General features: G+C 41.7%; 2 protein-coding genes across 4 annotated transcripts; both read left to right on the forward strand.

Moving 5' to 3' along the window:
• The first annotated feature begins 26,097 nt into the window (after positions 1-26,097).
• On the forward strand, positions 26,098-48,250 carry C24H2orf80 (chromosome 24 C2orf80 homolog). 3 transcript variants are annotated; one of them, XR_006265245.1, is made up of 10 exons: positions 26,147-26,215; positions 28,004-28,085; positions 29,896-29,978; positions 31,470-31,557; positions 31,931-32,002; positions 36,470-36,508; positions 43,394-43,481; positions 43,774-43,895; positions 46,065-46,208; positions 47,780-48,250. XR_006265245.1 is itself a non-coding variant. In XM_043446052.1 (8 exons), the coding sequence occupies exons 1-8, from the start codon at positions 26,175-26,177 to the stop codon at positions 47,786-47,788; spliced, it is 585 nt and encodes a 194-aa protein (XP_043301987.1). In that variant the 5' UTR covers positions 26,098-26,174; the 3' UTR covers positions 47,789-48,250. The 3 variants fall into 3 exon arrangements, 1 of the variants encoding a protein (XP_043301987.1); XR_006265246.1 differs by lacking the exon at positions 36,470-36,508; XM_043446052.1 differs by lacking the exons at positions 36,470-36,508; positions 46,065-46,208 and having other exon boundaries at positions 26,098-26,215.
• Positions 48,251-50,160: 1,910 nt separating this feature from the next.
• On the forward strand, positions 50,161-52,393 carry LOC122426556 (gamma-crystallin A). The gene is made up of 3 exons (XM_043445559.1): positions 50,161-50,169; positions 50,288-50,530; positions 51,993-52,393. Exons 1-3 carry the CDS (start codon positions 50,161-50,163, stop codon positions 52,263-52,265), a joined length of 525 nt encoding a protein of 174 aa, XP_043301494.1. The 3' UTR covers positions 52,266-52,393.
• The last annotated feature ends 1,842 nt before the right edge of the window (positions 52,394-54,235 follow it).

Below are 54,235 nucleotides of genomic sequence, written 5' to 3' on the forward strand. Positions count from 1 at the left end.
CCTATTATATATATATATTAAAAATACATATAATTTTTATAATACAAAAAATTGTAATTTTTTAAAATTGTGAATTGAAAAGGGGGCTTTAAAGATACTTTGACTTAGCACACTCTGTGGTTAAATTGGGGAAAGGGAGAAGGCCTTTTATAATGCTGGGTATTACAAAATGGGCTTCCAACTAGCTCAAATGTTGTTCAAGCAACAGACATTTTCCATAAAAGAATGTTCCAAGGAGCGAATTAGCATCCACCAATACTTTTAACCCATATAGAAGAAAAAAGTTACTCCCTCTGGGGTTAAGGGAGAGGGGGTAACTTTACAGAACCATCATTTATTTTTAGAATGTACATTTATGCCACAGGGAAACCAGAGGGTAGAGGTCATCTAAGGATGTGCTCAAGATAGAAGCCACTCCGTTGCCAAGTTCTTGCGGCTAGCTCTCAATCTCTGGGGACAAGAGGGGATGAGTCATTTAGTGTCACTTTGGAAAGGACCCAGAGCTAAATAGGCTATTTCATCTTAATTGTTCTTTTATTATAGTTTGGATACACAGTAATAATAATGGGAGCTAACGGCTACCTCATATGGGCACTGCCCTAGCTGCTTTATTTGATTACTTGTTTCATGCTTGCAATAAACTGATGCAGGCACTATTATTTTTTCATAAATAAATTAAAAACCTGGGGCACAGAGGTGCATGGATCACACTGATAGTGTTCTGGTCATCTATGGTTGCCTAATGAATTATTTCAAAACTTAGTGGCTTAAAACAATAATATTACTTTACTGTTATTTCGCTAGAAGTTGACTGGGCTCAGCTGGGCAGTTCTTAGCGATTCTCACCTGGGGTCTCCCATGTGGTTACAGTCAGATGGCAGGTGTGGCTGTTTCTCCACTCATGTGTCTGTTGACAGGATCCCATATGAGGCTGTCACGCAGAACCCCACAGATGACCTCTTCATGTGGCCTAGACATTCCCATGTCATTGAACCTGGGCTCCAAAGACAAACATCCTGAGAAGACACATAAAAGTTGTATTGCCTTTAGAAAACACAAAAAACTTTTTATACTGAGTTATAGACTAACAGGAAGTTGCAAATATAGTAATAAAGTTTCATGAACCCATCACTCAGCTTCCCCATAGTGATCTTTTATAACTGTAGACCAATATCATCACCAGGAAATTAAAAATACAGTTAACTAGACTATGAATTTAATCCATTTCACCAGTTGTTACGTGCACTCATTTGTGCATGTGTGTGTGTGCACATGGACATACATTCTGTGTAATTTGATTCCATGTTAAGATTCATATAATTGCCAGCAGAATCAACATACCGAACTGGTCCATCAAGAACAACTTGTGCTATTTTTTTATAGTCACACCCACTTATTTGTCCTTTGACAACAGCTCACCTGCTCTTCAACTCGATAGTTTTATCATTTCAAGAATGTTACATAAATGGAATTGTATAGTATGTACTCTTCTAAGACTGACTTTTTTCACTACACAGACTGCCCTTTAGATCCATCCAATTGTGCAGCCATCAATAGTTAATTCCTTTTATTGCTGGGTAATAGTTCACATATACCTTTTAAGACCTCGTCTTGGAAGTCATATAATTTTACTTCTATGATAATTAGAGACCTATCCAGGTTCAAGGGGTGAAATATGCTCCCCGTCCCACCTTGAGTGGAGTCAATAGCCCCTTATAAGAGCATGAGGGACAGAACTGCTGTGACCATCTGGGAAAAGATAACCTGCCACAGATGGTAAGTGACAAAGATGGGATTGACTCTAGATCTCTTTTTAGAGCAACTACCTGTGCATTCCTGGCACAACAATTGGGATGAAATATTACAAATTTAATTGAAGAATAGTCCTATAACCATAGTTTAAATACACAGCATTCATTATATTAATTTAAAAAATTTTCAGACAATTAAGAAAGGCTGGCAAAATTAGGATATCATATGATATCATTTACATATGAAATTTTAAAAAATGATACAAATGAACATATTTACAAAACAGAAACAGACTCGCAGACTTCAAAAAACAAAAAGTTATGGTTATCAAAGGGGAAGGAGAGGGAGGATATATTAGGAGTTTGGGATTAACATATATACATTCCTATATATAAAAGAGATAATCAGCAAGGACCTACTGCATAGTGCTGGGAACTCTAGTCAATAATCTGTAATAACCTATATGGGAAAAAAATTTGGAAAGAATGAATATATGTATGTGTATAATTGAATCACTTTGCTGTAGATCTGAAATTAACACAACATTGTAAATCAACTGTATGCTAAAAAGTTTAAACTTTAAAAAGTACTCTTAAAAACAATCTACAGGGCTTCACTGGTGGCCCAGTGGTGAAGATCTGCCTGCCAATGCAAAAGACACAGGATTGATCCCTGGTTCAGGAAGATCCCACATGCCACAGAGCAACTAAGCCCATGAGCCTCAACTATTGAGCCTGTGCTCTAGAGCCTGAGAGTTCCAACTACTGAGTCTGCAAGCTGCAACCACTGAAGCCCACACACCCTACAGCCCATGCTCCGCAACAAAAGAAGCCACCACAATGCGAAACCCTCGCACTGCAAGTGGAGAGCAGCACGCGCTTGCCACAGCTAGAGAAAGCCCTTATGCAGCAGCAAAGACCCAGCACAGCTGAAAAGAAACAAAATTAAAAGCCAAAAGTCATGGAGGCAATACCTACAATTTAAAAAAAAAAAAAAAACAATCTACAGAAGCTGCCAGCTTTTCACTTTAAGTTAGAACTTTGGCAGGAATGAGACTAAAGTGAAAGTGAAGTCGCTCAGTCGTGTCCGATTCTTTGTGACCCCGTGGACTATAGCCCACCAGGCTCCTCTAGCCATGGGATTCTCCAGGCAAGAATACTAGAGTAGGTTGCGTTTCCTTCTCCAGGAGATCTTCCTGACCCAGAGATCGAACCCAGGTCTCCCGTGTTGCAGGCAGACTCCTTAACCTCTGAGCCACCAGGGAAGCCCCAGCTCTGTTCAAATATGGTAGCAAAAAAGTTGGATTTAATCAAAAAGTCAGAGAAAGTAAGGGATTGGAAGTGAAAAGGGAAGTTAGAAAAAAAAATCCTTTCACTAATTTTTAAAAAAATTTCTCCGTAGATTAACATTTGTGTACTATTAAATACTATGTTATACTGATTACAATAGTGGATTCATTTATTCCAGATTCTGAGACAAAGAGTTTACAGTACAGTATCTGTCATCTTTGTCATCTTTCTGAATGATGTTCGTCATAGAACCACACTTTCAGAGCATTTCTCAGCAGAGAACATGCCTTTAGAATGTGTCCTGAATTCTGACACAACTTGAAGAAGCATGAATAGACTGGGGTAGTACTTCGTAAATAGAAAGATGGATTGAAGCAACTATCATCACTCAAAAACTAGAGTCTGTGTCCAGAAACTTACTTAGTTCATTTACTTTACCGAATCCCATGCTGAGGAACACGCTCAGTATTGGCAGGGGTGTTGGCCACCCAGCCTTCCACTCCACGGAGCGAGACAAGGCTACTGCAGCGCTTCCAGTCATCCCCAAGGTACTCTGAGTGGACACAGCGTCTCTGGGCCCTCCTGCACCTCAGCTGCTACCAGGATAAAGCAGCCAGAAGCCAGGCAATCACAAAGGTTTCTTTCATGCCGAGGTGAACACCAAACAGGAACAGCTTCAATAACAGCTGTGTTTGACACACATATTACATTCCTGGCCTGACTGCATGAGCCTATGGCATCACCGTTTCTATACATCCAGAGCCGCCATTTTAAAATGTCCCAGTCTTGACATTGGTGGTGTTCAGCTGTGTGTCTGTAGATGTCCTCAAATTTTGTAAAAGCATCATTTCCAAATATATTTCTCTGTCTGTTAGTGCCTTTAACTTATCCTCAAGAATAGGATGGTATCTTTGACTTCCTGCCAAGAATCAAACAGTGCCTGTTATGAGGTAGCAAGTTTTGGTTGATTTACAGCTCCCATAGAACAAATTCTGAATCTAATCAGGATCGGACATAGTTGCCTCCCCAAATTGCATTATCTGAAACAAGACTGGCAATCTTTAACTTTGGTGTCCAAAGTTGACCCACTGATTTAGGACATAGGTCATTGAAAATATTCTCTCTAGAAATTATTACCAAAATCTAGGGTGTAGGTGAGAATATCACCAGATGTGGGTAATGCTATCCTGGGAGAAGCAGGACAAGAGATATAAAGAGGGCACAGAAATAACAAAAGGACCAATGGACAGGAGAAAGAGATTTTATCCTTTTCTGTCCTCTACCCCTGCTCTTGGTCCTAATTGCTTAGGGAGGCTTATATTGCCAGAAATAGTAAATAAAAATATACACTGTCTAATTAAATTTCAGTATAAGCATTCTCCTGTGAAATATTTGGGACATACTTATAATAAAAAAGTTATTTACTGCTTATTTGAAATTAAAATTTGGAGCAAACTGCACTATCGTGAGAACTGCAAAGATTTTGAAACAAAACATATAGATTTGAATCCTGCACAACTGCTTATTAATCATGAGATTCTGGGCATGTCGTTTTGCTTCTTTGAGCCTCAGTCTCCATATCTTAGGATGAAGAAATGACATTTCTTCACAGATTTGTCATGGGGATTAAAAATAAGCAATTACTGCAACTAGCAAGAGCTCAACAAGATGATGTCCTCTTGTTAATCATATTAATTGTTATATTTGCTGCTTCATATTTTGCACTTCTGAATCTAAAATATGTCTAAACTCCAAATATTTTTATAGCCATCTTCTCCCTTCCCATTAACACACTGCTGCTAAGTCGCTTCAGTCGTGTCCAACTCTGTGTGACCCCATAGACGGCAGCCCACCAGGCTCCCCTGTCCCTGGGATTCTCCAGGCAAGAACGCCAGAGTGGGTTGCCATTTCCTTCTCCAATGAAGGAAAGTGAAAAGTGAAAGTAAAGTCGCTCAGTCGTGTCCAACTCTTCGCAACCCCATGGACTGCAGCCTACCAGACTTCTCCGTCCATGGGATTTTCCAGGCAAGAGTACTGGAGTTGGGTGCCATTGCCTTCTCTGATTACCATGCTCATCATGTAATATGGAGAACATGTGTTAATTTTCCACAGCTTTTTTCACCCACTACAGATAATTTAGTAATAAGGAGCCAAAAGACTAAAGAATTTTCATTTGTAGCAACATGGATGGACCTAGAGATTATCCTACTAAGTGAAGTAAGTCAGCAAAAGACAAATATCATATAATATCACTTATATATGGAATCTAAAATATGACAAAAATGAACTTATCTACAAAACAGACTCACAGACATACAGAACAGACTTGTGGTTGCTAAGGGGGTGAAGGGTTGGGGAGAGATGGATTGGGAGTTTGGGGTTAGCAGATGCAAGCTATTATACTAGATAGAATGGCTAAACAACAAGGTCCTACTGTATAGCACAGGGAGCAATATTCAATATCCTGTGATAAACCATAGTGGAAAAGGATGTGAGACAGAATGTATATATGTGTGCTATGTAATCACTTTGCTATATATCAGAACTTGGGCTTCCTGGTGGCTCGGCAGTGAAGAATTTGCCTGCCAATGCAGGAGACACAGGAAACACAGGTTCGATCCCTGGGTCAGGAAAATCCCCTGGAGAAGAAAATGGCAGCCCGCTCCAGCGTTTTTGCCTGGGAAATCCCATGGACAGAAGACCCTGGCAGGCTACAGTCCCTGGGGTTGCAGAGAGTCAGACACAACTGAGCACATGGCACTTTAATTGCCCAGCAAAGAGAGAGGTGGAGTGCCCTGCAAAGCTGAGAGCTCGGCTGTTGCAGGGACATGGGAGCACAGGATGGTGAGTGGGCGCTAGCAGCACAGAACACCAGCTGTCCATGTTATTCCTTAAACACTGAACAATAATGGAGCTATTCACTGGAGAAAAACTAAGAATTTAGCAGTTCTCTCTTTCTAGGGAAGATCTGGAAAAGTCCAAGAGAATGATTTCTAGGGTTAAAAATTGGCTTCAGTGTCTCCCCCCTGAGTTATTAAGGTGAAGGGAAAGGGTGGTTTCTGTACCATCTAGGCTGGATCATTACAACTGCCCTGCTGACAGCTATAACCACACTGAGAACACAAACTGCTGCTGAGATGACAAAATGTGCTTTGAAAGTTTTATTAATGAAATGTAGCATATGAAGGAAGCCTCACAGACGTGAAAGGAGATGTCTACCTCAGAAACCACAAGTGTGCAAAGCCTGGCCTCCATCATCTTCTGGAGCAGACTCTGCAACCCTGGAAATGAAGGATTGCTTTCCAAGGTGTTCACTGTACTCTGGAAGATCTGCCAAAATCTCTCTTTGTTTGCTTATGCAAAATCCTGGTGATCCCCTAATCATACTGGGAGACTCAGTTGATAGGCTCTAACTCGACTCACTGTTGGGGGAAAGTAAACGGAGAAGTCAGTCTAACAGCGTCTATCAATATTTAAATTCAACAATTCCACTATGAAATATCTATCTTAAGTGCATGCTCATTCACAAAGTTAAACATATATTTTTTTAGAAAAAATATCACTTTGGAATTGCTTATTATAGCAAACAGAAACATCCTCTGTTTTTCTCAATAGAGGAACAGTTGAATGTATGACAGTATAGTCTTACTATGGAATATACACAGCAGTTAAAAAGAATGAGATATGTTTATGTATTCCAACAAAGAGAGCTTTCTAAGACTTACTTTTAGAGGGGTAGGAGAACTGCACAAAATATCACAATAATCTGATTACATTAAGAAAAATAAATGCCACAAGTGTTTCTGTATTTACCTATGTATACAAACGCTTTTTTTTTTTTTTTGCTCAGTGATTCTGCAGAACCACCCAAAAAGAGGAGACAGGTCATTTGTGAGAACACACGTATGATCACAGGAATGCTCAGATTGCCCTCACACTCAGGGATTTATAGCAAAGACTTAAAGTGAAAATGCTGTTTAAAGCACCAACCAACAACCAAAATTAAAAGCAGCAGATTCTGTGAGTCACCAAGAGCCTCCAACAGCAAAGCGTTGTAAGCTATAAAGAGGATTGAACCCGGGCATGTGTGGGGTGGAGTTTCTTCGCAGCGGAGAGAGGTGACTGCAGGATGAAGCTGGCCCCCGGAAGGGGGCGGGTGTTCAGTCCTGGGAAGCCGAGAGTAGTTTTAGGCTCGAGCCGCCAGGTTGGGAGAGGGAAAGTGAGAACGTGCGCAGGACAGGGGAGCCTGAGGCCAAATGCAGAAGCGGGAGGAAAACACAGACAAGAGAGCTCCGGGGGCCCCTGGAACTTGGTGAGCTTCTAGGGAGGCGTCTGTGGGAAACGGAAACCTCCTCGACTCTGTAGAGAACCGGTGTATTCATACTGTTTACTGTTGTTAAACTCTATTATAAGCCCTGCCCCCAGCCCCACGTGGCTGAGGAAACCTGTGCATGCTCAGCCGCTCAGTCATGTCTGACTCTTTGCGACCCCAGGGACTGTAGCCCACCAGGCTCCTCTGTGCATGGAATTTTCCAGGCAAGAATACTGGAGTGGGTTGCCATTTCCTAATCTAGGGGATCTTCCCGATCCAGGGATCAAATCTACATCTACTGCACCGGAGGCAGATTATTTACCACTGTGCCCCCTAGAGCTCCAGGTTACAATTAAGAACCAAGCCCACTTCACAAGAAGTCTCACTTCATTTCTGAAATCTTTTTTTTTGAAATGTTCTATCTGGCCTGCATACAGTCAACATTTAAAACCAGATTCTGAGCAGGAAGAGGAGACGGCAGTGACTGATAACTGAGTGATCTGAGTGAGGAAAAAAAAGAAAAGGGAGCCAAGATTCTGAGATGAAGCAACTATTCCATGAGCTGGTGAAGGAGGTGTAGTCTGCTCCCAGAGTTCCATCTCTGTTAATAAGATCAGAGATTCTCAAGGGTGATGGTGAAGGGGAGGGAGAAAGTACCAGCATATAGGGAGAGGGGAAATCTGTTGTTGGGATGCAGCGAATTCTATATTAAATTGCAATTTTATCTCATGGAGAATTGTGAAAATCTTGTTTTTGATAATACAATTTTTTATATTTAATATAATGTGAGATGGTTTAGTTTATCAAAATTGGGGTGGTCTAAATTTTTTGAGAACACTGAGGTCAATCTCATTTATTTTATTGCTCAGATCCTTTTATGTGGCAGGGGGTAGATTTACAGACTAGGATGATATTATTTTGATTAAAATATAATTAACAGCTAACATGTAATGAGTAGTCTTGTTATACCAGGTAATTGTCTAAGTTGTACATATGAATGATCCATTTAATTCTCTTAACAGCTTCATGAGGTAGATACTCTTAAGATCCTTGTATCACTGGTGGATGAGTGAGGTGTAGAGAGGTTAAGCAACTTAGGTCACACAGCTGTAAGTGGCCAGAGCAGGATTTGAACCCAGAGATCCTTCTCTGAAGCCCTTCTCTACACTGACTGTAAAGAGTTGAAATTTGGCGGGGTGGGGGGTGGTGGTGGTGGTGGTGTTAATAATTAAAATCTACTTTTTCCTCCCTGCCTAAATTTGGAACCATTGAGAGATAAACACAGAAATCAGGCAAGGAGAAAGCAGATACCGAAGGATGGCTTGGATTTCTGGGCAAGCAGCTTTGCTACTGCTTCCCTCTCAATGAGGCCGACTTTCCCACCCAGCCACAGCACTACTCTGCAACCGCAGGTTCCCCCCATCACCACCACCATGGGGAGAAGCAAGGCAGAAACGACTCCCAGTTTACCAGACAGATAATTCATTCCTTTACCCCAGGGGAGGAGTGAGTGTTGGTAAAGTTAGGTTTGAAGGCCAAGGTCATTTCTCTAATGGAGGGGCTATGAGTATAGTTGGGAGATGTATTCTTCCAACATGCATAAAAATGCATAGAAGGAGTTCTGTAAAAACGAAAAAGTGGGTGTATGAGCAAAGACATTGGACCAACAATCAAGTCAGAAATATAATTATTTTCTGTTGCAATCCAAGGTGAGTGATGCTTTTCAGGAAAACGACTGAATCATGATCGATTGTTAAGAGAAGAAAAAGAACTTAAATCAGAGACAGAGTCAGAGCAGATGTTCTGAGAGTTGTCATCAAGCACCAACCAGGTACCCTCTACCCCAGCGGAGTGGACATGTGAGAGTTTCCCTGGACAGATCCTACTTATGACCCCCTGTTCCTGGCTTTTCCCCTCTTCTCCTATTGCAGACCATCAGGGAACAGCTGGTTAGATGAATGCCCACAAGTGACACACCAAAGCATTTGGAGGCAGCCAAGAGCAATGAAAATTGCCTGTCTCAGACTGCACCATGGAGTGGACTTTTTCTGACAGGTCACCAAAGAAGTAAACACTGAATCATTTCATTCTTGAACAGTAAGGTTCAAGGGCACACTTCATGTGTCCAGCTGAGATGGGGTATACAGAAGAACAGTTATAAAATGCTATGTTTCTAATCTTTGCTCATTCCAGGAATACTCAAGATGGATCCAGTACTGCCACTATGCCTCTTTTCTTTGTTATACTTTTTATTGAAAAATACTGAGTTGGCCAAAAAACTTGAGATTTTCCATACCATCTTATGGAAAAACTCGAATGAACCTTTTGGCCAACCCAATAGTAGCTATGCAGAAAAGAGCACATGCTCTAAGTACACAACTCAGTGATGCTTTGCAAGTTGAACATAGTCCTGTACCAGCCTCAGATGAAGACCAAGAACGTTACCAAGACCCCAAAGCACCCACTTCTTCCCCTGGCCATGGACTGCAGCCCAAGATTTGGTAAGTACTACAAAATCACGGCAGATGGTGATTGCAGCCATGAAATTAAAAGACGCTTACTCCTTGGAAGGAAAGTTATGACCAACTTAGAATGCATATTAAAAAGCAGAGACATTACATTGCCAACAAAGGTCCATCTAGTCAAGGCTATGGTTTCTCCAGTGGTCATGTATGGATGTGAGAGTTGGACTGTGAAGAAATCTGAGTGCTGAAAAATTGATGCTTTTGAACTGTGGTGTTGGAGAAGACTCTTGAGAGTCCCTTGGAATGCAAGGAGATCCAACCAGTCCATCCTAAAGGAGATCAGTCTGGGGTGTTCATTGGAAGGACTGATGCTGAAGCTGAAACTCCAATATTTTGGCCACCTGATGCAAAGAGTTGACTCATTGGAAAAGACCCTGATGCTGGGAGGGATTGGGGGCAGGAGGAGAAGGGGATGACAGAGGATGAGATGGCTGGATGGCATCACCAACTCGATGGACATGAGTTTGAGTCAACTCCGGGAGTTGGTGATAGACAGGGATGCCTGGCGTGCTGTGATTCATGGGGTCACAAAGAGTCAAACATGACTGAGCGACTGAACTGAACTGAACTAACGCTGACTTCTGGGCTTCCCTGATAGCTCAGTTGGTAAAGAATTCGCCTGCAATCCAAGAGACCTGGGTTCAATCCCTAGGTTGGGAAGATCCCCTGGAGAAAGGAAAGGCTACCCACTTCAGTATTCTGGCCTGGAGAATTCCATGGGCTAGTCCATGGGGTCGCAAATAGTCAGACATGACTGAGAGACTTTCACTTCACTTCACCCTGACTTCTAGGTGTCTCAGGTGTCTCTGTGGTAAAGAATCCACCTGCCAATGCAGGAGACTTGGGTTCAATCCCTGGGTGGGGAAGATCCCCTGGAGGAGGAAATAGCAACCCACTTCAGTATTCTTGCCTAGAGAATCCCATGGACAGAGGAGCCTGGTGGGCTGCAGTCCATGGGGTCACAAAGAGAACAGCACAGCACAGCACCTTGACTTCTGATAGCTTGGATTAGTTTTCCCTATTTTTGACCATTATATATGTGGATCAGATCATACATGTTCTTCTTTTCATTCCACATAACAGTGTCATGATTCATTCTTATGTGAGTAGACCTAACATGCACCTGCTTGAGGCTTTTGAGAATTTAAGGGTACAGAATGAAATAAGGTTTCACATGACTAACAAAGATGTTTCACTTCTCTTCAGCAATGCATAATTCATCCTGGTGTCAGATACCCAAAGACAAATGGCAAAGCTAGCCACAATTTATTTCAACAAGAAGGGGAGATGAATAAAGGAGAACTGATTTGGACAACCTTGAGCATCTGCTTCACACTGAGATTGTGAAAGTTTATTTGTGAAAACAAAGTCACTTGGACTCATTTGGGAGACCTGGCTTCTGGCCTCAGCTCTGTCTGTGGTTTAAGGGACATTTCTTATCCCCCTGACCCAGAGAAGGCTTTACTAAATATCCCCAAATTCCTTCTAGTTCTTACACCTTTTGGCTCTATGATTCCAGCCCCAATCCCCTGATGTTGTCAACACAGCCAGGTCACAGGCTGTGGTGTGGGCCTGCTACTGCAGCCCAACCAGCTGGTACAGAGAGAAGAGCCATTTTTAAGTTGGAGATAGTAGCACAGGGAAAGAACCAGTCTCATTTTACATGTTGTACTGGAGACAAATATACCCATGTTTACACATAATGTGTACTATTTTTAACATTACAATTCCCACTTTAAGTCCTCTTAATAGCTCCTGTACCTAATAAGCAGGGCCTATCCTAGAGGGGAGATGAGGATAGAGGATCAGGGCAGGGGGTCTCTTTAGCACCCCCACAACCTTATCCCACTCATGACATCATTTCTAATTGTATCTACCCTCATTGTTGAAAGGAACAACGAAAAAATCTTTATCTGTCAAATTTAAATCTTATTTCAACTTTTGCCTCTTCTTTCCAGGTCATCATGGAGCCGTATCTTTTATCTTCCTATCATTAGCTTGTAAACAGCACATTTATAGTCCATCATAATTTAAATATTTTCAGTATTAAATTTTAACAGTTAAAATATACTACATTTTTTATAACCCTACTTTGACTTTCTTTTCATTTCTCTTATTCAGTTCAGTTCAGTCGCTCAGTCATGTCTGACTCTTTGCGACCACATGGACTGCAGCACGCTAGGTTTCCCTGTCCATCACCAACTCCCGGAGCTTGCTCAAATGCATGTCCATCGAGTCGGTGATGCCATCGAACCATCTCATCCTCTTTTGTCCCCTTCTCCTACTGCCTTCAATCTTTCCCAGCATAAGGGTATCTTTTCCAATGAGGCAGTCCTTTGAATCAGGTGGCCAAAGTATTGGAGTTTCAGCTTCAGCATCAGTCCTTCCAATGAATATTCAGGGCTGATTTCCTTTACAATGGACTGGTTGGATCTTCTTGCAGTCCAAGGGACTCTCAAGAGTCTTCTCCAACACCACATTTCAAAAGCATCAATTCTTCAGCGCTCAGCTTTCTTTATAGTCCAACTCTCACATCCATAGATGACTACAGGAAAAACTAAAGCTTTGACTAGACAGACCTTTGTTGGCAAAGCAATGTCTCTACTTTCAAATATATTGTCTAAGTTGATCATAACTTTCCTTCCAAGGAGTAAGTGTCTTTTAATTTCATGGCTGCAATCACCATCTGCAGTGATTCTGGAGCCCAAACAAATAAAGTCTCTCACTGTTTGCATTGTTTCCCAATCTATTTGCCATGAAGTGATGGGACCAGATGCCATGATCTTAGTTTTCTGAATGTTGAGCTTTAAGCCAACTTTTTCACTCTCCTCTTTCACTTTCATCAAGAGGCTCTTTAGTTCTTCTTTGCTTTCTGCCATAAGGGTGGTGTCATCTGCCTATCTGAGGTTATTGATATTTCTCCCGGCAATCTTGATTCCAGTGTGTGCTTCCTCCAGCCCAGCGTTTCTCCTGATGTACTCTGAATATAAGTTAAATAAGCAGGGTGACAATATACAGCCTTGACATACTCCTTTCCTGATTTGGAACCAGTGTGTTGTTCCATGTCCATTTCTAACTGTTGCTTCTTGACCTGCATACAGATTTCTCAGGAGGCAGGTCAAGTGATCTAGTATTCCCATCTCTTTCAGAATTTTCCACAGTTTATTGTGATCCACACAGTCAAAGGCTTTGGCATAGTCAGTTTAGTCACTCAGTTGTGTCTGACTCTTTGCGACCCCATGAATCACAGCATGACAGGCCTCCCTATCCATCACCATCTCCCGGAGTTTACTCAAACTCATCCCCATGGAGTCGGTGATGCCATCCAGCCATCTCATCCTCTATCGTTTCCTTCTCCTCCTGCCCCCAATCCCTCCCAGCATCAGGGTCTTTTCCAATGAGTCAACTCTTCGCATGAGATGGCCAAAGCATTGGAGTTTCAGCTTCAGCATCAGTCCTTCCAATGAACACCCCAGACTGATCTCCTTTAGGATGGACCGGTTGGATCTCCTTGCAGTCCAAGGGACTCTCAAGAGTCTTCTCCAACACCACAGTTCAAAAGCATCAATTTTTTGGCGCTCAGCTTTCTTCACAGTCAATAAAGCAGAAATAGATGTTTTTCTAGAACTCTCTTGCTTTTTCGATGATCCAACAGACATTGGCAATTTGATCTCTGGTTCCTCTGCCTTTTCTAAAACCAGCTTGCACATCTGGAAGTTCACAGTTCACGTATTGCTGAAGCCTGGCTTGGAGAATTTTCAGCATTGCTTTACTAGCGTGTGAGATGAGTGCAATTGTGCGGTAGTTTGAACATTCTTTGGCATTGCCTTTCTTTGGGATTGGAGTGAAAACTGACCTTTTCCAGTCCTGTAGCCACTGCTGAGTTTTCCAAATTGGCTGGCATATTGAGTGCAGCATTTTCACAGCATCATCTTTTAGGATTTGAAATAGCTCAACTGGAATTCCGTCATCTCCACTAGCTTTGTTCGTGGTGATGCTTTCTAAGGCCCACCTGACTTCACATTCCAGGATGTCTGGCTCTAGGTGAGTGATCACACCATCATGATTATGTGGGTCATGAAGATCTTTTTTGTACAGTCTTTCTGTGTATTCTTGCCACCTCTTCTTAATATCTTCTGCTTCTGTTATGTCCATACCATTTCTGTCCTTTATTGAGCCCATCTTTGCATGAAATGTTCCCTTGGTATCTCTAATTTTCTTGAAGAGATCTCTAGTCTTTCCCATTCTGTTGTTTTCCTCTATTTCTTTGCACTGATCACTGAGGAAGGCTTTCTTATCTCTCCTGGCTTTCTCCAGTTGGGTGTAAATTCTGGTGGCTCTATGGTGGGGTTAATGGCAACCTCCTCCAAGAGGGCTTATGCCATACAAGGTCTGCTGCACCCAGAGCCGCTGCCCCTGCAGTAGTCCACTGCTGACCCGTCCCTCCACAGGAGACCCTCAAACACAGTTCCGTCTCAGTCTCTGTGGGGTCTCTGGGTCCTGGTTCACACAAAGTTTGAGCCCTCTGAGCGTCTCTGGAGGCTACGGGGTTTGATTCTAAACACAATTTTGCCCCCCCTACTGTCTTGCTGGGCCTTCTCCCTTGCCCTTGGATGTGGGGTATCTCCTCATAGTTGTTCCAGCACCGTGCAGCCGCCAATCCAGAACAATTTTGGGAAAAACCATAGCTTCTCTTACTATAAGACTTTTAAAGATGAAAATGCTTCTCAGCCTCAGTCTGAGAGGTGTTGAGGTGTTGTCTACAGATATCTGTTCTACTCTGTGATTGTCCTCACAAATGACACAAAAGCTGATCGGATGAAGGCTTTGCCTTTAAGAAGCAAACAGTGAAGAAACAACAGCTACTACTTTCCACCTTAACTTTTTTCCAAGCCAAGCTTTGGAAGCATAATAGGGGTTGGGCTAATCCAGACCTCTTATTTCTCAACACATCTAAGGAGATAAATTACCTTTAAATGATGACCTTGCAAATATCTTCCTTGAAACAACAGTAAAAGCAACAATTTAAAAAATAATCCAGTAATCCAATCAGAAGGACTGAAAAAAAAAAAAAATCATGCTTCAAAAGTTTCCATTGCTCTCTTGTCCAAGAAGTTTTACTTTAAAAATAAAAGGAGAATCCCATGTTCAAGAACTTAGTATAAGCTTTGAAAAAACTCATCATTAATTAAGATATTTAAATGTCAGCCTGTTTCCTAACACCCACCTGCATGCCCTTGACAGTGAGTCAGATTCTTCTAATCAGAAATTCTAGAGGCTTTATCTCAGAGCATGCTAAGAAAGGGAGGAATTTACCTTTGCCCTCAGCACACATTCTTTGTTCTGAGAGCTCCTCCCTAGAGTAAACATCTTTTACATATTGGTATTTGCTGGAGTGGTATGTCGTGAATGAAGCTGTCTGGAGTGGTTTTGGGAGTTGCTAGTAGAAGCCTCACATGTGTTCTGGAAATTCAGTGTGAGTGTGAAGTCGCTCAGTCGTGTCCGACTCTTTGCAACCCCATGGACTGTAGCCTACCAGGCTTCTCCGTCCATGGGATTTTCCAGGCAAGAATACTGGAGAGGGTTGCCATTTCCTTCTCCCGGAGATCTTCCCAACCCAGGGAATGAACCTGGGTCTTCCACATTGTAGGCAGATGCTTTACCATCTGAGCCACTAGGGAAGTCCAGTCTGTGGGTTAAAAATCATTGTAGCTGTAGCTGCTCCTTGGAAGTTGGGGTGGTGGTGCGCATTAATTCCCAGGAGTTGCCCCTGTTTAGGGGTTGACCTTCCCCTTTGTACTTGTATGGCTGCAGAGGCGCCCAATGTTCCTAACATGAGACCCTGCTCCTTGTTGCAATTGATGGGGCCAGTGGCAGACCCAAGTGAATTCACCAAGCAATTTCTTCCCGAGAGCTTTTGGAATTGGAATCAAGCCAAGAAGAGTGAACGAGAGAGCAACATTTCTCTGTGTTGCTGGATGAAGCCTGTAAACTTGAAATCTGCCAGAGGCAGCTTTTTTCTGCCTTGGGGGTTGGGAAAGAGAAAGCAGGTGTGGATACACACACAGAAAGAAGTGAATGAAACAGACAGCCAGAGAAGTGTGGGAAGGATGAGAAACAATTCTGTATTAAAATTTCAGACCCAGCTTCACCCAGCCAGCTCTGTCTTTGCCACTGGATTCTGTGAGAAATTTTTAGCCACCTTTCAATAAAGTGTCTTTTTTTATAAATTGGCTCAGGTTACATTTCTAAGTGCCGCCACATTTCCTATAATAATGTCTCTTCTTGCTGTCTAAGCCTAAAACGGTGACTCTGCCCCTAGGGAAGATGACAGCTGGTACCACCAAAGGGAATATCACTGCTATTCGCATAGTGCCTGTCAAGGTGTAGGGGATCAGAATATACTATACCAATCCCTTGGCATGCGGATTACTTTGACTTGAAGGCTGCTGAGAAAAATCAGACACAGGAAAAGTTCTCTGCCCTCCCCCTGTTGCCTAAAAGTGGGGCATAAATTTCTCATGTAACAATGTCCGTCCCTCTCTCCTGAAAGGTATCCTCCTCTTATAACAGGAAAAGGAGAACAACTGTTATTACCCAAGATGGAGAGGATACCCAAGATGCATCTGCATAAACAAACCTTACTAAACAACTGTTATCTATCCTCATATATTTTTAAATCACTTTCCAACAATTTATCATCCCTGAGAACTCCAAACCTCTTTTCTTTGTCCATAATTTATTATCCTTTGTTAAAATGTTTTTTTTTTAAAAGTCTCCAAGCCTAATCAGTTCTTTGGGTTATTGCTTCTTTTCTGGGAATCACTGTGCACATAAAAATATCAACACCAAGAAAAACTGATGTGCCTTTTCTCCTGTTAATCTTTCGTCAGTTTAAATTGCAGGATTCAAGTGCATAACTTAAGAGGATAGAGGAAATTTTTTTTTCCTTCTCTATAAACATGTACATCAAAGTTATTGATGCCTAATGCTTAAGTTGTTAATATCTGACATTAAAGATATCTTCCTGTTTTGCTGCCGTGGCTGATGCTACTGTCTCTCATCATGGCAGAAGCTGTGATACCATTGCTTCTGCCAACCTGTGCTCCCAAAATCCCATGGTGATCAGAGGGGAAATATGCTTTTAATTTTTGGTCATTCTATTTAAAAAATTTTCTAGTACTTTGTTTTTGGTTCCACTGGGTCTTTGATAATGCACATGGGCTTTCTCTAGTTGTGATGAGCAGGGACTACCCTTCATTGCATCGCAAGGGCTTCTCATTTCAGTGGCTTCTTTTGTTGCAGAACACAGGCTCTCTACGTGCTGTGGGCTTCAGTAGTTGCAGTATGCGTGCTCACTAGTTGCAGTACATTCTCTTAGTTGCTCCACAGCATGTGGCATCATCCCAGACCACGGACTGAACCCGTGTTCCCTGCATTGGCAGGTGGATTCTTAACCACAGGACCACCAAGACAGTCCTCTATTCTCGCTTCTCTTGCAGTCCTTTCTACTGAGGATCCTGGCATGAGTTTGAGGCTAGATTTATGATGCCTTTGGATAAAATTACTTTGAATCTCCAACTAAAACTAACTTTGAAAATAAGAATTATCTTCCAGATAAGAACTTCCGGGACTTCTCTTGTGGTCCAGTGGTTAAGAATTAAGAATCCACCTGCCAACGTAGGAGACATGGAGTTAGTCCCTGGTCTGAGGGGCAACTAAGCTTGTGCGCTACAACTACTGAAGGCTGCATGCTCTAGAGCCTGTGCTCTGCAACAAGAGAAGTGACCACAATGAGAAGCCTGCACACAGCAACAATGAGTAGCCCTAGCTCACCACAACTAAAGAAAGCCCTGAGCAGCAACAAAGACCCAGAACAGTTGAAAATAATAAGTTAAAAAAATTTTAATATTATTAAAAAATAAGAACTTTAAAATATAAAAACACACATGGGGGGTGCTGGGCTCTAAAATCACTGCATATGGTGACTGAAGCCATGAAATTAAAAAACGCTTGCTCCTTGGAAGAAAAGTTATGACCAACCTAGACAGCATATTAAAAAGCAGAGACATTACTTTACCAACAAAGGTCCATCTAGTCAAGGTTATGGTTTTTCCAGTAGTCATGTATGGATGTGAGAGTTGGACTATAAAGAAAGCTGAGTGCTGAAGAATTGATGCTTTTGAACTGTGGTGTTGGAGAAGACTCTTGAGAGTCCCTAGGACTGCAAGGAGATCCAACCAGTCCATTGTAAAGGAAATCAGCCCTGAATATTCATTGGAAGGACTGATGCTAAAGCTGAAACTCCAATACTTTGGCCACCTGATGCAAAGAACCAACTCATTGAAAAGACCCTGATGCTGGGAAAGATTGAAGGCAGGAGGAGAAGGGGATGACAGAGAATGAGATGGTTGGATGACATCATCAATGCAATGCACATAAGTTCAAGTAGGCTCTGGGAGCTGGTGATGGACAGGGAAGCCTGGCATGCTGCAGTCAATGGGGTCGCAAACAGTTGGACACGACTGAGTGACTGAACTGAACTGAACTTATGAATTCAACTATGTAAAAAAGCATTTGTGATAAAAAAAATTGCTAGCAAAAACAGCATTAAAATATTAACCAGATTTTTTCTTGAAAGGCAGAATGACTTTTTCCCTTCCTCATTCCTACAACTCCACTGTTGCATGTATTAAAAATAAGAAAAATCTTTAAAAAAAAAATAAATAAATAAAAACACACATTAAAGGTTTTTTTGTTTGTTTGTTTTTTAACTCTGCCCTTTTCCCTGATAGCTCAGTTGGTAAAGAATCTGCCTGCAATGCAGGAGACCCCAGTTCAATTCCTGGGTAGGGACGATCTGCTAAAGAAGGGATAGGCTACCCACTCTAGTATTCTTGGGCTTCCCTTGTGGCTCAGCTGGTAAAGAATCCACCTGCAATGCGGGAAACCTGGGTTCAATCCCTGGGTTTGGAAGATCTGGAGATGGGAAAGGCTACCCACTCCAGTATTCTGGCCTAGAGAATTCGATGGACTGTATAGTCCATGGGGTTGCAAAAAGTCAGACATGACTGAGCGACTTTCACTTTCATGTATCCCTATAGTAGCTTCATTTTCAGATTAGTAACAATTTTACTGATGTGGTGCTGGGCATCATATCTAGGGTGCAAACACCAAAGGGAAGAAGTGGTCCATCTCTTCCTCGTGCTTTTTTGGAAAGTAAACTTTCCCTCAAATTAAAGGTTAGTATAACTGCAATAATGGATTATTACCTAGGATGTCCCCTGGTTTTTCACGTGTCAGTGGGTCCTAATCTCATCTGCATATTGGAACCCCTGGAGAAATGTAAAGAATATGGATAAGTGAGTTCTACTCTCAGAGATTCTGAGTTAAACATTCTGGGGAATTTTAGAAGAACCTCAGATGATTCTAAAGCACAGCCAACATTGAGAACCACTGATGCAAATAGAACCTTGGTCTAACTCTGAAATCCCTGGTTCTCCAGACTTGCCCAGATACGCTCAGACTTGTCAAAATCCTAGGGGCAGCACAGTTATAGCTTTGTTACCCTTCAAAGTCTAGTCTGTGTTCACAGAGAGGATTACTAAAACTCTTTTTTCTTTTTTTCATGTAAAACTTGAGAGCTGTGCTTACATATACTGGCTTATCATACACTGTCTACACTTACACAAGGTTTTTCTCCCCTACAAAGTTCAAATGTGAAAAACACTACCATCAGGTAGTGATCCCTAATTGTTCAACCAATAAGGGCAAGAACATTCCTACACATGAGAGCAGAGATTTTATCTGTAAATGTGTTCAGAATTCTCATTACCTTCAGAACATAAAAAATTTCCCATGCCAGATAATATTTAGTGAATGCATGACAAACACAAAGCATTATTATGCATCTTACTTGAGAAGCACAAGAAAGCACAATGTTTACATTTATGGAGCTTACCATTGAAATAATGAAATTCAACGTAAACCCACCAAGAGTACTTTTAAAGAGCAAAGAATGAATAGATACAATTAAGACTCAAAACACTATGGTATTAATAACCACCATCTGTGAAAGACTTTTCATGTCCCATATCAATATAGATATATGTTTATACATGTACATTTTATCTATGGAAATTATAGAATCCCTCACTGCACTTTAAAGAAGAAATAAAGTGAGGAAGTTAACTTACCCCAAATCACATAGTTATTATTCCATTATCATAGTATGTAGTATTTATTCAGCAATTTAAATGTAAATTTTGATGAAGATAAAAATTCATACCAACATTCTGTGAAAATGTAATTTCACTTCCACAGTATCAAGTCAATATATCATTTGCAGCTATTATGACTATTTCAAGAATTTTAGAAAGTTTAAAGAAGACATTAAAATGTTTGGTGAAGATGCAGTGCTTGGGAAGTCAGACCTGATAAAATGATTTTCCCCAGCAAAATCATCCCCCTTTCCATCCCTTGGTTTCCTTAAGTATAAAACATGGGTATTATTTTCACACCTGCCTCAAGGATATGCTGTGAGAACAGAGAATTTCCTCACTGAGGTATAAAAGTGGTTTTGCTTTGATTTTAATGTCTTGAGAATAAGAAGTTTAAGAAGAGGTGGGTTTTCTCGGGTCTGTCACTTCCCTGGGTTCTTCCAAGGCTGAATGTGCCTTCCACAGAGGAGGCAAGGAGGAGGTGCATGGCTCCAGCCAGAGGTCACTCTCCACGTCCAGGGAGTGGTCCTGGCATTGCAGAAGGACAGGCGAACTACCAGCATCGCCTCCATCGATATCTGGTCTTGGCAAGGAGCAGCTTGTGACGGGTCGTTAAGCACCTGAAACTTGTCTCTATCTCCAAGGACAAAGCTGCGGAGGGGAGCACTGGGGTCAATGAGTCCTTGATTGAGTTGGACCAGCTTCAGCAACCGCAGCTTGTGTGGGGATGAGGATGGAGGTGGATGCGGAGGTGGGGTTGAGGGGAGGGGGAGGGCAGGGATGAAGAAGCTTAGGGAGGTCAAGGCTGAAGTTTTCCAAGAGTTGCCCTGGGAAAGGAGTTATCTCTTGATCAGGCAATTGTGGAAAACCTAATAAAAGAGATGATACCCAAATATTGTCAATAAGCTGGAAAATAATTCTTAGCTTATTCTAAAATGTTATTGATAATTTAAAATAAATTGTAAACGGCCCCACTAGAGGAAAGACAATTTTCTTTCCAAACTCTCTATAGAAAATAATTATTAAAAATATCTTTGTTACATCAAGAGGTAATCAAAGAGTATGTAAGGAAAAAAGTTTAGGTATGTCAAGAGTTTGTAAAGATAATATTAATATTGAGATTTTTTTCTTTATTTTTAATGTTTGCACTATTCTTTAAAATGTGTAACTTTTGGTGATTAACAGTTCTAAATAAACATTCAATCTTGTATTCATATTTTTGCATTCTTTGTCTTCAAGATAGTCCCCAATTTGTATAAACTTCAAGCTCACAAAACCTGGAATATTCTGAATACAATATAAATATAAATTCAATATGGAGTATACACAGTACTGTATATAAAATAGATAACTAATAAGGACGTACCGTATAGCACAGGGAATGCTATTCAATACTCTGTAATGACCTATATGGGGAAAGAATCTAAGAGATATTTTTATATGTGTCTGATTCACTGTGCTATACACCTGAAACTAACACAGCATTGTAAATCAACTATACCCAATAAAAATTGAAAAAAATTCAATATGGAGCAAACAACTAATCTATAAAAATCCAAATCTAGAGTGTCAGTGTCACTCATAGAACACCTGAGATCCCAGGTAAGTAAGAGAAGTTGAATGACGAAGAGGAGAGGAAATGAGAGTTAAGTGGTAAAGTTAACAGACACCCAGATCTAGATGGGCCAGAGTGACAAAGTCAGCACCTGTTCAAGGTCCTGAGGACACTCACTCACAGGTCATGGTTAGGAGTTTAGATCTTCTCAGAGCAATGGGAGATTGTCAGCACGCTTTAAGCAAGGGAGGAAGTGTTCGAGATGAGGAGCAAATGTGTGAGCAGGGAAACCACTTAGCAGGAGAGAAATGGTGATGCTTCTTCAGGATTCCCCTGCCCCCATGTCTATGGACACCAAGTAGAATCAGCCTGCGTGTGTGGGGAGCCAGAGGTTCACTGGCTCCCTAGAAATCCTTGCTTGGTCAGTTGACTCCAGGGTCTCCCACTGAGCTATACAAAAACTCTTGTGGGAGGTGGAAGGCTTGCAGGCTCTCACTTTCCATGAATCATTTAGAAGGGAAACGAAAGCCTGCTTAGGTAAAAAGATCCGTGAACTCCGGGTCAGGATCATATTCCTGTCCCAAACGTAAGATTTCTTTTTTCCCTTCAGGGTGTGTAGGTGTATTTAAAAAGCAAACTGTTTTCATTCAGTCACCGTTTCCTAGCAACAGCCCCTCCCTCCCCCCCCCAAAAAGCATCTATTTTTCTGAATGTCTGTGAACACCAGCCCAGTGGATCCTCAAGCACGCCTCCAGAAGCACAGAGAGAACAAAAGCGCTGGGATCACCCTGGCTGGTGAGAGATTCTGAAAGGGGAATTTCTTAATAGAACTCAGTCTGAAAGGCCTGTACCATAGATGTGGGGTACAGAGTGGGGACCTGCTGGAGGGTGTAGATATTCTTAAAGGGTGCGCTATTCCTATGGAAAATGGGGGCTGTGATTTCTGGCAGAAGGTGGTTTCTATGAAACAGCTAATGCACGAGATGGCTGACACCTTTTTAGCAGCTCTTTTTTGTGTATTTCCAGCCAGAATCTTGTTTCATTAAAACTCTACAGACCAAAAAGAGGGGTGACTGGCTGAATTCAAATTAAAGCTGAACAGAATCTGTGCAAATGCTCCTCTTTCAACCGGGCACAATGCATGTAAGTCACTGAACTGGACAGCTGGCAGAAACCCCTCCAACCATTCAATGCTTGTTTTACAGAGGAGGAAACATGAAAACACAGAGAAGCAAATTCACCCATCCAAGGTGGCTTCACAGGGTCTGCTGACCTCTGGCCTTGTGGAATGGAAGTTGCTTCTATTTTAAAAACCTTTTACAGGAATTTTCTGGAGGTCCAGTGGTTAAGACATCACACTTTCACTACTAAGAGAATGGGTTCATTCCCTGGTTACCAAACCAAGATCTCACAAGCCGAGCAGAGTGGCCAAAAACAGGAAAAAAAAAAAAAAAAAAATCTGCCTATTATGCCACACTGAATGATAAGGGGGAAGGAAAATGGGTCTAAGAGAAAGTTGTCCCAACAACCAAGAGGCTCATATTTTATAATTGGTGTGTCTGAAATTCCAAGGACTAGCTCAGAATTAGAAAACAAGAATATGGGACCTAATTAAACTTAAAAGCTTTTGCACAACAAAGGAAACTATAAGCAAGGTGAAAAGACAGCCCTCAGATTGGGAGAAAATAATAGCAAACGAAGCAACAGACAAAGGATTAATCTCAAAAATATACAAGCAACTCCTGCAGCTCAATTCCAGAAAAATAAATGACCCAATCAAAATATGGGCCAAAGAACTAAACAGACATTTCTCCAAAGAAGACATACAGATGGCTAACAAACACATGAAAAGATGCTCAACATCACTCATTATCAGAGAAATGCAAATCAAAACCACAATGAGGTACCATTACACGCCAGTCAGGATGGCTGCTATCCAAAAGTCTACAAGCAATAAATGCTGGAGAGGGTGTGGAGAAAAGGGAACCCTCTTACACTGTTGGTGGGAATGCAAACTAGTACAGCCGCTATGGAGAACAGTGTGGAGATTCCTTAAAAAACTGAAAAGAGAACTGCCACATGACCCAGCAATCCCACTTCTGGGCATACACACTGAGGAAACCAGATCTGAAAGAGACACGTGCCACCCCAATGTTCATCACAGCACTGTTTATAATAGCCAGGACATGGAAGCAACCTAGATGCCCATCAGCAGATGAATGGATAAGAAGCTGTGGACATATACACCATGGAATATTACTCAGCCATTAAAAAGAATTCATTTGAATCAGTTCTAATGAGATGGATGAAACTGGAGCCCATTATACAGAGTGAAGTAAGCCAGAAAGATAAAGAACATTACAGCATACTAACACATATATATGGAATTTAGAAAGATGGTAACGATAATCCTATATGCAAATCAGAAAAAGAGACACAGATGTACAGAACAGACTTTTGGACTCTGTGGGAGAAGGCAAGGGTGGGATGTTTTGAGAGAACAGCATCGGAACATGTATATTATCAAGGGTGAAACAGATCACCAGCCCAGGTTGGATGCGTGAGACAAGTGCTCGGGCCTGGTGCACTGGGAAGACCCAGAGGGATCAGGATGGAGAATACATGTAAATCCATGACTGATTCATGTCAAGGTATGACAAAAGCCACTACAATATTGTAAAGTAATTAGCCTCCAACTAATAAAAATAAATGGAAAAAAAAATAGAAAACAAGAATAGGTTAAAGCAAAGGCTAAATCTTTTGCTTTTTAAAAAGACATCTAAGCTCCACTCCAGTCAAGGAATTGAGGTAGGGCAAATGTTTATCAACAACCATTTTTCTAATTATTGAATTGGAAGCATGATAACACGGTGTTGCATAAGTGCTAGCCTTTATGGAGTTGTGGGATGTTAGGGTGAAAGGTGCTCTGGATGATGTTAACCAGCCTCATCACAGTTCAGACAACACCTGAGACTGGGGTGCAGCTGAGCCAAGAGGCTTGGCCATGGCCACAGCAGTCAGCGGTGGGGCCGACTTCACGTTCTGGCATCTGGTCTCTCCAGGCTCAGCGCTTTCCCTTGTCTAAGCCACCGAAAACCTTTCTGGCTTGCAGTGTCCTCTCCCAGTTGACTCTCCTGTAGGGCACAATAGTCCTGTCTTTATCTTTACTTCAGTTCCTATGGAATGCTCCACCTTTATTCCCTTTTCTACATCCCATCCAACGCTTTAGCAGATGAAGCCACAGCAAGTATGGTCCAAAATAATTTAATTGATTTGGTGAAGAATTTGGGCTTCCCAGGTGGCTCAGACGGTAAAGAATCTGCCTGCAATGTGGAAGACAATTTTCTTAGATGTGTACTAGGCAGGGTTCTCCAGAGAAACAGAAACAATATAGGGAGAAAATTAGTTTATTGAACTGGCTCACGTGATCTTGGTGGCTTGACCAGTCCAAAAGTCTGATGGGGTCAGCAGGCAGGATGGAGACTTAATGAAGAGCTGCAGTTCAAGTCTGAAGATGGTCTGCTGGCAGAATTCCTTCCTGCTCAGAAAGATCAGCCTTTGTTCTTTTAAGGCCTTCAGCTGATTGGATGAGGCCCACCCACATAAGGAGAGTCATCTGCTTTACTCAAAGTCCACTAATTTAAACGTTAATCTCCTTCAGAAACCACCTGTGCAAAAAAAAAAAAAAAAACAATCAAAATAATGTTTGACCGCATATATGGGCAGAGTGGCCCAGCCAAGTTGACATATAAAATTAACCATCACAATTTGCTTTAAATTTTTTTTTAAAGAAATAAAACACTGCAGATAAAGTTGATATCCCATTTATATACCTATCTCTGTCACCCCATTCAATGGTGATAATTTGTAAAAAAAAACTAACTCCTTTTTGTGATGTCAGGCCCCATTTGACTCTATCACCTGGGCTTCAATTTCTGGTTCAAAGCAGGGGTGAGAATTGAAGATGTGACCTCACCTTTGTCATCACCATGTGTTTCTACAAGGACCTGCTGGCCATAGAAAGTTGTACACAGGTTCTATAGAAAATGCCATCACGAGCCATGAATCAGGTGGATTCACAGAGAGTCACGATGTTGAATGCACACAGAACTCAAACACATTCAGATCACAAACCATCTGTGTTTGGATGCTCTGTCTATATAGTCTCATCCACGATTATATGAGCCGTGTCTGTTACTTGTGAGTTTATTGCAAGAATAAGTAAATGATGAATATTGACAAAAAATTTGGAAGGAATAAGAAATGTCAGACAAACTCAAGGCACAGTGCTCTGGCTGGCAGGCAGCTTTCTGACCTGGAACCTGCTGGATGAGAGGCCTGCTCTCAGATCCCTTCCAAAGCCTAGGACTCCATGACTGGTATTAGGAGTGATAGCATCCTTTACTCAAATTCTCTCTGATTTGCTGCTATAGCTTCAAGGCTCAGAGAGGCTGGGTCTTTCCAAAGGATAAAGGTGCAGTGTAGCTGCAGTTACCTGCTCAGCTGGATAAGCCTTTAATCATGGAAAGAAGGCTCCTAAAGAAGGAAATGAAAAAGCTCCTGTAAGTCTGATGGAAAATAGCTTACATTTATTGCACTGAGCATTTGGCGGGTTGTACGTCATAGATAGTCTGGATATTGGCAGAGGGGTTAAAAGCCTAAGAAAGAATTTGTTCCCATGGTGCAGGAGACAGCCAGATGATCTGGCCTCTGTCTCTGCCCCAAAGGCCTCACATGTGGTGCAAAGCAGGATGCTAAATCTCTAGAGAGGATGTTTCTGCCAGCAGCATACACAACTGAGACATCCCTACTCTAGAGCCTAGGATCTGAGCTGAGAGCTTCAGTCTGCGCTGGGCAGGGTATGCCTTTGAAAGGGTTTGACTAGTAAAAGATATGAGTGAGATTCCTTAAAAATAGGTACCCAAGGATGCAGCATTTATATTGCAGCCTCTGCTTCTTCTATTGTGAATCTTATCGGTTAAATAATTTATCTCTATCTTTTGCCATCCAAACTTCATTTTAAACACATAAAGAAAACATTAAGTTTTCCCATGGAAATTTTTTTCTCCTGTGGTAGCTTTTCATTGACTTGATACTTTGTTAAGAGGTTGGTGAAAATCAAAGACCATATAAAAAGGGGAAAAAAGGTTATTGTTGGTTCTATTTCATGATTATAGGCATAACAGTAATACACTTTTATTAAAAACCTCATTATAGTCCCCATTAAATATCTTTTCTCTGCCTACTAAGATAATTATCTTTTAATAAGTGCTTAAGAAATGCTGCAATATGAATTCATGCATTTTACATGTGTGTTTGGAGGTCAACATAATAAAGAACAAACCATAATTAGGAATGCCAGTTCCTCTACATATGTCATCCAAAGAACTGGAATTTCAGAACTAATATAAATATAAACATGTATATACATATATATATGTATGCATATACATACATATATGTACAGTTTAATTTTATCCAAAAGAATCCATTTAGGCTAGTTCAAATAAAGTGTCTTGAAATTACAAAGCAAAACTTCAATAATTTTTATCCATCTAGAATAGCTTAATGACACAAAAGAGCTTTAGAATCCAAAAGCAAATTTATATCCAGCACAGGAACTTGCCCAAAGTGTTTGGTAAAGACCTTGACCAACAGAACTCTCCTTATGTAACACTGTGAGATTGACCTTGGAGACCCCAGAGTCCTTTTTCCTATATCCAGTCTCTCCTCCCAACTTTTCTAGAGTAGTACCTCTTTCTATTCACCTCCAAGGGCCCTTATTCTACTCTCCCCTTATTAAAAGTCTGTTAGGGAAGAACCTGATAAATATACACTAAAGTGGAATCACTAATACGTTTTTATGTCTAACCCTCCTAATGGTATTTTCATTTTAACAGGGGAAAAAAGCCTTCAAGCTAACTAACACATCTGTACGGCATGTCATATATCTGGAAGTTTTCAACTTTAGACATTCTGCCTGAATTTGGCAAGGGCAGCAGGGGAATCTTCAGTGGGGGAGTCAAGGGCAGCAGGGGAATCTTCAAAGAGGGGGTCTCAATCCTTTCGGTTTTGTAGCATCTGTTCTGCCTATTGGGGTTTATCATACTCCCTGCTTTCCTAGAAATTCAGTTCTCTGTGAGTTTTATTTGTTCATTATGGTTGGATACTTTAAATCTGCAGGGTTGCAGAATGGCTGTTTAAATCAAAATGAATATTGATTCAGCTACCAGAGCCATTGGTGACTTCTCTTGTATTTGGTGGAGGAGGGAGGAAATGGGGAGGAATCTTTGGCAGACCGTGCTTCTGTGTCATTCCTGCTAGTTCAATCCTGCTCTCTTGCTTTTAAGGGGAGATTATATTGGCATCAGACTTCGGGAAAATGAATTTGACCCAAAAGGAAGAAGGCAACTCACCTTTCTAGATGATATGGTAAAGAAAGGCATGCGGCGATGAATCACATCTGCGTTGTATGTGTGTTACAGGGAGGAACAGGATCTAATGTTTGTCATAAATGAGGCTAATCTTGATCCCCTTCTCCCAGAATGTCCTCTTTCTCATCTGTCATCCTAGGATTGTCCACGTGGTCTTTTCAACTCATTAAACTGAAAGCAAGAAGAATGACAATAAAACGTCACGAGACTTTCGTTATTTATTTACTTTTAGGAGAGAGAAGATGAAAAAGCAAAATGAGTACATGATGAAAAGTATGACAGCCATGATGTTAAACACCTTTTGATGAGATTAAACTACTATTGTATAGTTCTCAAATGCAATAATTTTTTACCATTCATGGAGAAAACCAAGTAATTGAATAATCCTAAATTCTTGTTATGATACCTGTTGAAATTCAGACTCACGTTATGTAATCAAAGTTACTTCACATAAATTAAAGAAGCTGTGAAGAGATCTAATTCAAGAGAGATTAGTAAGCCCTCAGCCTTTTTATGCTACCCATTTACTGTTCTTGCGCTAAGGAGGAAGACAGGACCACGTGTCTCCCCTTCCTCCCGCCCATCCCTGTCTGATGTCCCCGGTGCTGAATGAGCAGTTAAGGAAGGCTTCATGTTCTATACTACTTCTCTATGCATGTATTAAATAGAGAAATTAAATCGATTAGATAAGTGCTGGTCAAACTTTAATGAGGTCTTATTACAAGACCGTTTTGATTCAGGTCTGGAGTGAGGCTGGAGACGTGCATTCCTAATGAGCAAACAGGTGATGGCCGCACTACCCGTCCAGGCATCAATCTACTGATTAGGTTTCAGCAAGTGATTACTGCCTTTCTTTTTTTCCTCTGTTCCTTCCCTTCCTCCCTCCTTCCTTCCCTTTCTCTCTTTTTCTTTCTCTTTTCAGTTTGGTTCAGTGCCTGAAAGAAATAATTTCATTGTTACATCTTGTAGAGAATGTTACCATTACGTAGAACCTTGGAATTCATCCACAAACACAAAAACAAAACTGACCTTCCTTCTTCAAACTGAGAAGGAATGATTTGACAGATAAATGGTGAATACACTTAGAAATGACCAGGAAAGGGTGGTCAATATGATAAGAATGAACACTGAATTGGTCCTTAGCTTTTTACCACAAAGAAGGCAAGTCACTTACCCAAGTCTACCTCCAGTTCCCTGCTTCGGCTGGACCCTCGGCGTGGGAGGTCCTTCACCTATGGAAATTCTCCTCATCCTTCAAGCCCAGCTCTGCCGAAGCCACTTCTCTGAGTCTCTAGGGATTCCCCCAACTCATCAGGTGGACACATTTCTGTGATGTGTGACCCTAGGAGCATATTTCTGATGTTGCACCAAATTAGAAATTGTTCTCTATGTCCCTCTTCCTCTACCTTCCCCTTTTTCTATTTTAAAATTTAGGGAAGTTGAGGCCCAGAGAACAGCAATTGCTCACCCAAGGATATAGTATCATGAGTTGTTAGCAGTAACCTAGATTTGAACCCAGATTCCCTGAGTCCCAATTTAGTATTTCATGAATCTATCTATCATTTCTGGCACCCCCACCCACCCACCCAACGCACACGCATTGGTCTAGTGGGGGGTTAAATGTAATGCCGGAAGAACACTAGTTATCTCTATCTGAGCATCAGGTTACTGGACCCAGCTGGTGATGCTCACTGTTGTGGGCGTGACTAAAGGGTAGAACAGGCTTAGCAGTGCCATTGTCATCGCCAGGGTGAGCTTCAGTCACTGTCTCAGCCTGATCCTTTGTTCTCTGTGCTCCTGGCTTCCAGGCACACTATGACTTGGCTATCAACGTCGCTTTGCAATGGCTGGATCACTCAGAAGACTTAACTTGGCTGGAGTGGGAGAAAGTGTAAGTTGAATTGTCCTTGTTCCTGGCAGTTTTTTTGTTTGTTTGTTTTTAAACAATGAGTAATGACAGAGGAAGTTTATCACAAGGCATTCTGATTTGAAATACTATGGAGTATTCATCTCCAGCTAGAAACCTGAAAAAATCTCACAGTCATCAGTCTGGCGAAGTCTTATCCATGCTTACATATTTTGCATCCCTGTGAATTGGTTTCTGTCAGACACAGATCTTTCTTGCATAAGATGTTTTGTCTTAGAAATATAACTCTGCTTTATTGTGTACATGTCCTGATTTTTTAAAAAACGATCAGTTTTGTGGGTAAAGCTGCAATCTTTTCCCAAGGACCATCAAACATAACTTCTCAAGCATTTAACCAGATGTGTACCTGAGTTAAGCAGTTTGAATCACCACTGTTTGCATGCTTGCCAGCACTATTAGCATTTTCTCCCATATGTGGGGCTTTCCACGTGGCGATAGTGGTAAAGAACCAGCCTGTCAATACAGGAGGCCTAAGAGACGTGGGTTCGATCCCTGGGTCAGGAAGATCCCTTGGAGGTGGAAATGACACCCACTCCATCATTCTTGCTTGGAAAAGCCTGGACAGAGGAGCCTGACAGGCCACGGTCCATGGGGTCATAGAGAGTTGGACACGACTGAGCGACTAAGCACATCTATATGTGCCAGGCAGACTCATTCAGCTAGAAAGAACATGAAACCAATGACGCCAGGATTGAATCCCTGGTTCACGAGGCTAGTTGTTTTTTTCTGCTCTGTTGCTCTATAACACACACCTGGTGCTGAATGGTGGGATCAGTATCTAGTTGCAATAAGCAGAAAATCCAGTTTGAATGGACTTAAGCGGAAAAAAAAAAAAGAAGAAGAAGAAAGGGAGGAGAGATTTATTGCCTCTGTATCTACAAAGTCCATGGGTAGAGGGGCATCAGGCATGGCTTAATTCAAAACTCAAACCAGGTCATCAGGATCTATCTCTTGGCTATTTCCTCTGAGTGGACACAATTTCTAGTTTTAGCCTACTTTATCACAACAGTCAGGCCAGGGGAGAATGGATTTTTAAAAAGCACAGAACTGTATCTCAGTGGCACTGTGTGCTCTGACTTATCTGGGGGTGGAAAGAGGGAGAGAACATGCTGGCTAAATTAGTCCACAGTGTGTTTTCCATCCTTGGAATCTAGGGGCGTCATCACTCCCCTAGAAGCTTATACAGCAGCGGGGAGCTTTATAGGCTTAAACAGGAGGAAGGAAGTTACCCCCAAGCAGTTGCCACAGAAGAGAAAAGGATATGGGTTGGTAAAACCACAATTGTCCACCATAGTGGCCCGTCCTCTGGGGTTTGATACCTATCAGTTTTGTGAATAAAATGCATAGCAAGGAGCTATTATTTATTACTTATGATTATCATCACAACCTTGTCAAAAATTCTTGTTAAAAAGAACAAGAATAAACCCTCCATTCGTATTCATATTCCCCCCTTAGGAAAATGTCATTTCGGGGTAGACCCATATATCCAAACCACAAAGAACGAGAAGCAATGATTTTATCATCTTATGCTGGAATCTTAATGGTAAGGAAAAGAACATTATTTGCATCTATGAAGATTTTGTATTTGCAATATTCATTTTATATTAAAGAATACTTATTTTATTTTTCAACCAGTGTTTCTAAATATTTAAAATTTATTGAAATTAAATTTTTCATTTTTAAAGGTTAATAAAAAGACTGACTTCTATATTGTATTGTAAAAAAATAAGTAAGGGAAAAAATAACACACAAATAATTGATGTTAGGATACTCTGACTTATCCATTTATTTTGAAGGTATTTATCTGGTGCCCATGCTCTCCAGGAATGTGCAGGAGCTGTAATAGTTTTGTTTTATAATAAAAGAAAAGTCATGATATGATCATACATTTTTGTTATTATTTTGTTGTTTAACAGAACAGTATTCCAATTGAGGAAGTCTTTAAAATTTATGGGGCTGGCTCTTCTTCCAGTTCTGGTGCTGCCAAGGTAAGGATGACCTGAGACTATCAACATAACGGAATGTTAGAGAGAATTTATTTTATAAATTGATAATGTTGTATTTTCAGGCATGAAATAACAGCTTCATATCAAAATATATAAAATCAGATGCAGTTATACTTTACTTGAGTAATAAATCTAAGGTGCTTTCACTACATAAAGCACTATACTCATAATAGCAAATGCATTTTATTAATTCATACATAGAGGCAGCCACTTGAGCACCTTAAAGTCTAGATGCTGTCTCTTTTCCACATTAACAAAAGTTCTCTCTCACTTACACTTTTCATAATATGGGTCTGGTAAATCCAAGTGCTCCTCTTGTATGATGTACCATAACTTCTAGAACAAGGACAAGATCTACAATGTTCATTCTCATGAGAAATTATCTAGTTTACTGCTGCCACATTTCTCCTTTCTACAAGACTGCTTGGAATTCAGTCCAGCTGAAGTACTAAAGATCAGGGAGTCCAGGGTGAGTTCTGACTGTGTCCCTTCCCCTCTTTGGGTTTCCAATTGCTAATCTTGAAAAAAAGAAAACAAATAGCCCAGGGTATTCTGAATTATCTTTACTATTAGTTCAGGTTTTGCTATGTATGAATATACAAACATTTACTAAACTTTTGAAATATGGGCTTCTATTTAGAGGTGAACTGCTGATCCCTTTGCCTTTGGATAACCTCTAGAAAAGAGAAGAAGAAGAAAGGGCAGATGGGGTGGGCAGGGTTGGGCAGAGGCGTGGAGTGGGAGGAAGTCAGGGAGGGAAGCTGGGAGAACCCACGCAAGGCCCTCTGCTCCCACTGTCACTTCCCTTTGTCCCCACCAGGGTTTGGAAGGGAGGCCAGGGCAGGAGCAGGGCTACGGCCACAGGAACACCGCCTGCCTTGCTGTCCTACCTGCAGACCATACTGCAAACGGTGGGGTCATATAAAGTCAGGAGTCTACCAGGGCCACCTTAGGACTCCAGCATTTACTCAGAAGTGTCGTAACTGAATCCAGTGGTCCTCTCACCTTAGTCCATATGTAAGCTGACCTGGTCTTGAGACTCAAATTCCCTGGATTATGCAGGAAATCAGTACCTCCTCTCTGATCTCTCTGGTTTCAACTCTTCCATTCATTCATTCACTTATTATAGTTGTAGGTGCAGGGATATAAGGGTGGGCGAGTCCAAAAAAATCAGTTTCTCATAGATCTCATATCTCATATTGCAGCTGACATGCTTCCTTGGTTGAGGTATAAGGCACCCCAGGACTAATGCTCCTCAGACACCAAACTCTTCTTGGCTTTTGAAGAAAGACTACTTTTTTGTTTTCTTAGATAGTCAAGCCAACCATGCTGCTTTAATCCTGTTTGACTTTTTTCCTGCAGATTTCTCCCTTCTAGGATTTCCACCTTTTAGGCTTTCCCTTCAAACCACACCCCTCAGCACATACACATAAATATCTGAGCCCAAGTCCCTCTTTTTCAGACACTATGTTTTCTTCCCTTCATCTTCTTTGCCTAGCAGAGGACAAAGGCAGGCAATAGGCAGACCTAGTTGCTTGGTCTCAACTCAAGTGGCCAGAGGACAAATATGGAAAATCACATCCTGGAAGGAAGGGCACCGTGAAGCCCTCCAGTCTTAGCAGGGTTATCCATCAAGCAGGTTTGCAAACATGGGTGTCCAAGTAGCTTGGATAAACCAGATTCATTAAAGGGGCCAAAATGGAAGGGAGTGGGGAAGGATAAATTAGGAGTTTGGGATTAAAATATACACATTAATATATATAAAATAGATAACTAACAAGGACCTACTATATAGCACAGGGAACTATATTCAATATCTTGTAGTAACCTATAATAGAAAAGAACCTAAAAAGAATATAAATGCATGTGTATGTGTATATATATGTGTGTATATATATATATATACATATATATATATATATGGAAGCCAAAGTGGTACCCTCTGCATATCTGAGGTTGTTGATTTCTCCCAGCAATCTTGATTCCAGCTTGTGGTTCATCCAGCCCAGCATTTCGCATGATGTACTCTGCAAACATGTCAGGCTGGATGAATTACAAGCTGGAATCAAGATAGGTGGGAGAAACATCAATAACCTCAGATATGTAGATGATATTACTCTAATGGCAGAAAGTGAAGAGGAACTAAAGAACCTCTTGATGAGGGTGAAGGAGAAGAGTGAAAAAGCCAGTTTAAAACTAAATATTAAGAAAACTAAGATCATGGCATCTGGCCCCATTACTGCATGGCGAATAGAAGGGGGAAAGGTGGAAGCAGTGACAGATTTCCTCTTCTTGGGCTCTAAAATCACTGGGGATGGTGACTGCAGCCATGAAATCAGAAGACAATTGCTTCTTGGCAGCAAAGCTAGGACAAACCCAGACAGTGTGCTGAAAGGCAGAGACATCACTCTGTTGACAAGTCTGTGAAGTCAAGGCTATGGTCTTACCAGTGGTCATGTATGGTTGTGAGAGCTGGATGGTAAAGAAAGCAGAGCACCAAAGAATTGATTCCTTCAAATTGTGGCACTGGAGAAGACTCCCAAGAGTCCCTTGGACAGCAAGGAGATCAAACTAGTCAATCCTAAAGGAAATCAACCCTGAATTCTCATTGGAAGGACTGATGCTGAAGCTGAAGCTCCAGTATTTTAGTTATCTGATGCAAACAGCTGACTCATTGGAAAAGACCCGATGCTGAAAAAGATTGAGTCCAGAAGAAGAGGATGTCAGAGGATGAAATGGCTGGATGGCATCACCAGTGCAATGCACATGAACTTGGGCAAACTCCAGGAAATGGTGAGGGACGGGGAGGCCTTGAGTGCTGCAGTCTATGGGGTCGCAAAGAGTCAGACACGACTGGGTGACTGAATAACAACTCTGCATATATGTTAAATAAGCAGGGTGACATATACAGCCTTGACATACTCCTTTCCCAATTTTGAACCAGTCAGTTGTTCCATGTCCAGTTCTGTTTGTCCACTAAAAAGATGCACAATGTAAGAATTGTGAGTTAAGTTTTATTGGGGGCAAATGAAGATTGCAGCCCAGGAGACAGCACCTCAGATAGCTCTGAGGGACTGCTCCAAAGAGGTGGTGGAGGAAGGTCAATATATAAAATTTTGGTGAAGGGGGAGTTCAATGCAATCAAATGTTTACTTTACGAAAGGTTTCTGCTAGTCAAGAGGAGCTGATGTCTCCATGAAAAGATTTAGTGCTTTTCTAGATATGAAAAGATGTCAGGATCGGGATCAGGAAATCAGTTCCTGAAAATATCTATCTAAAGACCTGTACCACCAGTTTCTCTGAAGCACAGAGTGCTTCACTCTCCACCCTTGAACTCCCTTCAGGGTGTGTCGAAGTTCAACAGCTGCAGCAACACGGGGCTCAATCTCCGCAGAGGCAGATGGCATGCCCTTGGCAAGTGCCAATTTGTAGTTGACAACATAGACTACATAATGACCAACTCTGAAGGAAAACAAATCATATCCTCAGAAAGGGGGTTTTGTCAAACTCAAGTGCACGTGCCCGATACCAAGTGAGGTCAAACAGCCAAAACATCAGAGTTTGGAGCACAGATAGGTTTATTACAGGGCCGAGCAAGGAGAACATGGCAGTTTATGCTTAAAGACCCAAACTCCCCATGGGTTTCAGGGAAGAAGCTTTTATAGGCAAAAGTTGGAGGGTCAGGCTCCAGGGTGTGTAACCCGCCTCTGATTGGTTGGTGGTGAGGTAACTGATGATGTTCTGGGAATTTCAGTCATCAGCCTTCCGGCTCCAGTCAGTCTGGGGTCCCTGTGCTTGTGTTCAGCCTACAATTATTGTCTTCCACCTGGGTGGTGGTCTTCATTTCTGCAGAAGAACTGAGATTTGTATCAGATTGTTATGCAGGTCCTCTGAGGAGGAACCAGGCCCAGTCCTCATTGCCGCCCTACTGTTTCTTTCTGCCTAAGTCACTCCCCTAATTAGTAACTGTTTGAATCTGCTCTTTGGAACTTGAGGAAGGTTTAGGAGGCTGATGGTTTTTTTTTCTACAAACAAGAAATGAGGAACATGGAAAGGATTTGGTGCCTGGTCTCAGGCTCCATAGGATCCTGTTTGGTGTCAATCCCCACCCCCTCTTTTTTTTTTTTTTTTTGATACTCCTCAACCTTGAGTGGAACAGGTGTTGAACCAGCTGGGGAATAATGTTTTGGATAGACTGGTTAATCATAAACTCAACAGAGGAACTTAGTTTTAGGGGTACTGAATTTCAGGGGCTTTCCTTCAAAGACCTGAGTTTGTTTATTGTTACAGGTTATGAGTGTCCTGTACATGAAAGGCTGTTATGTGTAAGAGTTAAGCATGAGGATTCTAAAGACAGGTAGCCTGGGATCGAATCCCAGCTCTACTAGTTCAAACAGAATAATCCTGGGCAAGTTCTCTAAACTCTAACAGCCTCAATTTCATTTGTAGAAGCAGGAGCCAAAAGCTGGGATTGCTATGGGAAATGAGGTGAGTTACATCAGTAAAGCCCTTAGTGGTTGGCACCTGGTAACCTCAAAACACTAGCCATGGTTAAGGTTCTGGTACTCGGGAGTTGGGGGTGTGTCTGATTCCCTCTATATTCCTCTAAATCAGGGTTTCTCAACATTTTGAAGCAGATAATTTGTATGTAGGGGGTGGAGTTGGGGCTGTTCAGTGCGTTGTGAGCTGTTTAGCAGAATTCCTGCCTTCAACCTGAAAGTGTTTGCCTCATATTGGGACTTGAACCCATGTGCTGGGACTAGAATCTGGCCAAAACCCTGCTTGGGACTCTAACCCACATGGCTGGGACTAGAATCAGGCCAAAACCCAGTTTGGGACACTAACCCATATGACTGGAACTTGAACCCAGTCAAAACCCACAGTACCTGGTGTCAGGACCTAATGAAGCTCCGGTTTTTGATGTCTCATCAGAAAGAATCCAGTGAGAGACAAAGCGATAGTAAGAAGTAGATTTACTTAGAGAGAAACACACTCCACAGACAGAATGTGGGCCATCACAGAGGGTAAGTACAGCCGCCTTGAAATGTGGCGTGGTTAGTTTTTATGGGTTGGTAATTTCATAAGCTAATGAGTGGGAGGATTACTCCAAATATTTTGGGGAAGCGGTGGAGAGTTCCAGGAATTGGGCCACAGCCCACATTTCGGTCTTTTGATGGCTCCTTGGAACTGTATATAATCATGATGGTGTGATCACTCACCTAGAGCCAGACATCCTGAAATGCAAAGTCAAGTGGGCCTTAGGAAGCATCATTAGGAACAAAGCTAGTGGAGGTGATGGAATTCCAGTTGAACTATTTCAAATCCTAAAAGATGATGCTATGAAAGTGCTGCACTCAACATCGCAGCAAATTTGGAAACTCAACAGCGGCCACAGGACTGGAAAAAGTCAGTTTTCATTCCGATCCCAAAGAAAGGCAATGCCAAAGAATCTTCAAACTATGACACAATTACACTTATTTCACATGCTAGCAAAGTAATGCTCAAAATTCTCCAAGCCAGGCTTCAACAGTATGTGAACCATGAACTTCCAAATGTTCAAGCTGGATTTAGAAAAGGCAGAGGAACCAGAGAGCAAATTGCCAACATCCGTTGGATCACCAAAAAAGCAAGAGAGTTCTAGAAAAACGTCTACTTCTGCTTTATTGACTATTCCAAAGCCTCTGACTGTGTGGATCACACCAAACTATGGAAAATTTCTGAAAGAGATGGGAATACCAGACCACGTGACATGCCTCCTCAGAAATCTACATGAAGGTCAAGAAGCAACAGTTAGAACTGGACATGGAACAACAGACTGGTTCCAAATCAGGAAAGGAGTTTGTCAAGGCTGTATATTGTCACCCTGCTTATTTAACTTATATGCAGAGTTCAGTTCAGTTGCTCAGTCGTGTCCAACTCTTTGTGACCCCATGAACCGTAGCACGCCAGGCCTCCCTGTCCATCAACAACTGCCAGAGTCTACCCAAACCCATGTCCATTGAGTTAGTGATGCCATCCAACCATCTCATCCTCTGTCATCCCTTTCTCCTCCTGCCTTCAAATCTTTCCCACCATCAGGGTCTTTTCAAATGAGTCAACTCTTCACATCAAGTGGCCAAAGTATTGGAGTTTCAGCTTCAACATCAGTCCTTCCAATGAATATTCAGGACTGATCTTCTTTAGGATGGACTGGTTGGATCTCCTTGCAGTCCAAGGGACTCTCAAGAGTCTTCTCCAACACCACAGTTCAAAAGCATCAATTCTTCGGTGGTCAGCTTTCTTTATAGTCCAACTTTCACATCCATACATGACTACTGGAAAAACCATAGCCTTGACTAGACAGACCTTTGTTGACAGAGTACATCATGAGAAATTCTGGACCGGACAAAGCACAAGCTGGAATCAAGATTGCCAGGAGAAATATCAATAACCTCAGATATGCAGATGACACCACCCTTATGGCAGAAAGTGAAGAAGAACTAAGGAGCCTCTTGATGAAAGTGAAAGAGGAGGATGAAAAAGTTGGCTTAAAGCTCAACATTCAGAAAACTAAGATCATGGCATCTGGTCCCATCACTTCATGTCAAATAGATGGAGAAACAATGCAAACAGTGTCAGACTTTATTTTTTGGGGGCTCCAAAATCACTGCAGATGGTGATTGCTGCCATGAAATTAAAAGACATTTGCTCCTTGAAAGGAAAGTCATAACCAACCTAGACAGCATATTAAAAAGCAGAGACATTACTTTGCCAACAAAGGTCTGTCTAGTCAAAGCTTTGGTTTTTCCAGTGGTCATGTAAGAGTTGAACTATAAAGAAAGCTGAGCACCAAAGTATTGATGCTTTTGAACTGTGGTGTTGGAGAAGACTCTTGAGAGTCCCTTGGACTGCAAGGAGATCCAACCAGTCCATCCTAAAGAAGATCAGTCCTGAATATTCATTGGAAGGACTGATGTTGAAGCTGAAACTCCAATCCTTTGGCCATCTGATGTGAAGGACTGACTCATTTGAAAACACCCTGATGCTGGGAATGGTTGAAGGCAGGAGGAAAAGGAGAGAACAGAGGATAAGATGGTTGGATGGCATAACCGACTCAATGGACATAAGTTTGGATAAGCTCCAGGAGTTGGTGATGGACAGGGAGGCCTGGCATGCTGCAATCCATGAGGTCACAAAGAGTCGGACACGACTGAGTGACTGAACTGAACTGGAACTGCATGGCACCCCTGGGTGTGTTATTTAGCTTGCTGATTGAAGGTTTAGTCGAAGTTGACTTGTCTGCTATCTTGGACCCATTTGATTCTAAACAGTTTATGCTGTGTCCTCAGGCTATGTCATTCTTTCAAAAGTTGTGCCCTGCCCCCTTCCCTCCTGTTTCATACCCATTAGATGCCAATAGCTTTCCACCCCTGCCCCTTGATGTGACACCTAAAAATGTCTTTCAGTGTTGCCATGTGTCCCCTAAGAGGCAAAAATCACAGCTAGTTTAGGACCACTTCTCTAAACATTCAAAAATCAAAGAGCTCATCAAGCATCCACTGTATTATTAGGACATGTTGTTGTTTAGTCGTGTGTCTGACTCTCTGTCTCTGTGACTCCATGGACTGTAGCCCTCCAGGCTCCTTTGTCCATGGGATTTCCCAGGCAAGATGATTGGAGTGGGTTGCCATTTCCTTTTCTAGGCAATCTGCCTGACCCAGGAATCAAACCCTCATTTCCTACATTGGCAAGCAAATTCTTTACCACTGAGCCACCAGGGAAGCCCCTTATTAAGACATACATTTTGCCTACTTTAGATAATTATCACAAAGGGTATGATATGATTTCAGCTACAGATACAAGCCTCTGAGGGTCCTCTACCCCTGTGGACCTCACAAGGTCCTCCCTGCCTGAAGGACGCCAGCTCAGGCCTTTCCCTTGCGGCTGCACATTAGCTCTCTGCCAGCGCCTCTTCTACATCTTAAACAAAGAGTTAGCAGGTCCTCTTAATGAAAACATAGTATTTCAAAGATTAAATTGTGAGAGAGACTTTAAAACAGTCCTTAAGAGTTTAACATAATTTTTTTAAAACTGGATTTAACTACAAGGTGGGGTGGTTAAAAAAAAAAAATGTTGATAAATGTTCTTCTTTAACGGCTGCATGTGTATGAATAAACTTTGATTCCTCCAGATACACTGTCTCCTAAGCAACAGCTAAAATCCTTCCCAAGCAAAAGCTTAAAGCCCTGTTGAATACTAATCAGATTATGTAGAGGTTTTGGCCACTTGAATTGGCCACTTGGGACTTCCCAGGTGGCGCTAGTGGTAACGAACCCTCCTGCCAATGCAGGAGACGTAAGAAACACGGTTTCAAACCCTGGGCTGGGAAGATCCCCTGGAGAACAGCATGGCAACTCACTCCAGTATTCTTGCCTGGAGAATCCCATGGAGAGAGGAGCCTGGCTGGCTGCAGTCCATGGGGTCACATAGAGTGGTACACGGCTGAAGTGACTTAGCATGCACCACATGGGTACTGTGTGGGCTTGATAGCTTTTTTCAGGACTATCTGCTGCCACCTGGTGACAGAAAGCCATCAAGGACCCAGAACTGTTCAATTTTGTTAATACATTACAAACTTCAAGTTCTACTCGGGAGAGGGAATTTTTTTTTTTTTGCTGACAGGGAGCCGTTTTTCTGCTGAGAAACTTGGACCCATAGGAAAAAAAAAATTAAGAACTTCACATGTGAGAATTATTTGCAGTTGAAAGTGAAGGTGGTGAAGGTGTTAGTCGCTCAGTTGTGTCTGGCTCTTTGCAACCCCATCAACTGTAGCCCACCAGGGTCCTCCATTCATGGTATTTTCCATGGATGAAGAATACTGGAGTGATTTGCAGTTAGCTTCAGATAAATGCGTAGAGATTCTACACATTTTCAAACTGAAGGAAAAGGAGCATAAACCTTCCTTTGACAAATAAAGCAAGCAATACAAATATTCTTCAGTTCCATTTGGCAGAAAAAGAGGGAAAAAGGAAAAGGAGGTAAAGAGAGTGGAACATTGGACAGAAAGAGGGAAAAGACAGACAGGTAACTGGAGAATGTCAGAATCTCTTCTTTCCTCCTCTCTTCATGAAGCCACACCCTAGTGTCTGGGCACCCGTCACTCCTGTCCATTCAAACTTGCATCTAAAACTCAAAGCAAGCTCTTCAGAGACCAACAGACTGTGTCCAGTCCCAACTCTGTTACTCCCTAGCTGAGTAGTACAAAGAAGGTATCAATCTTTGAAGGGGGGAAAAAAAAAAGCATATGATTGACTCTAGGTTTAGGACTTCAATGTCATCCTCCTTGTAAAATAATTTTTCTTATAAACCACAGAGGGAGCTACATTAACTGCTTGCATGAGTCATCAATTATCAGGAGTCATAGAATACGTGAACTGGATATGACCTTTAAAATACTCGGTTTCTCTCTTCCCCAGTGGACAGGGAAACTAAAGCATGAAAGGCCTGTCTTTTTATTTTTTGGCTGCATCACTGTGCTTGTGGGATCTTAGTTCTCTGGAATGTAGGTCATAGCATGAAAGTGCCAAGTTCTAACCACTGGACAACAAAGAATTCCCTGGAAGAATCTGTCTTGACTTTTCTTTGTGCAGAAATGCATCAAGACGCTGTGCAAGCCAGTTTTCTTTCTTACATAAGGCATGTATCATCCTGCAGGGCTGTTATCACACCTACCCTTGCTCCACACAGATACAAAGCCTCCTTTTAATTCCTTTCTTTGTTCTCGGTCATCTTTCAGAATAGATTATGTGCTTCTTGAGGTTTTGTGTGTGTCGTGCCTGGTTTGGTTGATCAGTCGTGTCTGATTCTTCGTGACCCCATGGACTGCAGCCTGCCAGACTCCTCTGTCCATGGGATTATCCAGGCAAGAATACTAGAGTGGGTTGCTTTTTCCTTCTCCAGGGGATCTTCTTGAACCAGGGATAGAACCCAGGTCTCCCACATTGCAGGCAACTTGTTTACCATCTGAGCCAACTCAGCTGGTAAAGAATCTGTCTGTAATACAGGAGACCCCGGTTTGATTTGATCTTCCCCAGTGGGGAAGATCCCCTGGAGAAGGGATAGGCTACCTACTCCCATATTCATGGACTTCCCTGGTGGCTCAGATGGTAAAGAATTCGCCTGCAATGAAGGAGACCTGGGTTCAGTCCCTGGGTTGGGAAGATCCCCTGAAGGACAACAGGGCAACCCATTCCAGTATTCTTGCTTCTTGAGGTTAGAAGCCATCATTCATGCTTATATTTAATTCTTTACAAGACTGGATAGGACACAAACTCTCAATAAATACATTTACCATTTCAATAAAAGCCTGAGGTCAGGAACTTCCCTAGTAGTCATCTCCTTCCAATGCAGAGGGTTTGGGTTCTAGCCTTGGTTGGGGGGCTAAGATCCTACAATCCTTGTGTCCAAGAAACCAAACCATAAAACAGAAACGATATTGTAAAAAATTCAATAAGGACTTCAAAAATGGTCCACATTAAAAAAAAAAAAAAAAAGACTGAGATCAAATCTAGAAGTGCCCAGCTGAGGAGACTATAAACCATTCTGTCTATAAAGAGAATATTTATTGTATAATCCATGTTTTCTGTCCTTTCTGTCTGAAGTGATGGTTGCCCAGTGACTTGTTAGCACAAGCTCTTGTTTAGTTGATTAAATTTGTCACAATGTATGATGATCCTGGTTATCTAATAGTTTATTGTTCTTTTCTCCTCACTCAGCCCTGGAAAGGCAGGAATCTTGTCTGTCTTACCAACCACAGCTTCCTAAAACAGGGCCTGACTACTGTAGTGCTCGCTAGAAACTTGTTGCGTGCATGAAAGACTGAAGGGGCAGTCCTAACCTTGAGTTTCCAACGTGGTGCAACAGACAGCGGGTTATTAACTATCACCACGGGGGGTGTTCTATGCGTTCATGTGCTTTGCATTCACAGATGAGTGAGTCCATAATTTGGCCTTAGGAGGCGTTGGGAGGGTGTCAGCAAGGAAGCAGGAAGCTGGGGCGACAACTGGACCAGTTTCTCAGAAAAGGTGATATTTGAGCCACATTTTAAAGGAAAAGTAGGTGCCTTGAGGCAGAAGAGGAGGAAAAGGCTATTCCAGGTAGAGAGAACCACCTGAAGAGTGCAGTTGTGTAAAAGACCATTCTGGGCAAAGAATGGCCATCAAAGGCAGCATGGGAAGGCACATGACCCATGAAAGATGATCCTCAACGGCTAGTCACGCATCAGGAAGATGGGTTGGGGAGACAGGCCAAGTCTTGAGACAAGTGCTATAACCAGCAGCTGCTTACAGCACGAAGTGGGTGCAGCTTTTAACAGTAGGTCTGTTTTCCTTTCAGGTTCCCCGAGCTCCACCCTTCCGCCTCTCCTTGCACCCTTTGGCCATGTTAACAGCTCCCAAAGCCGCAGAATATGCCCGCAAGCAGAGTAAGCCTGTTTACTTCTGTCTCTTCGAGAAATTTAAGTAATACTCAGAGATGCACGTACAAAGTGAGGTCAAAGTTGTTATGGTAATAACATCTTTCTGTCTGGGGGAATTTAAAAGAATCAGGAATGTTTATGACTTGATTTCCCTCCATCATTGAAATCAGGGGAAGTCATTTCTCAGACCTTTTGGTGGTGGAAGCAGAGGACTCTAGCAGGGAAGAATCTAGAACTGAGGGTGGACTTATTTTTAAAAATAGTTTAATACAGATATGACTACTACATGCATCCCTAGGTGTCAAGCTAAGAAGGGCAGCAATGAGCAAAAATGCCACCAGCGGTTCTACAAGGAAAGCAAATGCCATGGAATGGAAATCATCAAAAAATTTATCTTTGGACACACAGTCAAAGAACAAAGTAGGTCTAAACATGCAAACTGAACCAAACTGATACCAGGTGTTTGGGGAGTACTTATGGTTAAAAGTCTAGCCTTTGGGTGTTAGATGTTCTGGCTTTGAAACTAAAGCCCATTATTTACCAGCTGTGTGACTTCAGGCAAGTTGCTTAACTTGTTTGGGCCTTAAGTATCCTTCTCTGCAAAATGGGAAGAACAATGGTACCTACCTCTTAAGGTCGCTGAATAATTAACTGATATTATGGGTCTTAAGGGATTAAAACAGAGTAACTCCTAAATATTGACCATTATCATCTTTTCATCATTTAAGAAATACTAACCACAGTTAACCAACTAGTATTCTGTTGATTCAAGTAAATGTGTTGAGGAGAGAATCTGTGTTCATATCTGTGTCAAATATTCCTATTCTTGGTCCCTTTCTTACTAATAAGAATTTTATCTTTGCCTGCTTTGTATCTCTGCTGTTTCTGCCCTGCTCTCTGATTCCTTGGACATTTATGTCGCAGACTTCAGATAATGGTCAGAGATGGACAAGGCTGGAAGGGAAGGAGAAAGCAAGGAGGGTTCTTTGACATTCCAACACTGTGTTCTCAATTATAATGTACAAAGTGAAAAGGAAAATTTTAAAGTCAGAGAGACCAAGGTGGTCAATATATTAAAAGCAGGGAGAGAATCAGAAAAGTAGTTTAGGCTTGGGGGAGGGGGTGGCTGGGATATTTTAGGATTTTGTTGAATGAGAGACTCTGGATCAACTGAAGGTTGTAAGGTAGGAAAGGGAAAGAGGAATTTTGAAAACAGAATCTCTGGGTTCTGAATTGATCTTGCTTCAGGAAATACAGGGGCTTCCCTAATGGCTCAGCAGGTAAAAAATCTGCCTGCAACCCAAGAGACACAGGAAATGTGGGTTCAGTCCCTGAGCTGGGAATGATCCCCTGGAGGAGGAAGTGGCAACCCACTCCAGTGTTCTTGCCTGAAAAATCTCATGGATAGAGGAGCCTGGTGGGCTGCAGTCCAAAGGGTTGCAAAGAGTCAGACATGACTGAGTGACTAAGCATTCAAGAATCACAAGTGAAAATTGAAATTCCTTTTTATGTAACTTGGTTGCTATACTATGCATTAAATGTGAGTCTCTCAGTAGGCTAAGTCACACAGGGCTCAGGATTTGTTCAGGTTTTCTGAGGCCAACTATTGACTGATTAGAAATATAATCTTATCATAGTAAACCACAGCTTTAAGAACTGCCTGAAATCTTTGGTCATATCAGGCCTTTAATATGTGTTATTCTAGTAGCAGACCAACCATGTTAATAGGAAATATTTACAAAATATTGAGTTTTCCTTTAAAGACATTTGCTATAATGAGATTTGGGCTTCCCCGGTGGCTTGATGGTAAAGAATCTGCCTGTAATGCAGGTTCAGTCCCTGGGTCAGGAAGATCCCCCAGAGGAGGAAATGGCTTGATTCTTGCCTGGAAAATCCCATGGACAGAGGAACTTGGCAGGCTGCAGTCCATTGGTGTGTGAAAGAGTTGGACATGACTTAGCGACTAAACAACAAATAACAATAATGAGACTTGAAGGTATAGCTTTTCTAGAACGATATCTTTGTTACTGAAGATCTTTTTGAAGTAGATCTACCTTTTGAAGTAAGTAACAATTTTAAAAATATGAGTTTGGGATAGCAAACTTTGCTTGCTTAGTCGCTCAGTTGTGTCCAACTCTTTGCGACCCCATGGACTGTAGACCGCCAGGCTCCTCTGTCCATGGGGATTCTCTAGACAAGAATACTGGAGTGGGTTGCCATGCCCTCCTCCAGGGGATCTTCCTGACCCAGGGATTGAACCTGGGTCTCCAGCATATCAGGCGAATTTTTACTGTCTGAGCCTTAAGGGAAGCCCTAGCAAACTCTAGGAAGTAAAACAGAACACAGAAAATAAGAAAACAGTAACAACTTCAGAAATAACATCACACACACACACACACACACACACACACACACGTAATCAAGACTTTAAGCTTAATCATGAAAAAAAACATATCTCTGAAACAGTGGTCCATTGCCCTCTGAGGCTCATCTATGCACCCTATGTCCAAAAAATCTAGTTCTTAAGATTACTCATTGGTATGTTATTTTGAAAGTATAATTTCATTTCCTGTATGTTTTCTTTCATAGCCATTGAAGACTGTTGGCTTCTTGATGGAAGCAGATCTTTTATTCCCTTTTTATTTCCCACATGGATGTAAAGTGCTTTCCAGGCAGTAGATATTCAGTAGTTATTGTTGATTAATGAATCAGCAGTAAGTGAGTGGTCCTTAGGTGAGTGTGCTTAAATCACTGTGCCCTGTCCATACTGATTGAGAGGATCATTTCTGGGGACCAGCTTCTCCTATAGGCTAACTGATGCTTGTAAACCCAGGCATGTCAACAGAATAAGTGTCCATCTTGCAGTAAGGCCAGATCCTGAGATGAATCCATCCTACAATGCCCTTCTTCAAGCAGCAGAAACCACATTTGTGAGGGCTTTCTTGCTTTATTGTTGATATTTGTGTACTTCAGGCATCTTTTCCAACTCTTGGGTAATGACTTTCCAAATTAATTTTTCAATTAAAATAGTAGTACTTACAGTAAAAGTTTCAAATTACATAGCAAAAAGTAAAAGAATCCCCTCTTTCCCACACCCTTGTCCTACTCCTCAGAAGTAACAACTGTTAATGATTTTCAATCCAAATATTTGCTGTACATGTACACATCAATATATACATTAATAATACGTGCACACCTAACTGATTAGAAACAACAAGTCAATCAAATAAATACTGTATTAAGTGTATGAAAGGACTTCCCTGGTGGTGCAGTGGTTAAGAATCCACCTGCCAAAGCAGGGTTCACGGGTTCAATCCCTCGTCCAGGAAGATGCCACATGCTTCTGGGCAACTAAGCCCATGCACCACATACTGAACCAGTGCTCTAGCGCCCAAGAACTTCAACTGCTGAGCCCATGTGCCTGGAGTCTGTGCGTAAAAACAAGAGAAGCCACTACGATGAGAAGCCTGAATGCCACAACGGCAGGGTAGCATCCTCTCACGGGCACTGGAGGAAGCCCTCACACAGCAATGAAGACCCAGCGCAGCCAAAATAAATAAAAATAAATAAACTTAAAAATGTTTTCAAATGTATTAAAAATGCTTTTTAGCTTATTGTTTGCAGACATTTTTCATTTATGTGTTTAAGCTTCTTAGTCTTTTCTTTTATGCCTTGTGGATACTGTATCATGTCTTTTAGGTGATGAACATTTTTAAACTGCGAGATATTAATGCCTTAGTCAGAATTTTCTATTTATTTCCAGTCACTGATTTTCTTTAATAAATGAGGGGAAAAGAAGAATTATTTTTTTAAAATCCAGGTATTCTGGAAAACAGTTTCCAAAATTTCTCTTGTGCTGCTTGGTAATCTAATAGCTCATTTATTAGTTAAAATGGGTATGAGCAACGCCACATTCTAGGAAAGGTAGAAAAAGAGTGAAAGACAAATAAGAACAAAGAACAAGGGCAAAAAAAATAGAAAACATTCACAAATAACCATCCTGTGGTTATTTAAGAGACTAATTTTATAGTGTATAAGGAAATACACTATAAAATGTGTTATTAACCCAATAATTTCCCTGTGTGGGATCATGTACTATATTTAACTGAGAAATATAAGTCAATTTCCAAATGTCTGAGAAGAATTCCATGGAAATTCTTTTGTATTCACTTTTATTTTAGCTCATCTTTGTCAGTAACTTGGTATCTGATATTTGACCTTAACTCCTTATAGATTGAAATCTAATGTTTGTGTCCATTTTAAACTGATGTGTTTGATAACATAATCATCTTTTTATTCTGCAGGTCACTTAGAAACTTGGAATTGCACCAGGGGAGTTCATAATAAAGTCTCTGGAAGAAGGGAACCATCATCTTAAAACTGCAACTCTTGCCAGCATATTTTTCTTTGCAGTTAGCTTTTGATGCGAAGTGCATTGAAGTGTTATTTTGGATGTTGAGCTTTCTTCAATTAGAATCAGGTTGTTTGGCCATATTGTGGTTAATAGCAAGTATGTATCTTATGCTACTTCATTGTGACTGGAAGATGGTTGGCTGGAGAATTTTGAGAATATATACTATTTCTGTGTTAGAATAGGCTGACTTTGCAGCACATTTTACAAATGTTTAGCACTGAACATTGCAGAATAGTGGAGTAGGAGGCAGTTTTCCAAAGTTTCAATCCAAAATAAAATTAACCTTCATCAATTGCCTTTACTATGTACTCACATGGAAACATTTAAACTCATTTCAATAAAGCCTTAAAAGAAAAATGAATACAGGCTTTCTTTCAATAGAACACAAGGACTACTAGAAAAAAAAAAGGTTCTAGTCTTTCAACACCTTTTCAAAATGCCGATTATAAATTGAGTTTATAAATACATGTAGTAGCAATTTGACCAAATGAACCTGAGTGTAAGTTATACCATCTTAAGGTTTTGTTAACACAGAACAGTTTTATTTAACATGTGCCAAAACTGGCATGTGGTTTGTTGACTTTTGTTAAAAGTGGTGGTGTATTTCAATGTGGCATTGTGGCTGGAAAGACCAAGGCAGCCTTTTCCACACTGGTTCAATTACGGCTGTAACTAAGGTTGACCAGTAGACCTGATGCATTAGGTCTGTCCACTGGTCCTTGTGTATACTGTTGAATTTCACAAGTCCCTGCCCAGCTTTTTTTTTTTTTTGGGGGGGGGGGTTGTCTAGCTCTGCCACATGCAAGGGAACGTTTTTCTTTGTAGCTGTTGATGCCTCTCCTCTTAACATCTGCAACTTTGCTTTACATGCTACCTGAGACTTTCACAGATGGCATTGTGGACATATTGCCAGCTATAGTTGGATGTCCTTTTAGATTGCCTCCACAGGTCAAGAACCAGGACCTATGTTTGATTTCATCTTTCTGCATATGTATGGGATGACAAAGCGTGGGGGATTGAGTCATATTCTGCCCCTGCATATCTGAAGAGTATTTCTAAAGCAATAGGTTGGCAGCAAGGGAGAAAGTTTCTCAAACAGTTGCCTGGGGCCTTCCTATGAAACAGTAATGCTTCAGGGAGGGGAAACTCAGGCAAATCATGCTGCTAGTTTTGAAAACAAAAAGCAACCCTAGAAGATGGGTTGAGGGGAGAAGGGAATGAGAGGATCCCGGATATGTTACTGCTCTTGGAGCGTCTGAGAGTCTCAGGAGACCTCTGTCATTCAAGCCCAAAGGGAGATGTTAAAACTCAGGACAAAATGTGGCTATTGACAAAATTTGCTGCCTTTCACTAGCACCTAAAAGTTAAACATTTACAGGTTGATTTTATTTTTTCACCTCATTAAAGTCATATATATGTACATAATAGAAAGTTAAAGAAACTGAAAACAAAAAAAGGAGAAATAAAAATGTAAAATTAAGACCTATAACCTTGCCATTCGTTGATATCTATGATTGACACTTAGGCTTCTACATGCACTAATTGTTTCTTCCCTACATAAACATATGCAAAATGTTTTTATCGAAACCACATAATACTGACAAGGTGATTTAGGAAATGTGGGCTTCCCAGGTTGTGTTAGCAGTAGAGACGGGGGTTCAGTCTCTAGGTCTGGAAGATACACTGGAAGAGGGCATGGCAACCCACTCCAGTGTTCTTGCCTGGAGCACCCCATGGCCAGAGGAACCTGGCCACTAAGAGTCGGACACTACTGAAGCAACTTAGCACACAAGTTAGGAAATGTAATTGCTTTTCAGTGAGAGGGTTTTATTTTGGTTGCCCTTAGCACGTCAAATCCTTCTGGAACTCATAGGATTGTCACGCGTCACCCCAGGGGGAACCACCAACCTCATCTCAGCAGTTTCCATAGGCAAACTGCACACAACACCGGGCACGTAATGTATCTCTAGAGCCCTGCATAGGCTGAGAAGTGCATCCTTTGTCTCCAAGGTCATAATGGCTCTGCTGACTTCAATTCCTTTCACTGGCACGAGTGAGGACAACCTGAAAAGGCCAGAGAGAATGAGAGCCCCCTGCCCCATGATCCCAAATGAAAAAACAAGGGAGAGAGAGGACACGGAAATCCCCTCACACGCCACCCCAGGCCCCTTTTGTGTTGTTCTTGCCAACGCAGCAGCCCTCCTGCTATATATACCAGATGCCACGTTTGTCCCCGTCAGGCTGGACGCTGATCACCCGCCATCAACAACCATGGGGAAGGTGAGCCAACTGAGGTGCCACACCAGGCCTGCTGCATGTTGACGGTGTGTGTGTGTGGAGGGGGGATGTATCTCCCAGCTGACTTCCTGCTGTCACCTTATGTTCCACCTGCACGCAGATCACCTTCTACGAGGACCGGGGCTTCCAGGGCCGCCGCTACGAGTGCAGCAGCGACTGCCCCAACCTGCAGCCTTACTTCAGCCGCTGCAACTCCGTCCGCGTGGACAGCGGCTGCTGGATGCTATATGAACGCCCCAACTACCAGGGCCACCAGTACTTCCTGCGGCGCGGAGACTACCCCGACTACCAGCAGTGGATGGGCCTCAGCGACTCCATCTGCTCCTGCCGCGCTATTCCTTATGTGAGTGTTGCTTCAACCCGACCGGTGTGACAGCATCACTGATCCAGGGCCATGAATTCCTATAAAAAGTCAGTTTGTTTAAACTCAGGACTAGTGTTCACAGTGAAATAACAAAGCCCAACTCTCCAGCATTGAAAAAAAAAAAAAATAGATTGCCTTTTTACTATGTTCTCATACGGAAACATTTAAACTCATTTAGCATTAAAAATGGGTAAATTGCTTTTAGGCATAAGAAATCACAATGATATAGCTTCTAAAACTAAATCTGGTAGCATCTAGCTGATCCCTAATTTCTAAATAAAAATCATGTGTTCAGTAAAGAAAAAAATCTATCAGTATATCATTATTTCTTAACGATAAAAATACTGACCGACTACGGGAGAACAACATAGATATAACATATTCTAGCAGTATTGGCGATTATTTTCAATACCTTTTCTATGACATACAGATTTAGAAACTGGAACAATGTATGTCTGCTTGCAAGTGGCTCCCTGTATTTAGCAGATATTATCAACTAATTTCTTACAAGGGTCAGAAAAATCGTTCATTAAGATTTCATGGGATGTAGGAGAAGGAAATGGCAACCCACTCCAGTGTTCTTGCCTGGAGAATCCCAGGGATGGGGGAGCCTGGTGGGCTGCCGTCTATGGGGTCGCACAGAGTCGGACACGACTGAAGTGACTTAGCAGCAGCAGCAGCAGCAGTCCTCACCAAAGTCCTGCTTAATGTCTATTAATCATGTGTAGTTTGTATTTGGACTTTCTGAATCACCAAATTATGTGTCGTGGAAAGCAGATTCAGGAAGTGAAACCAAAATTTGGCTGGAGAACTTTGCAGATGCAAAAAGAGGTACAAGATAAGAACTTCTTTGAGGCCAGAAACTCAACTGGTACAAGTGACTTGGCAAAACGTCAGACATGTGGACTAAGAGTAAATGTGAATTGTTGTCAATGGTGAGTGCAAAAGTGACTTAAAAACATGCTTGATAGGATTCAGGGATACACAGTCATAATGGAAAAGGGAGTTAAATCATCTCTGAAGACTCAACTAAATATAGTTACAATAGTTGTTTTTTGTTTTGCTTTCAAGAAATCCCTTTTGTTGACTTTATTTCAATGTTTATTTCTTCCATAAGATAGATCACTGGTCAGGTAAGTTTTATTTTAATACCCTCCCTGAAGAAGGAAATGGCAACCCACTCCAGTATTCTGGCCTGGAAAATCCCATGGACAGAGGAGCCTGGCAGGCTTCAGTCCATGGGGTTGCAAAGAGTCAGACATGACTTAGCGACTAAACAACAACAACAATTTGTTAAACCAACTGTGTGAGGAGAGGATACATGTGTGACAGGAGGGTTTGAAAACCATGCTTCATGAAGCTGCAGGATGACTGAGTCACTTTTACTGACATCAAGGATGCCCACAACTTATTTTTCATCTTTGGTTTATTGTCACAACAGACCAGCTCTCACAGGATAAGGCTGTACGAGAGAGATGACTACGGAGGCCTGGTGTCCGAGCTCACGGAAGACTGCTCCTGCATCCACGACCGCTTCCGGCTCAGTGAGCTCCACTCCCTCCACGTGCTGGAGGGCTGCTGGGTCCTCTACGAGATGCCCAACTACCGGGGGCGGCAGTACCTGCTGCGGCCGGGGGACTATAGGCGCTACCACGACTGGGGGGCCGTGGATGCCCGAGTGGGCTCTCTGAGACGGGCCATCGATTTGTACTAGGCTGTGCTTTCCTTAGGATCCACATAGAAATGCACTATATAGACAAATCGTGTTATGGGCACATAAGTAATGCTTGTTCATCTTAAAGAATAACTGAATTTTAATAAATGGTGACCCTTGGCAACTTACCTGGCCCTGAAATCAAGTGTTTTGAATGTCTGCTGACTTCCTGGATGGCAGCAGTATTTTTGAAGTCCCCATTCACATCATGGGAAGGAGGCAGAAACACTGTCTCTGCCTCTACAACCCACAGTATGAGGGAGAGAGAAAAGAAACATAATGAAAACTATTAAATCCATACCCAGGGGAAGATATGGAACCAACTGCAGCTGGGACACAAAAGGACCGCTGGAGAGGACTACATTATTCTGGACCATAATGTGAACTTTTATCAAAATTCAGTTATGGAATACTCAGCTATGCAGAGTGAAGTAAGACAATGTGCTATCCTGCACACCTCTGGGATCTCCTTCCCCTAGAGTTGCTCACCCAGAATGCTAATTGTTTTTATAAATTTATGTGAGCAAAAATAGTGCTCTGTCCCAGTTAAATTCTTCATAGAAATTGAAAAGCTCATTTAAAAATTCATATGGAGTTTGCAAGGGACCCAGAACAGCCAAAACAATCTTGAAAAAAGAAGAGCAAAGTAGGACTCATCCTTTGCAATTTCAAAGCTTACCACAAAGCAACAGTAAACAGCTTAGTGGGATACTGGCATAAAGTAGACATGGCGATGACAGGAATAGACTTGGGAGTCCAGAAATAATCCCGTATGTTTATGTTCAACTGATTTTTGACAAGGGTGCTAAGACCCCTCAATGGGGAAAGAATGGCTTTTCAACAAATAGTGCTAGGACTACTGGATATCCAAATGCAAAATAATAAAGTTAGATCCCCATTTCATACCACATATAAAAATTAATTCAAAATAAATCAAAGAACTCAAACTATGAAACCCTTGGAAGAGAATAGAAACATACATCTTCATGATCTTTTATTAGGCAATGGCATCTTAAAGATGACACCAAAAGCACAAGCAACAACAATAAAAATAATAAATGGGACGTCATCAAAACTAAAATATTTTATGCTTCCCAGGTGGTGCTAGTGGTAATGAACCACCTGCCAATGCAGGAGACATAAGAGACACAGGTTCAGTCCCTGGGTCAGGAAGATCCCCTGGAGGAGGGCATGGCAACCCACTCCAGTATTCATGCCTGGAGAATCCCATGGATAGAGGAGCCTGGTGGGCTATAGTCCATGGGGTCACCAAGAGTCAGACACAACTGAAGTGACTTATCATGCATTAGTGAATCAAAGAATGCCATCAAGAAAGTGAAAAATACATGTATACCTATGGCTGATTCATGTTGATGTATGGCAGAAATCAACACAACATTGTAAAGCAATTATCCTCCAATCAAAATTTTTTAAAAAAGAAAGTGAAAAGACAGACTCTTGAATGAGGGAAAATATTTACCAAATGTTTACAAACTTTTTATCTGGTAAAAGTCTAGTATTCAGAATATTAAAAAAAAAAAAAAAAAAACCTCTTAAAACAACAAAAGATCAAAAAACAAGCCAATTAAAAATAGGCAAAGTACTTGAATATTATATTTTTTATGAAGAAGATATATAAATGGTCAAGAAGCTACTGAAAAGATGCTCAGCATTATTAGCCGTTGTTGTTGTTGGTTGTTGTTTACTCTCTAAGTTGTATCCAACTCTTTTGTGACCCCATGGACTATAGTCCTCTGGGCTCCTCTATCCAGGGGATTTCCCAGGCAAGAATACTGGAATGGGTTGCCATTTCCTTCTCCGGGGGATCTTCCCGACCCAGGGATCAAACTCGCATCTCTTGCGTTGGCAGGGAGTTCTGTACCACTGAGCCACCACAGAAGCCCATTATTAGTCATTAGAGAAATTCAAATAAAAACCACAGTGAGATAGCACTTAATACCCACTAGGAT

Source organism: Cervus canadensis, chromosome 24 (assembly GCF_019320065.1).
Source record: "Cervus canadensis isolate Bull #8, Minnesota chromosome 24, ASM1932006v1, whole genome shotgun sequence".
Lineage (NCBI taxonomy): Eukaryota > Metazoa > Chordata > Mammalia > Artiodactyla > Cervidae > Cervus > Cervus canadensis.

Excerpts from the sequence above, each read along its gene's own strand:
- C24H2orf80 (XM_043446052.1), top strand. The coding sequence starts at position 26,175 with ATGGAAAGAAGGCTCCTAAAGAAGGAAATGAAAAAGCTCCT. Across the intron at positions 28,086-29,895 it reads TCACCTTTCTAGATGATATG|GCACACTATGACTTGGCTAT; the intron begins GTAAAGAAAGGC and ends CCTGGCTTCCAG. Across the intron at positions 32,003-43,393 it reads CCAGTTCTGGTGCTGCCAAG|GTTCCCCGAGCTCCACCCTT; the intron begins GTAAGGATGACC and ends TTTTCCTTTCAG.
- LOC122426556 (XM_043445559.1), top strand. Across the intron at positions 50,531-51,992 it reads CCTGCCGCGCTATTCCTTAT|ACCAGCTCTCACAGGATAAG; the intron begins GTGAGTGTTGCT and ends TTGTCACAACAG.